Source organism: Loxodonta africana, chromosome 4, assembly GCF_030014295.1.
Source record: "Loxodonta africana isolate mLoxAfr1 chromosome 4, mLoxAfr1.hap2, whole genome shotgun sequence".
NCBI lineage: Eukaryota > Metazoa > Chordata > Mammalia > Proboscidea > Elephantidae > Loxodonta > Loxodonta africana.
In genome coordinates this window covers 133,241,371-133,291,905 of record NC_087345.1, presented here as the reverse complement: position 1 = coordinate 133,291,905, position 50,535 = coordinate 133,241,371, and the positions used below count along the sequence as shown (strand labels likewise).

Genomic DNA, 50,535 nt, shown 5'->3' with positions numbered 1-50,535 from the left:
ATTTTAGACAATCCTGAAGGGCCATCCAAGCTCCAGAACTCCCTGTAGAATCAGCAGGGACCTTTGCTGTGACTGCATGGCAGTTCAGTTTCTCCCTTTGCCCAGTCTTGCTTTCTTTGCTTTCCCACAGGTGTTGATCCTAGAGATGGCCTCCAATAAAGTTTGTGCATGCAAATTTTCATATTAGAGTCTGTTTCCTAGGGAATCCAACCTGTGACAATAGAGTTATGCAAAGTAGTGTCATAATTTAAAAAAAAAAAACTCCCTTTGATTCTGTGATTATTTCTCCCTTGTAATTTCTTTATTTTGCATGTTAATGCTTTTCTTCTTATATATCATTACTTCCTGTCTTAGGCTGGGTTCTCTAGAGAAGCAAAATCAGTGAAACATGTATATGCACACACACACACACACACACACACACACATTTATATTTATTTCAAGAAAATGGTGCACATGGTTGTAGAGGCTAAAAAGTTCCAAGTCTGTGGGTCAGGCTGGAGGCTTCTCCTGACTCACCTAGCTGCAGGGGCTGGTGAACCCAAGATTGGCAGATGAGAGAGCATGCCTTTGGCTCACAGGCTCAAGAGGCTGATGAATCCCAAGATCAGCAGGTAAGATGGCAGGCCACTGGCTCACAGGCTTGGAGGCTGATGAATCACAAGATCGACAGGTAAGCTGGTAGCTCAAGTCCCAAGAACTGGAGATCAATCAGGAGCCAGCTGCAGAATCCACAGTAAGCAAAAGCCAGTGAGCTTTGCCAGAAAGTCCACATATATTGGATGCAGGCCACACCCTCAAGGAAATTCTCTTTCAACTGACTGACTGCTCATAGCAGATTTCATCACGGAGGTGATTACACTGTGTCAGATCTCATTATGGAGGTGATTTCATCATCACATAGCTGCCGATCTGTGTCATAACTATCAAACCACTGATAATCATGGCCCAGCCAAGTTGACATACAACCTTAACCATCACACTTTCTTTACTAGATTTGGTAGTGGTTTATTTTCTTATTTTTTCCCCAAAGAACCACATTTTTGATATACTAGTTTCACTATTTACTAATTTTTGAATTGGACATTTAATTTATATTTTCCAGTGATAAAAGCATTTAAGGCCATGTTTTCTGGTTTTTTTGCATTGTCTTCAGAGGATGTTGCCTGTATAGTTTTTGGAATTTATTGTAGTTCTCTTTGTGGCCAAATATTTTGTAAATTTTCATGAATGTATCATAAGTACTTGAAAAGAAGTGTATTATCTATGATCAGGGCACAGAATTTGATACACAGCAGTGAGCTCCACCTTACAGATTCTTTAGCCTGACTTATTTTTTTGTCCACTTTATCTTAGATTGAGAAAAGTGATAAAGATTCCTAATATTAGTCTATTTCCCCTTTATGAAAGTTCTTCTTGTTATTTATAAAAGTTATATCTTCTCTGGAAATTGTATCCTTTAGCATTATAAAGTGTCCTTCTTTTTCTCATTTAATGCTTTTAGGCCTGAATGCATCTTGTTTGATATTAATATTATGATAACTACTTTCTTTTTGTTTGCATTTGCCTGATTTATTTTGTCCATTCTTTTATTATCAACTTTTCTGAAATACTTTATTTTAAACATGTCTTTTGTGTATAGCATAGAGAGAGGTTTTGCTTTCTGATACAAACTGAAAATTTCTCTTAATAAGCGAGTTAAGCCAATTTACGTATATTGATATGACAGATAAGTTGGGTATTAGTTTTGACATACAATTTTTTTATATTTACTGTTTTTATATATAACTATATAAAATATATTAAACACTATAGATATTAAAATAGTTGTATATAGTCTCATTTTTGTTTTAGACTTAGTTCTATAGTTAAGCATTTTCAGTGCTCTCTGCCAATCCTTTGGCTGAAGTTTCCTGAATTTGAGGTAATTTTATATGACTGTCATTATATTGTTGGAATTGTTATCCTTTCAATTGCCCTCACTGCTTCATAACCTCTGGTGAGCTACATTGGGTAATGTGGGTGGATATATGTAAGATGGGGGGAAAAAAAACAAGTAGGGAATATACATGTATATATATACACATGCACATGCATATATGTGTACATATATATACATACCACACACATATACACATATATATGTATACACACACACATATATATCATAGTGTATATATACTATAGACACGAGCCCTGGTGGTGAAGTGGTTAAGAGCTCAACTGCTAACCAAAAGATCAGAAGTTCAGACACCAGCCACTCCTTGGAAGCTCTTTGGGACAGTTATACTCTGTTTTACAGGGTTTGAATTGGATTGAGTTCTGTCCCCCCAAAATATATGTATCCATTGGCTAGGCCATGATTCCCAGTATTGTGTGATTGTCCACAGTTTTGTCATCCAACGTGATTTTCCTATGTGTTGTAAATCCTACCTCTATGATGCTAATGAGGTAGGATAGGTGGCAGTTATGTTAATGAGGCAGGACTCAATCTACAAGATTGGATTATGTCTTGAGCCAATGTCTTTCAAGATATAAAAGAGAGAAGCGAGCAGAGAGACAGGAAGACCTCATACCACTAAGAAAGCAGCACTGGAAGCAGAGTGCACCCTTTGGACTCGGGGTTCCTGTGAGGAGAAGCTCCTAGTCCAGGGGAAGATTGATGACAAGGACCTTCCACCAGAGCTGACAGAGAAAGCCTTCCCCTGGAGCTGATGCCCTGAGTTTGGACTTCTAGCCTACTAGGCTGTGAGAGAACATACTTCTGTTTGTTAAAACCTTCCACTCGTGGTATTTCTCTTACAGCAGCACTAGATGACTAAAACAGTTGGTATGAGTTGGAATGACTCGACGGCAATGGTTTTTTTTTGTTTTTGTTATAATTTTTTTTTATTCATATGTATTTTGTATAGTCTTTCACTTTGTGGTCTGAATTCTTTACTTTTTTTTTAAATTATAGTTCTTCCAACATTTAGGAAGGTTTTTGTTCGAGTGGTTACATTTAATATCCTTAATCCCCCTTTTTTTAGACAATATGTATTGATTCTCTTCCATGAACGACAACAAAATACTAGTTTGTAACTTCTCTCCCTTCATCCCCTCCTCCTCCACTTCTAAGTTTCAGTCAATATTATCTTTCTTAATGTTTACTCTTTCTGCCCTTAAATATCCTTAACTGTCTACTACTTGATTTGTTAGCTTTAAATCACATCCTTTAATTTCTAGCTATTACATAAGAATCAATCAGTGAGAGTGAGATTATTCTACTTTTCTCCTTTTTTCTCCCATTTTATTAGTCGTATTATTTTACATTGTTCTAACATCACCCCATTCCCACTTTTGTTTTACTTTTAGTTTTGGAGTTAACTAGGAGTCCTTGGGTAGTGCAAACAAGTGCTCGATTACTAGCCAAAAGGTTGGTGGTCTGAACCCACCCAGAGGTGCCTCAGGAAACGGGCTTGGCGATCTGCTTCCCAAAGGTCACAGCCTTGAAAACTCTGTGTAGCAGTTCTGCTCTATACACATAGAGTCACCGTGAGTCTGAATTGACTAGACGACTAACAACAACATATTCAATGCTCACCACTAGTCCTTTTGCTGGTTATAGGAATTTGAAGCACTTCTTTTTTTTTAATGGCTGTCATTCTACTTTTGGAGTATTGTTATCCTTTCATTTGATCTTACTGCATAACTTCTCTTGAGAGATAACCAGTAATGAGGCTAGGTGTATGTTGGGTGAGGAATAAACTATGAAATAGAATGTCAGTCTTGGGCAGAGTGGCTTTGGAATTAATTTGACTGAGCTAAAGTCTTTACCTATTTTTGAGACTCCTGGGAGAAAAAATCTATGAAAAAACCCATGTTCCAATCTGATTCACAAAGGAGCAATGGATATTATTGGGGAACAGTCTCATGACAGGGAGCAGGTCTGTCTTTACAGGAATAGTCACATCCTTGGCTGATTACAAGTTTAATGGTTACCTAAGGCCAGTGGGGAAACCCTGGTGGCTACCAGTGGGGAAACCCTGGTGGCTAGTGGTTAAGAGCTATGGCTGCTAACGAAAAGGCTGGCGGTTCGAATCCACCAGGTGGTCCCTGGAAACCATATAGGGCAGTTATACTCTGTCCTATAGGGTAGCTATGAGTTGGAGTCGACTTGATGGCCACAAGTTTTAAGGTCAATGGATTAAGAAAATAATCTGGAAATGCTTGTCCTCATTTTATCATGAGGGGACTTGACACTCCTGACTCTCTTCATGGCATGGAAGAGTTATTTGGTATGTGGTGAGGGTCTAACATCCATTGATCCATGTTTTTAGATAGGGTCAAACTAATCTATAATAAGTGCAAGAATCTCTTCCCGTCTCAGCTTCAGGGTGTGATTGCAATAATTATGGATGAATGTTTGCTCTACAGCCCCCAACAATCCCTTAGGTAAGCTGATCCAAGGTCTATACTTGGAAGTGGGATTGTATTAATAAGCCCGTTACTCAACAAATCTAAAATGATATTCTCCAATCAGCTTTAACAATAATACATCTGAAATTTGATCTTGTATTCTGTTGTCACAGAGCCCTGTTGGCGCAGTGGTTAAGTGCTTGGCTGTTAAGCGAAAGGTTGGTAGTTCAAACCTACCAGATGCTCCTTGGGATAAAGATGTGGCAGTGTGCTTCTGCAAGGATTACAGCCTTGGAAGCCTTAAGGGGCAGTTCTACTCTATCTTGTAGGGTCCCTATGAGTTGGATTCTACGGGATACAGTTCTTCATTCAGGGCAACTTTTAACCAAAACAGCTCTCAGCTTCTCGGCTGTGACCACAGGCAGGCAGCCCTTCTCTCGGCCATACCACTGCTAGGCCTTCTTTTGGCCACACCTGCCACCAGGTCTTCTCTTGGCCTCCGTCCTGCTTGGGCAAGTGTTACAGCTCTTTAGCTCTGCCAACAAGTGCCTGGAGGCACTTCACTCCACCAGCAAGCCTCCTGCCTGAAGGTGCTTACCTCTCTCTTGCTCTGTGGGTCAGCAAGCCCACTGCAGCTGCCTTGCCCTGATGGCCGGGTTCCTGCCACTTATACTGCTGCAGCCATTTCTCTGCTGCTGGGCTCTGCTGTAGTTGCCACTATTTCTTGCTGTCTTCAGTGTTACAGCTCTCTTTCTCTTCTGCGTCTAGGAGGTTCTCAGCACAGGGACCCTGTGTCCAAAGGATGTGTTCCACTCCAATCTCTTCTTGGTGGTAGTGAAGTTCCCCTTAACCTCTGCAGGATTGGTCCTTATGTAAGCCTACTCCTTGTCAATTTCAGGGCATGGTCCTCCCACCATGTCGATGAACTGCTCAATCCCCTTGGTAGGCCACAGTCGCTTAATTTGCATATTAATAGACCAATTCCCTGCAAGGTCACTTAATCCTATTGGGTAGTTTTACCTACCCTGTTTGCATAGTAGACTGACCAGTCTCTGCAAGGTGCACCAAATAGACCAATCACAAGGCAGGCTGTGGCCCAACCAACTATTTTTGGTAGAATTATCAACCCGAGGCCAGATACAAGAGAAACTCATTATACCGTAGACCTTTAATTCTGTCTTCTGTGCTTTATTTCTCTGAGCTCAGAGTATGATTATCGCCACTCAAAATCTAATAGTAACAATAATTTCTTCCACAGATATTTTTTGACTATCTGCTATGTGTGGCACAGTGATTGAGAGCTACAGCTGCTATCCAAAAGGTCAGCAGTTTGAATCTACCAGCCACCACTTGGAAACCCTACGGGGCAGTTCTACTCTGTCCTATTGGGCCACTGGGAGTCGGAATCGACTTGATGTCAATAGGGTAACTATATGTCAGGCACAATTCTAGGGCCTGGAGATCTAGCACTGAGAAAGCTGAAGTCCCTGCCCTTATGGAGCTTACATTCTGTCTTGCAAAGTCTTCAGAGCAAACGCTAGCAGGATCACTTGATGTGGGATAAAACCCATGAGCAGAAGAGTCATCAGGTGAATGGTTCCCCTGAGGCCATGTTCATTTTTTGGTTTATTTTCTCTCTGTCGTTCAGATATTGAGTAATTTCTATTGTTCTGTCTTCCAGTTCATTGATTCTTTTCTCTGTCCCCTCCATTCTACTGTTGAGCCTACCTACTGAGACTTTTATTTTAATTATTGTATTTTTCAGTTCTAAAATTTCTATTTGGAATTTCTTTATATCATCTATTTCTTTTCTAAGGCTTTCTATTTTTTTCATTTGTCTCGAGTGTGTTCATAGTTGCTCACTGAAGCATTTTTTAAATCATGGCTGCCTTACAATCTTTTCCGATAATTCTAACATTTCTGCCATCTTGGTGTGGCATCTATTGTCTTTTATTATTCAGTTTGTAATCTTCCTGGTTCTTGGCAGGATGAGTGATTTTGGATTAAAACCTGGACGTTTTTATGTTTTGTTGTGAGACTTTGGATTTTATTTAAACCTTCTGTTTTAATTGGCTTTCTTTGACACCACTCCAAGAAGGGAAGAAGGAAATCACTCTCTGGTACCACCATCTGGTTACTGCCAGATGGAAGTAGAAATCGAGGTTCCTCATTTGGCCACCATTAATACATGAGTAGGAAGGGGACTCCTCATTACTGCTATGTGGGCTGGGAGTGTCCTGGCTCCCCACGTGGTCTCCACTTACATCTCAGGGGAGAGATGGAGCTGTGGCCTGTGGAGATAAAAGTTCTGGCTCCCTATTTGGGCTTCTTTGGTACCACCCTAGTGGGGGAATTGGGGTGCTTCCTTATAGCCTCATAAGGAGAGAAGTCTATGTTTCCTACTCAGCCTTCACTGGTGTTGGTGGGGCCACAGTTTTTTCTTTCATGTTTAGTTGGAGCAGAGTAGTTACTGTCTAAAAGTTTCTGTCTTGGTAGGCTGCCCCTTCCCCCGTCCTAGAGAGAGCAGGTCTTTGTTAGAGCTCTTTTTGTCTGCACCCATTGGTGTTTCTGTGTTGCCGGCTTCTCTAGCACCCAGTCTGGGATATATGAGGCAAAAAGAAAACCTAGATTACTCACTGCTGTGTTGTTCCTTGGGTCCTGAGGTCCTTAGCTGGTCTGCCTTCTTTTCTCCATCTTTCAGAGTCTTCTTATGTTTGTTTTATATATTGCGTCTACGGTTTTTAGTTGTACTCAGTGGGAGAAAAAGAGAAAAGCATGTCTACTTCATCTTCCTGGAAGTGAATTTCCCCTGTCAAACTAACAAAACAAGCAAAAACTGAAACACATTATTTATCTGTGTATGCTGTAGATATTTGGTTGAAAAATACTGAAAAGAGAGTAAAACCACTCATTTGAAGAAATTCCCCAAATAAAAAACCTTATTTTGTTTTTCTTTTTTTCCTTCTTCCCTTCCATTCTTTGGGGGTGGTGGGAGTAAGGGATCAATGGGTTCCCAACTGGATTTTGGCAAGGGTGACATATTGTGAAAATTCCCTGGATTTCTAGAGGTGGTAAGATTCTGCTACAAGCATGGGTAAGGGGTGTCTGTAACACAGTCCTGCTTTTGGTTAGGCAAATCCCCTGCTGTGTAGCTATAGAATGGTTAGGTATTTTGTACTCAAATGTAGATGGGTTATGCCGGACATAGCTGATTATATCTAGATATCACTACTCTGAACACTTTTAAAGCCAATTGGGATTTGCCCAGGTATATACAGATGGGTCCAGTTTTGGGATTTGCTGCATTTCACCATACATGCAGCTTTCTTCCTTTGTCAAAGTGTCTCTGCCAACGGTAACTACTGAGGCTGACAGGACAGATGAATAATCATAACCAACAAACCCTTTCAAATGTACATGTGTGAAGACTGTAGCTTGACGTGCAATATCCAGAGGAAGGAAACTTCCCTTACTCTGTGTGTTGTGTCATTAAAAAACTAAAGAATCAAACCAGACGGTGGTCCCCATTTCCCAACCCCCACCTCCAACAACATGGAATGTGAAATTCAACTCCTAGGGAGCAGAGATTTGTTGCTCAGCTGAAGTTGTGAAAGAAGTTGGTTGCACCTGATGTGGGGATACAGCTTTTCAACTACCTTAATCTGATGATAAAAACTAGGTAAAGTTGTAACTGAAGAGTTGGACACCATTATCAGTTGAGGGGAACAGCTTTAGGGATTCATGACACAGCAGACAGAACTCTTCTCTGAGACACAACTGAGGGTGTTCACTTGTGGTTCAGATAGCATCATTTTGGGACCATACAGTTCCTATGTCTAGTGTCCTGGCCTTAACTCTCTGACCTGTAAGTGCCTGTACTGTGGTTCCAAATTTAACCCAGTAGCTTTGAACTACCTGAGCCAGTAAATTTGCTCAGGTGTATAATGACTTTGAGTTAAAATGTCTGATGTTTAAGAGAATCTGATGATAGGCCTTCAATCTGAGAGGTAAAATTGATTTTAGACTTGTGATTTTAAGTTAAAAGGACTAAGAGGATTTTATAAATGTATAAGGGTTGAATAAGAGGTTAGAAAGAAAAAGAGGTTAGAAAGAAGGTTGTTAGCTCTGTCAGGCATATATAATGCTTTAACATATATATATATACATACATATATATATATATGTGTATATATATATATATATAGAAGGTACCCAAGGAGTTCAAAATATTTAAGGGACTTTGATTTTTTAAAAACAAAGTATAGCAAAGTAGTTAGAAGTACGGACTCTGGAACTAGACCGTCTGTGTTAGGGGTTGGCAAACTATAGCCTGCCATCTGTTTTCTGTATGGTCTGCAATCTAAGAATAGTTTTGACATTTTTAACTGGTTGGAAAAAAAAATCAAAAGAAAAATATTTTGTGACGTTATATGAAATTCAAATTTCAGTGCCTATAAATAAAGTTTTATTGGAACACAGCCACACTCATTCATTTACGTATTGTCTATGGCTGCTTTCATGCTACAATGGCAGAGTTGAGTAGCTGTGACAGAGACCATATGGCCTGCAAATCGTACAATATTAACTATTTGACCTTTTACAAACAAAGTTTATTGACCTTGGTCTAGGTTCAAGTCCCAACTTTGCTATTTATAAGTGGTATAACTTTGGGCAAGTCACTTCTCTGCGCCTCAGTTTCCTGTCTGTAAAATGGGAATAGTAGTTGCTATATAGTTCATATGAGGATTAAATGAATTAATACTTGAAAAGTACTTAGAATAGTGCCTGGCACATTGTAAACACAATGTAAGTGTTTAAAAATTGTTTGAAGGAATTTAATCTGTTAAAATTGAATTAACTGAATATTAATTAAAGAGAAAGTAAAAGTGATTATTTTATTTTATATGTTACTACTCTTATAAATAGAATAAGAATGTATAGCTGAATCTGGATTAACAAAATTTAGGATTTTAAATCCAGAACTTCAATAAACTAAATATTAATTAAATACCCACGTAACTCTATTAGTTCTCTGCCAACCCTAGACACCCTCTTGGACTTGTGGACCAGGTTCTGTGAAGGATTCTACGGCTTACAAACCAGGCTTCTTTAAGACTAGGAGGCCTTGCTGTGTAATGGATAGATAGATACCTGGAGTTATGCCTGGATTGAATTCTGACATCTTAGTTGTGTGATTTGGGGACAAGTCTTATCTGTAAAATGGGGTTAGTAACACCTATTTCATAAACATGTTATGAAAATCAAAAGTGCTAATGCTCATAAAACATTTAGTGCAGTACCTGGATTTAAGTAAGCACTCAATAAGCACCAGTTGTCATTATTACCATTCTCCCAAGAGTGGGCACATAGTGAGTTATTGCTTCTAGCAGAGCAGAAAGTAATGTGTGTGGTGTGGTTGGAGTGTTACTGGGAAACCCTTAATGCCTTAATGTCCTGAAATTCCACCATATCATATGCTTCCAGTTGAACGTTGCCTTCTCCAAAAACCTAAAACTAAATCCATTGCTGTGAAGTGAATTCTGACTCATGGTGACCCCATGTGTTACAGAGTAGAAATGCTCCACAGGGTTTTCTCGGCTGTAATCCTTACGGAAGCAGATAGCGAGGCCTTTCTTCTGTGGTTCCTCAGGGCAGGTTCAAACCAGCAATACGTAGGTCTGTAGCTGAGTGCAAACCATTTATACCACCCAGGGCAAAAGTGCCCTGTCCAGGGATTCTCTCTTTTGGAAGTATGCACTTTCTAGAGGGCACCTGTTCCTCCTTGGTATGGTTTAATTCATTAGTACTAGATATTTACCTGGTGGCGCGGTGGTTAAGAGCTCAGCTGCTAACCGAAAGGTCGGCAGTTGTAATCTACCAGCTGCTCCTTGAAAACCCCATGGGGCAATTGTACTGTCCTATAGGGTTGCTACGAGTCAAAATCTACTCAACGGCAACTTTTTTTTTGTTTTAAGGTATATTCTTTACAACGGCAGCCTGAGAACAGTGGACACTCAAGGGTCAGGATTTGTGTATTCCAGGGGAAAAGAGGTAGTGGATTAGGGCCTCTGAAAGTGGGTGAAAATGCAAAGAAAAGGAGAAATTTTCGACGGTCTTCAGGTTTGTCCTGTCATTCTGTTTCCCTGAGGTGTCTAAGAACAGCTTCTCTGCCTTCCCAGGGTTGAGTTTACAGAGCCAAGTCTCTTTGGTTCCCTGGAGCCTCCACCATCGAAATCTTTACCGACAGCCAGGTAACAGGACTCACCTAGGGCTTCACCTGCTGTCTGTCTGCCTCTTCGAGTGCACCCTGGGCTGGGATGATACTTCTGTTTGGCTGAGTCTACCATACCCTTTCTCATCTACCAGCAGCCCTGAGCCCCTCCTGCCCTTCTACATGACACCAGGACTCCCTTGGTCTTGGAGCCAGGTCAGAGACCAGGGTTTCTTTCCCAGTGACCTTGAGGTTTGAAAGCTGAGCCAATTCCCTGGCAGATGGTGGGGCCTGAGGCTTAAATTCATGTTCTGCATTTTTTGCATCAGCCGGAAGGAGTGGGAATAAGGCCACCACAGTGACCTTAACCACAGGTGAGGGAGGGGAGTGGGGGAGAAGTGACTCACTGTACACCTACCTTGTATGTTATCAGCTTTAAGTCTCAGGATGTGTTGGACCCTATTTTAGTCTCTGGACTTTGTCATCATTCAGTGCTATTTTCCCCAATACGCAGAGGTGGAAAAGGGATTGGCTAAGGGCCTCTGTCTCCATGGAGACTGTGACGCTATCCCTTTATGGGGACTTTGGAAGAGAGGCAGACCTGGGAGGCTGGAAAAGGTCCCCGACTTGACTAACTTCCTCCTGTCCCCGAGTCTCAGCATTAGGGTTTTTCTCCTACCCGCTTTGGGGCTTGGGAAGACTGGCCGTTTTAGAGGGGTAAACTGAGGCCTAGGAAGGGCAGGGGATGACATTGGGTCACAATGAGTCCCAGGAAGAGCAAGGATGAGCTGAGCCCAGCAACCTGGGCCCTCGGCTTTTTCCCCAAAGTCCGGGAAGCCCCTCAGCTCCATTCTTCCTTGACCCTTCCATCAAATAAATCTGAGCGTCAGCGACCCTTTCAAGCGCTTCCAAGAGCACACGCTCCAAGATTTTTCTTTTAAGGAGCCCTTCCCCTTTAAGATTCACCGCTCTTCCCATTACGCTGCGTCGCATCCTTAAGGCCCCGCCCCTTCAACAGCTTCCGCCGAGCCGCGACCGCAGCGCGGCGGTCACGGCCCCTTTAAGCCTGAGCCCCGCCCCCTGGCTCCCCCTTCTCTACCTTCCCCTCCCCCGCCAGTCCGGGTGCCCCGGCAGCTCTTGCGGCGCGGTGCGCGGCGGTGAGCAAAGGGTCCCGAGGGGGCGCGGGGACGAGTTCCCCGTCTTCCCCGCCCTTGCTGTGTCCTCGTGGGGCAGGGCCAGAGCAGATGGAGTGGTGGGGAGCGCGGGAGGGGTGGGCCGGGAGCGGGTCGAGCAGAGGGAGGGGCCCAGGTGACCTGGGGGAGGGGGTGGCCCCCCGTGGTGTTGACCAGACTACCGGGGGGTGTCGGGGACAGGGCTTACGGTCAGGCGTTGTTACTCCCTTCTCGTGTCCGCCCAGTGTCCCAGTCCAGCGCGGTTGGAGAAGCGGCCCCTGTGGCCCTCTGGTGTCCAGGCCACTCCGTAGGGGGCGGGTGCTGGCCGGGTTCAGCCGGTCGAGACCACAGACGTGGAGGCTGCCGAAGAGGCCCAGGCTGAAGGCTGTGGCCTTTGAGGGGGCGGCGGGAGGGTCCCGGCACCCCTTGGAAGTCAGGCAGAGGTGTGGGCCACAGTAAAAGGCACAGGGGTGAAGAGTAGCCAGTGACCAGGGGCCTGACCCGTGAGGGGCCGATGTTTGCTAGCCTCCCCAATATGCGAGCTGAGTTGGGGGTTGGAGAAGGGTCTGTCTTCAGAACCTCAGTTCCAAACCTCTGCCCATCAGAGAGCTGGCGGTCACCATGGCAATGCGGGAGCTGGTGGAGGCAGAATGCGGGGGTGCCAACCCACTCATGAAACTGGCTGGGCACTTCACCCAGGACAAGGCCCTGCGACAGGAGGGCTTGAAGCCTGGCCCCTGGCCTCCAGGAGCCCCACTTCCAGAGGCGGTGAGTGGAAAGCCCAAGTGGTGGCTGGGATGGAACGTCCAGGTGTACACCTTGGATAACTAATTGCTTTCTTTATTGTGCTGCAAATAATAGTTACCATCTTTTTAATGAGTGTTTACTCAACATTATACTAAGCACTGTGCATTATTATATAGACGAAGTAAACAATTTTATACATAAAGAAACTGAGGCCCAGAGAAGTTATGTGACTTGTTCAAGGCATGTAACTAGTCAGTAGTAGAGCTGGAATTTTAACTCATGTTCAACTGATTTCGCCACTGTACCGTATTGCCTTCCTTTGTGTTCTGTCTTAGGTCTCTAAGCCTTTGGGAGTATCCTCTGAAGATGAGGTAAATATGTCAGTGTCATTTCCACTGTAAACTGTTAAGCACTCGACTGCTAGCCAGTGGGTTGATGGTTTGAACCCACCCAGAGGTGCCTTGGAAGACTGTCCTGTTGATCTGCTTCCAAAGGTCACAGCCTTGAAAACTTTCTGCAGCAGTTCTACTCTGCACACATGGGGCTGCCGTTAATGGGCATTGACTTAACAGCAACTAACAACAACATTGTGCTTTTATTTTTAAACTTGCCTCACCCATATTTCAATCTTTGGTCTTCCCTGAACAAATGAGATTTGCTTTAGCTCTCCTGCTTGTTTTTTTTTTTTATGTATTATTTGTTTCCAAATCTATGGAGAGTTAAGTTTCTCTCTCTCTTTAATTGTCTCCAGTTTCTATATTATCCTTTCATTGTATCTGACATCAGTAGCTCTCATCCAGTGGATCCTGTCTCTTGCTGGGACTTCCCTGACCCCGTGGGTTCATTTCACTATCTTTTCTGACAGCTGGTGGCTGAATTCCTGCATGACCAGAATGCATCGCTTGTATCCCGTGCCCCTCAGACCTTCAAGATGGATGACCTCCTGGCGGAGATGCAGGAGATTGAACAGTCCAGCTTCCGCCAGGCTCCCCAGAGAGGTGGGTTCAGAGTCTGGTGGGAGGGGAGGTCACCATTTTCTGTGTAGGCGGGGCCAAGGGGGTTCCAAATTTGAATGCTGATGACATTGTGGAACTGGATATAGAAGGAAACAAAAGGAGCATAGTGTTTTCATGTGCATTCAGGGTTACTTACTAGGCATAAAAGAAATGATAAGTATTTCTTTTTTCTGTTTTTAGCCCCTGGTGTGGCAGACTTGGCCTTGTCTGAGAACTGGGCCCAGGAGTTTCTTGCAGCTGGAGATGCTGTGGATGTAACTCAGGATTATAATGAGACTGACTGGTCCCAAGAATTTATCTCTGAAGTTACAGGTGAGACTCCTTATTGGAAAATCTGTAATGGTTTCAGTGGGGGCAATGTAAGTTCTATACTGCTCCCCTAATTCATTTAAGGGTACAGGGTGATTTCAGCTGTTTATTATTTTTCTGGCCTCTTGACATATTTTTATGTAGGGCATTTAGCATGATTTCCCTTAGGTGATAGTAGGGAGTCGAAATTTATATTAAGCAGAGGACTGAGTTTGAACTGGGTAAGAGATTTTTCCAAATCCGTATAGTTCAAACCCCAATATATATGTGTGTGTGTGTGTGTGTGTGTGTGTGTGTGTGCACGTACATATATATGTACCACGAAGAATTAGGTCTACCTCTTTGTTATCTGGAACTTTATTACTACAGTTTGGTAGAAAGGATCCAGAGAGATTGGGTGGATGGCTGTGTTGCCCAGGAAGAGAAAAATATGTGCCAATAGCTTCTGTGATTCTGGCAATAAGTCATCTTGAATATAGTTGGGGCCTTGGAGAGTGGGGCTGTGGAGTTTAAAGCCAAGACCATACCTTGATGATAATAATAAAACTTAATAGCTAATATTTTGTTCAGGGCTTTGTGTCAAGTTGTTTAAATGCATTATGTATTTAATCCCTATGAGAATTCTTGAGGTCCTTACTGGTTTTATTTCCAGTTTATAGATAAGGAAACTGAACCATAGAGGTGAAGGAAATTGCCCAGCTTTGTAAGCGGTAGAGTTGGGATTTGACTCTGGGATGAATGATTCTCTTCTTTTTTGATTGGCCACAGACTTCAGGGTCTCAGCCAGGGCTTTGAACTGGTTTGAACCGGTTCAGTCACGACTGACAAAGTGAAACCAGAATAGACTTGAATTTTTAAAATTTGGATGATCCAGAACCATAACTGGAATGGGAAAAATTATGGGTTGAAGCTGGAATGGGAGACTTCGAAGAGGTGTGGTGAGCCCTTTCGGGAGGCTGATAGTTGAGGTTGGATTATTACCAGCACTGAGGAGAGTGACACACAAAGTGGTGCAGTTGACCACCATCTTTGAGCTGGGCACAGCTCTTTCCGACTCTGCACAGAATCCTATGGGCAAGACATTTGGTTGCTATGCAACATGTACACTGCCCTTGTTTTCTAAGAGGGAGATTAAGTTTCACGTAAGGTTTTGACCCATAATTTTTCCTGTTCTAGTTGTGGTTCTGGGTTACCCAAATTTTAAAAATTCAGATCTGTTCTGGTGTCACCTCCTTGGCCATGACTGAACTAGGAAGAACCAGTTTGAAGCCCTTGTCTCATGCTAACTTTTTCCTCTTTGAGATTGTCCATTGCGCACTTCATGCCTTGGGATTGATCCTTCTGTCTGTAAACCTACCTAATTTTTTCTTCCTGACTGGTTTCAAAGAGAAGCACCATTAGCCTTTTCCAATTTAAGAAATAAAAGAGAATGAGAGGCACAAGTGGAGAAAGTTACAACGATTCTAGACTCTAAGGGAGCTTATACCATCATAGTTCCTGAATTTTTCTGAGATGATAAATAGGACCTAATTAGTTTGTCTTCTACATCATTTAGAAAAAAAAAAATATTGTGTTTAAGGTGGAAGTTTACACAGCAAATAAGGTTCCATTTAAGAATTTCTACACAGACTATTCAGTGGTGTTGATCACATTTTTCACAATGTGTCATCATTCTCATCCATTCCATCTGTACCATTTCTAATACTGTAGTTTCCCTGCCCCCTTACCTTCTCATTATTTTTGCTTTCCTTGCCCCCTTACCTTCTCATTTATTTTTGCTTTGGAGTAATTTTTTTAAAAAAAAATTTTAAATTTAATTTTATTGTGTTTTAGATGAAGGTTTACAGAGCAAATTAGTTTCTAATTAAACAATTTATGCACATTATTTTGTGACATTGGTTGCCAGCCCCATGACGTGTCAACACTTCCTGTCACCACCTTGGATTCCCCATTACCAGCTTACCTGTCTCCATCTGCCTTCTTGTCCTTGCCCCTGGCCTGGTGTGCCCGTTTAGTCTTGTTTTGTCTTATAAGCCTGTCTAATCTTTGAAGGGTGAACCTCAGGAGTGACTTCAGTATTGAGTTAAAAGGGTATTGGGGGCCATACTTTTGGGGTTTCCTCAGTCTCTGTCAGATTAGTAAGTCTGTTTTTTTTGTGTGAGTTAGAATTTTGTTCTACATTTTTCTCCAGCTCTGTCTAGGTCCCTCTATTGTGATCCCTGTCATAGCAGTCAGCGCCATCTAGTTGTGCTGGATTAAATCTGGTGGAGGCTGTGGTAGCTGTGGTCCATTAGTCGTTTGGACTAATCTTTCCGTTGTATCTTTGGTTTTCTTCCTTCTCTTTTGCTCCAGACAGAGTGGGACCAGTAAGACGTATCTTAGATTGTTGCTCAGAAGCTTTTAAGACCCGAGACACTACTCACCAAAGTAGGATGTAGAACATTTTCTTTATAAACTGTGTTATGCCAGTTGAGCTAGATGTCCTCTGAAACCATGGTCCCCAAGTCCTCAGCCCAAGTAATTCAGTCCCTCAGGGAGTTTGGATGTGTCTCTGAAGCTTCCATGAGCTGTGCTGACTTCCCTGATATTGTGTATCATCTTACCTTTCGCCAAAGTTACCACTTATCTATTGTGTAGTTAGTGTTATTCCCTCCCTGCCTCTCCCTTCCCTCAAAACCATCAAAGATTGTTTTTGTGTGTAAACCTTTACATGAGTTTTTATAATAGTGGTCTCATACAGTATTTTTGTCTTTTCGTAATTGACTTATTTCACTCAGCATAATGCCTTACAGATTCATTCATGTTGTGAGGCATTTCACAGATTCATCGTTGTTCTTTATCGTTTCTTAGTATTTCATTGTGTGTAGGTACCATAGTTTGTTTATCCATTCATCTGTTGATAGGCACTTAGGTTGTTTCCATTTTTTTGCTATTGTGAATAATGCAGCAATGAGTATGGGTGTGCATATGTCTATTCATATGATGGCTCTTATTTCTCTAGAATATATTCCTAGGAGTGGGATTGATGAATTGAATGGTATTTCTATTTCTAGCTTTTTAAGGAAGTGCCATATCGTTTTTCAAAATGGTTGTACCATTTTACACTCCCATCAGCAGTGCGTAAGAGTTCCAATCTCCCCGGTCCCTCTCCAACATTCGTTATTTTTTGATTTGTGCCAGTAATGTTGGGGTGAAACAGTATCTCATTGTAGTTTTGATTTGCATTTCTCTAATGGCTAGTGATCGCGAGCATTTCCTCTTGTGTCTGTTAGCTGCCTGGATGTCTTCATTGGTGAAGTGTCTGTTCATATCCTTTGTCCATTTTTTAATTGGATTGTCTTTTTGTTGTAGAGGTATTGGATTTTCCTATGGATTTTAAAGATTAGACCTTTGTTGGATTTGTCATAGCCATTTTTTTTCCCCAGTCTGTAGGTTCTCTGTTTACTCTTTTGTTGAGCATAAGTGTTTAATTTTTAGAAGATCCCAGTTATCTAGTTTATCTTCTGGTGTTTGTGTATTGTTAGTTATGGTTCATATCTTATTTATGCCATGTATTAGGGCCTCTAGCATTGACCCTATTTTTTCTTCTATGGTCCTTGTAGTTTTTGGTTTTATATTTAGGTCTTTGATCCATTTTGATACAGTTTTTGTGTATGGTGTGATGTTTGTGGCCTGTTTCATTTTTTTACAGATGAACATCCAGTTTTGCCAGTACCATTTGTTAAAAAGACTGTCTTTTCCCCATTTAATGGACTTTGGGCCTTTGTTGAAGATCAGGTCCCTGCAGGTGGATGGATTTACATATGCGTTCTCAGTTTCTGTTCCATTGGTCAATCTATCTGTCATACCAATACCAGGCTGTTTTGACTATCGTAGCTATATAATAGGTTTAGTAATTTTTAACCATTTGGTCTTATATAGGTGATTTTTTTTAAAGAAGCTCATTATTCATGGTAATAATCTTTATTTATGAGCCAATCTGTTATTTAGTTAAAAGGTGACCTCAACGGATATTTTCGGTTTAAGGTTTAAAGCTAATCTCAGGGCAGTAGTCTTGGGGAATCTCTAGTCTCAAACAGTCCAGTAAGTCTGGAATTTTTTAAGAATTTGAGTTCTGTTCTACATTATTCTCCCACTCTGCCAGGATCCATCTACTGTGGCTGTGATCAGAATGGTTGGTAGTGGTAGCTGGGCACCAACTAGTTCTTCTGGTCTCAGGGTAGATGAGGCTGTAGTTTGCATAGACTATTAGTCCTGTACACTACTTTTTTCTCTGAGCCTTTGGTTTCCGTTCTCTTTTGTCTGGACAAGTAGAGACCAATAGTTGTATCATCACTTTGGGATATAGTACACATACTTTACTATTGCTGTCAAGTCAATTCTGACTCATAGTGACCATGTAGGAAGAATAGAATTGCCCCATAGGATTTCCAAGGCTGTAATCTTTAGAGGAGCAGATTGCCACATCTTTCTCCGGTGGAGCAGCTGGTGGGTTTGAACTGCCAACCTTTGGGTTAGTGGCCGAGTGCTTAACTACTGCACCGTCAGGGCTCATTAGAACATACACTTTATGAGGTATATTATGCCAGTTAACTGAGTTGTCACACGAGACTATGGTCCTAAGCCTTCAAACCCAGAAAACCAGGTGTTTGGTTAAGTCTAAGAAGTATCTGGAAACCCTGGTTGCTTAGTGGTTAAGAGCTATGGCTGCAAACCAAAAAGTCGGCAGTTCAAATCCACCAGGTGCTCCTTGGAAACCCTATGGGGCAGTTTTGCTCTATATCTTGGGTTGCTGTGAGTCAGAATCAACTCGACGGCAGTGGGTTTGGTTTTTCTTAAGAAGTATCTGTAACTGTGTCCCCTATGTGGTTTATTATATATATGGATATACCTGCATGCACACACATACCTGTATGTACATATGCCTGTAGATATATCTGTCTGTGTGCACATACATGCCTACATATTTGTACCTATACACATATGCCTACGTACATACTTGTGTAAGTATACACATTCTTTGATTGGTGTTGCAAAATTATATTTGTCATATCCTTTACCAAAAACATCCTTATCTCTTGTGCATTTCTTAGTGACATCATTTACCTTGGTCAAGCTGTGTACACTTCATCCACATCCTATGCTGCCTTTCCCATCACCAAAAATAACAAGCATCTGCTAACTCAAGAGTGCTTCCTCTTCTTCCCCCTGAACCATCCCTGATAACCACCAATGAGCGTTGGTCTCTGTATATATATCTATTTTTGTCTTGTAAAAGTACACTCGTACAATATTTGTCCTTTCGTCACATCACTTTTATTCTTTTAAAAGATAGGGCTTTCTCCATACATAAAAGAGAAAAGCCCCAAAAATCTAACCGCTAAAGCTCACCTTTAATAAAAGCTATTGGCCCCTTTTGTCATGACTCCTTTTCCCAACCATAAGTTGGAGTTGAGGTAGAACAATAAGTACTCTTGGCTTCATTAATAATATTAAGTACTTTATAATCTTAAACACATTTTATGTTCATAGTTAACCTTGTAAGGTATTTCTCCCATTTTATAGATGAGGAAACTAAGATTTGGAAAGGCTAAATACTTTGTCCAAAATCATTTAGTAACAGAAATGATATTCAAACTCATGTCTGTTTTACTCTAGGTTCCAGAGTCTTCTCTGGAGAATTGCTTGAAGTTAACCAGAGCCATAGCAAAGACGCTCCTCCAGACAGAAACTCTCAGTTTTTCACGCACATCATAGACTTAGGTGCTGCCTCTTACCACAGAGAGGCTTCTGTTGTAATGTGGGCATCAGTCGTTTTTTGATGACTCAGGAAAAAAATCATTGCTACTGTGTGCATTGAGATGGATGAGATTTTTGTTACAAATCCCTGAATTGCTTGCAACCAGTGAAATCTTCCTTAACCTGTAAATGTAAATCAACTGTGGAAAAACATGTTGGACCTGTCTAACTTGTTAAATCCTCTTTGGAAGGTCTCTCTTCTATTTTTTATGTTCATTTGGCACTGTGCCTGCAACACAGAGGCAGGGACACCGGAAGCAGGAAAAAGAAGTTGAGCTGTTTGGGGTCTGCCTTCATAAAAATGTCTTATTGAAGTAGTATATTGTTTTGTGTGTAGTAAGTCTTGAGTATTTATTGAATGATTGGAGATCTAGGAGATTTAAAGGAAGTCGATTTTCTAGTAATATTTTTTATCATCCTTCTCATAGCATTTGTGGGTGACATGAATGATACAGGTTAATGATGGATAAGTAGCTTTTAAGATGAGGGAAGGTTATAGTCTTTAAATCTTTATTGTTATTGTTTAATCTCCATTGTTAAGATCCTAGAATCCAGTTTAAAAGGAACCTTGAATTTCTTTTCTGTTTTGTTTTATGTTTTTATTTGGAAATAGAGTTTCACCAGAATTTTCCAAAAAATAGAAAAAAAAGTACAGGGAGGTTCTGTGTACCTTCACCTAATTTCTTCCACTGTAACATTTTTTTCCTTAAATTGTACTTTAGATGAAGGTTTACAGAGCAAATTATTTTCTCATTAAACAGTTAATACACATACTGTTTTGTGATGTTGGTTGCCAACTCCCCGACATGTCAACACTCCCCTTCTTGAGCTTGAGTGGCCTGTTACCAGCTTTTCTGTCCCTTCTGCCTTCTCATCCCTGTCCTTGAGCTGGGATGCCCATTTCATCTTTTTATGGGCCTGTCTAATCTTTGGCTGAAGGGTGATTGAACCTCAGGAGTGACTTCAGTACTGAGTTAAAAGGGTGTCCAGGAGCCACACTCTCAGGGTTTCTTCAGTCTCTGTCAGACAGTATGTCTGGTCCTTTTTTTTTGTGAGTTAGAATTTTGTTCTACATTTTTCTCCAGCTCTGTCCGGGACCCTCTGTTGTGATTCCTGTCAGAGCAGTCAGTGTTAGCTGGGCACCATCTAGTTGTGCTGGACTCAGTCTGGTGGAGGCTGTGGTAGTTGTGGTCCATTAGTCCTTTGGACTAATAATCTTTCCCATGTGTCTTTGGTTTTCTTTCTTTTCTCTTGCTCCAGACGGGGTGGGACCGGTAGAGTGTCTCAGATGGCTGCTCACCCATTGTAACATTTTGTATAATTATAGTAAACCAAAAACCAAACCAAACCCAGTGCCGTCGAGTCAATTCCAACTCATAGCAACCCTATAGTACAGTATCAAAATAGGGAAATTGCCACTGGTACAATCCACAGAGCTTACTAGATTTTACGAGTTTTACATGTACTCATTTGTGTGTGTATGTGTATAGTTCTGTGCAGTTTTATCGTGTGTAGATTTGTGTAACTACCACCACTATCAAGATATAGTCCCGTTCCAGCACTGCATGAAGCTCATTTTTCAGTCTGTCATACATATGTGTGTATATATATATTTAAATTTGATTTTGGTGTTGACATTTTTTGATGGAATGTTCCCTTCCCCAAATCTTCTGGACCAAATAGTTCTCCCTCAGCTCCGGGGATGAAACATATCTGTCAGGGTTTTTGAATTTAGACGGCCTCAGCTAATGTGGTGTATGAGGTTCATGTGATGATCACGAGAGGTAAATCTGCACTTTCATAGGAAAAGCAATGGGCAGCAGTAGCAGAAGGTGATTAACAACAGACTTCCCTGGATGGTGGAGGAAGAGGCTATGGAATAACACTCTTTTTGTGACATTTTCTGTTTTTGGTATGGACTTGCCATGAGCAGGCAATAATGATAATGATAGCTAATATTTGCTTTATATATGCATTATCTCATTTAGTCTCACAGCAACCTCTATGAGGTATTACTATTATCTCTATTTCATAGATACAGAAATGGAGACTTAGAGGGGTTAAGTAACATATCTGAAGACACACAATGAGTAAGTGGTGGGATCTGACTTTAGCCCTGGTGGTGTAGTAGCTAAGAGCTTGGCTGCTAACCAAAAGGTCGACAGTTTGAATCCAGCAGCTGCTCCTTGGAAACCCTGTGGGGTAGTTCTGCTCTGTCCTATAGGGTTGCTATGAGTTGGACTCGACAGCAACGGGTTTGATTTTGGGTAGTCTGACTCTGGAACCTCCATTCTTTACCACAGTGCTATACAGCAAATAGAAACTTCCATGGATGAGGGTAGGAAGTTTTGAGTTTATGAGTTTTGAGGTTGGGGTAGATATGCCTAGAAGGAATGAATACACAGTGAGAAGCCAAACGATCTAGAGCTAGAGGTGGACATTCTGAATTGGATACATGGTATCTAGGTTGTTGGTTCTAGCTCTGCTCATCTATGTGACCTAGAAAAGTCCCTTCCTTTCCTTAGGTCTTAGTAACTTCAATCCCAGAGGTATTCAAATGGATCTGATTTTGTGTGCGAATTTCTCAAAAAGATTGTGAAGGCCAAATGTTATTCTTTTGGTTATTTGATTTTGACTCCTTTGTTGGAGCAAGTTTCCAGTGCCAGAAAGGTCTGGATCTTGTGGCTAATATGGCCAGATACCAAATAACCCCTACTTGAGGATGACCTTTTCTCACCTTTGGGGTTTTTTTTACCCTAATTCTGCCTCATGCCAGTTTTAAGGTCTAGATACTTTGTATTTTTTCTGTTGCTTCTTCTCTTTGAGAGGATCATTTCACAGAAATGGTGTTCTCTGTAATTCGAGAGCACTTGTGGCCAGAATATGTTTTTGGAAAATACTGTAGTTGAGAATCAGGAGTGACTGGAGAGTAAAGAGGAGGGACTGATTATTCTCAACAGAATGGAACCAGAGGACTGGGAGGTATTATAAATGTGTTTAAGTACCAGGCTTCTTCTTACTAGGTTTCCCCACTGTTCAGCCAACAGTCTAGTTAGGGCAAAGGAAAGAGAAACGTTGCCTTTAAGAACTAGTGAGGAGAATCTGGATACAAATGGTTGAGAGTCCTTGAAATTAAGGGATAAAATCCATGACAAAAGAAAACAATACAACAAACAAAAAAATGCCAGCGATATCTTTTATTATATTAGTAATATATTACTCATTATTAGGCGTATTTTGAAAGTCTCGATCCTTTGTTTTTTCAGATTTTGAGATTACTTTCTTGGATGTTGAGATTACTTTGTTGAAATTATTCAGGCAAAGTTTCAATTCAAATGGAATAGAAAGTTCTGTTACACATTAATGTTGAGGATGTAAATCTGCCTTCTCAGCATTAAAAGCAACGGCAGTCAGATCTTCAAATTGGGAATAAAGATAGGATGGCCATTTCAGTATCTGGTTCGTGAAGATATGGACACAGGGCAGAAGGAAAGAACATCACGGACTCATGGCTTTCGACGTTTACTCATTCTTTAGGGTGGGCCTATTGGGATAATCTGTCTCTTTGCTCTTTTTTTTTCTGGCTCCACAGTAGTAAAGGGCAAAGTCCCAGAGGCTGAGAAACAGTTCAGCACCCTTATTCAATCTATTACTTTGATATGTTTATTCTGATGTTGCAGCAGTGCCCTTTGTCACTAGAGCTCCTAAGATAATTTCTAGAAGTTGACTGAAAAACACAGCCACTAAAACCTAATCAAAGATGATAGAAGTCAGAATAGTATTTACCCCTGGAGGGTGGGGTGGATGAGTATTGACTGGGAAGGGGCATGAGAGAGCCTTCCGGGAAACTGAAGTTCTGTATGTTGATCTGGGTGGTGGTTATATGCATGTATTCATATGTAGAGGTTAATCACTACACTTAAGTTTGGTACGCTTTATGTACTTCCATGTTTGTATGTTATACCTCATTTAAAAAATGAAAAAAAGCAAAAACAAGCATCCAGTGATAAGAGTGGGCATGGGTTTCTTTAATTCTAACCTAGCATTCTGTCTCTCACATTCTTTCAGTAGGTGTATCAGGATGAAATGAGGTTCCTTTTGTTGGGATGGTGTGACTCTGGACAGAGGGAGAACAGACCAGAGGCTTGACAGGGGCTCTTCTGTTCTCGCATAGCTCCTTATCTTTTCTGTGTAGTACCTTCAAGGAAGGTGGAGGCCCTGGTGCCTCTTCTTTCTTAATCAATGTCTCTGATACTTCAAGGAGGAGGGCTTGGTCCTTAATTCTTTACTGAGCCTTCTCATTTGGTCTTTCGTTCACAACTCTTAGTGAACTTCTTTGCTAGGCTCCTTAGGAATGGGCTGGATATTGAAGACGATGTTGGAGATATAGTAGTACAGTGTTTTCTTTTGACCAGGGGTCTCTGAGGAAGTCTACAGGGTTTTGTCTGATTTGGCTTAGTTGAGAGGATCAGCTGAATATGTGTAGTACTCTCCCTTTGCCTTGTCCTTCTCTGAACCTGATGTAATTTCCCAACTCTCTGCTCATTGCAGACCCCTTGTCTGTGTCCCCTGCCCGCTGGGCGGAAGAATATCTGGAACAGTCAGAGGAGAAGCTGTGGCTGGGAGATCCTGAAGGGACAACCGCCACTGATCGCTGGTGAGTCCAGCTACTTCTTTCTGTATCCCTAGGAAAGGAGTATTAGACAGTTTTCCCACCTTCTCCCAATCTTCTCCATCCACATTCTCAAACCAGCTTGCAATCCCCTTTTTCTACTTGCATTTTTAAGGTTTCTACTTTCCTATTACTCCTATCAATTTACATCTCAAATGTCGTGAAGTCAAGAATCCTAACTATATCCTACCAAAAGTTGGCAACTTTACCTGTTGCACCCTTTTCCCTTTTTAGATTTGAACTCGCTATTGTCTGTTTTTTCTTTCTGCAGAGATGTGTTTGAGAAAGGGAGAGGTGAAGGGCTGTAGCTAGTACTTTCCCACTCTTGCCCAAATGTCCTTCTTTAATGTGAATAGGAATTGGTAGGCCTTGGACAAGAGAGTGGAGTAGTGTCCCTTTCTCTCTCCCACCATAGGAACTGTAACCGCCACGGGCTGGGAGTGGGGAATAGCAGGGAAGGTGATGGCAGACTGATGTGTAAAGTGAGCCTGTCCTTCCCTGTTCCAGGTATGATGCATATCAGCCTGAGGAGGATCTGCAGCACATGGCCAGTGACTTTGTAGCCAAGGTGGATGACCCCAAATTGGCCAACTCGGAGGTGAGCCACATCCCACTGCTTCTTTGCCCAGCAGAGCTGTTCTTGGAAGGCAAGACTCTGCTTCTCTTACCTGAGTTCAGTTTAAAGAGAGGCAGATGAAATCCTGGGTCATTTCCTTCCCGTCCAGAGAACAGAGACTTAGGATCCTGCTTCTCCCTTCCAGTATTCTTTCCGTCATTTCCTTGCCTACAAACCCGTTTCTCTTTTCTGATGCTTTCTCAAACCTTTAGAGCCAGAAATCCCTTTCTTTTTGGCCTCTACTTTTCTCAGGGTCATTAGCATATCTTGTCAGCTGCTAGGGGTGGTCAGGGGGAGGGGAGAGTGCAGGGTCCTCTTGGGCATGGTTGAGAGTATACCCCTGGAAGTCCTCTCCCAAGTGGCCTATGTGTGTCTCTGTGCCCCAGTTCCTGAAATTCGTGCGGCAGATTGGCGAGGGGCAGGTGTCCCTGGAGTCCGGTGCAGGGCCGGGCCGAGCTCAGGCAGAACAGTGGGCAGCAGAGTTTATTCAGCAGCAGGTAGGATATTGTCACATCCCAGTCCCACTTCAGAGCCAGCTGGTGCCCCAGGCCTTGGGCTTAGTGTTCATTGGTCCCAGATGGGGTAGGGATTGTTATTGCCAGCTTCTCTTGTTAGTGTCCAGGTCCTGAGTGGGTGGGAAAGAGATTCTGAGAATGTCTTTTTTCTCAGAAATGTTGAGGTCGTTGGTGGTTAGTGGGTGTTGAGTTGGTGTTCAGTGGATAGAAAGGTGGTGGTGGTCGTCCTGACTAGCCTTCTTTGTCACAGGATACATCAGAGGCCTGGGTTGACCAATTCACGAGACCAGTAAACACATCTGCCCTTGATATGGAGTTTGAACGAGCCAAGTCAGCAATAGAGGTGAGAGCAGATAGTGCAGGAGCAGGTACCCAAAGAGAAAACACGCTTTTGACGGGAGTGGGTGTATTAACATCAAAGATGATGAAATTGCATTTTTAGTATTCCTGGGTCATTTGGGTCAGAATCGCTTGGGGAGTAGGGTGGGTGCCTTTTAAAAATGTCAGTTCCAAATCTCTGGGGATAGAATCTGGAAATCCGTGTTTTAAAAAATCTCTTCAGATGTTTCTTAAACATATTGAAATTTAACAACTACTGCCCTGGGAGTCCTCGTGGGCTTGAGGGTAGGGTGGGGTGGTCACGATGAATCTCCCTTTTGCATCTCCCTTCCCCTCCTTACAGTCTGATGTCGATTTCTGGGACAAGTTGCAGGCAGAGCTGGAGGAGATGGCAAAACGGGATGCTGAGGCTCACCCCTGGCTGTCCGACTACGATGACTTCACAGCTGCTTCCTACGATAAGGTAAGATCTTGCTTTTCAGGTTCCAGAATTTCCTTTTTTTTATTGTCTCCCCTTTAATCCTATATTCGAAAGCTACTCACTTGACCCCTTTCCATGAAAAGAAGCCTGAATCATTTCCTTGCTGCTGCGCTCCTTCAGTAATTGAGTGTGTAGTTTATTCTTGGGCTACCAAGGTGCATATAATCGTGCTTGTCAAATAATGACTAAACAGTGGCATGCTATAGTAGAGGCTTGCGCGTGATGCCTTAAGAGCATAGACGAAGGAGCTTTGCTTAGGTGGTCAGACTGAACATTTCGAGAAGGTTGCCAACTCCTCAGGTAGGGAGCGGTAGTCGGTAGACCATTCCTCTGCCTCCACATCTTAGTATCTTTTTTAACTCACAAGTTTATTTTAAGTTCTAATCTCTTTTAATAGGCAGTAGTGGGTGGGTGGAGTCATTTGTCTCAATTCAGGGTTTACAAAGAATTATATTAAATATTTTAGATGTTAGGAAATTTCCCACCAGTCAGTGGTGAAACGTGGTCGAATTTTGCATATAGCGTGTGCTATTGACTTACAAGCTTATGTTATATCAGGGCTGTCACTGTAAAAAGACAAATCTACTTGTGGATTGTAGGGTACTTGGAATGCATGTAGTTAACAGGTGAGCCCCCGAGTTGAAGCCTGAGGGGGCAGGGAGAAAATTGCTTCGTTTTGAAAAAAAGCAAACTGGGGAGGTGAGTAGTGATGTCTTTTTTTCAGCTTAGATCTGCTTGGGAAATGATTCTGGGGTGAGAACCAGGGCCTGAGATATGACACAAAGCAGGATGCTGGGGCTGGACCGTGATATAATGAGGGAGTTGTGCAAAGATAGGAAAGAAGAAAGTTAAGAATAACTTAAAAAATGCTAGGATTTGAGAACCAATGAAAAATTTTTAGACCTAGGAAAAACATGATTTTGCTTATTATTCCAGCCTGATTCCTTGTTTTTTTTTTTTTTTTTCTTCCTGAGAACAATTCTGTGATATAATAGAGAAGAGAGCTTACTTCTTGGAACCCTGCCGAAGTTTCGCCCTAATGAGTTTAATTCTGTAGAACCCTGATGAGGAACTGAAGGAAATACCTGGAGATAATACTTTTATTAATTTGTACTAACAGTTTAATAAGTTGTGTAAGTCCCATTAACTTATAAATGGCATTATAAATTTTAGATAAAAAATTCCATTCTTTTGATATAAATGTAGACATAGTAGTAATTTCATATGAACAGTGTTTCCTCTTAAGACTTATTACTCATATCTATGATATCCTGGCTGGAATATATTTTTCAAGTAAAAACTTAAAAATATAGTTGTTTTTAGATTCTTGAGCCCTATTCGATATCATTGATACCTTGGAATATTGCAAAATTAGAATTGGAAACACTTGCATTACTCTTCCACAAAAAACACTGTGCTTTATTACTCACTAATAGAGAACAATTTAGAGTCTGTCTGGCTTTATGTTAACTAATATTGAGTTATATGTAAATATAGTACTTAAAAAAATATATGGATCTGATTCTGGTTGTCAGATGAATTCATGAGTCTTTTTGTACTAGTTTTTACTGAATTTTCAGAGACAACTTACATCTGTAGCTCAAGCAGATATTTTATACTCTGACCATTAAGTGGGGTTTCTGTGGTGGGACAGACTCTTAGCAGTGACTGTTTCCGCAGTATGATCCTATGAGATTTTGGAGTGGATGAGACTATGGACCGACTAGTCATGGTGATTTACTTTTCAGGCTGCAGCAGCAATGCCAAGCTCATCCTGCATGTTGTGGGTTGCTGAGAGTTCCTCCGGAATCCTCTTTTTTTCATGTGTGTGTATATTCTAATTTTGGAAAGTTCTTCTCTGATCAGCAATGTAGGGAGGCTAGATAGCATGGACAGGGAACATTCTTAGAGGATCCAGTGGTTGCAAGATGATGGCATTGATTTGTTGCATTGAAGACACAGAGAGCATTCAGATCACTCCTGTTGTCATATACAGGCTATTATATCTTAAGGAAGTATCCAGAGCAATGAGGATAATATCAGTTTATGACTAGTATTTTAAACTTTTTGATAAGACTTTGGTGTATATTCTCATTTGATGCTCTCAATAGCTCTGAGAGGCAGAAATTATTTTCATTAGGAAATTGACTTATAGATGGCAGTAGTCTTTGCTTCCTACTGGATGGCTTCACATACGGATTGATGATGGACAGTAGTTAATGTTGAATGCAGAAGGATTATTCTAATAAACTTTAATAGCCGAGGGCAGGGGTCGACAAACTGGCCTCCAGGCCAAATCCAGCCCACCACCTGTTTCTATACGGCCTGTGAGCTGAGAATAGTTTTTAACATGTTTAAATGTTTGAAAAAAATCAAAAGAAGAATAATATTTTGTGACATGTGGAAATGATAGGAAATTCAAATTTCAGTGTCCATAAATAAAGATTTCTTTTTGGAGCACAGCTATGAGCATTTGTTTACATATTGTGTGGGGCTGCTTTTGAGCTACATGATGAAGTTGGATGGTTCTGAAAGACCCGCAAAGTCTGAAGTATTTATTGTCTGGCCCTTTACAGAAAAAGTTGACTGATCCCTGGTCTAGGGTCGTTTTCTACCTTTGGAGTTTTTATATCATACAAAGATGTCCCAAGAACATACCTATTCTCAATATGAATATCCTTTTTATATTTATACATTTATCCCAAATCCATCTCTTATTATGTGTCATGCTTCTTAAACCTCCATTATAATTATTTAATTTCCCTTTGTGACAAATAATTTGCTTTTTATGATTTCTACTAGTTTAGAGCTTTGCTGGCAAGATGTATGTTTCTGGTTCTTCAGCAATTTCACAGTAACATCAAAAAGGGGCCTCATGTCTTTATTATGTATAGTTTCATTCTAATTTGTCCTTAACTGCATTTAGAAGGGCCCAGCCCGATATTTTGCATCTTTTTATTTTGATGCATTGTTTCACGATGATGACCATTTATTCCCCAAAAGGAACATTCTGCTCACTTGTCCCAGGTCATACTGCTTCATAGTGAATCCCATCTAACCTTATTACCCCTGCTGAACTTAAAATACGCGTGGACAGAGCTTTGCAGATAGCATTATCGTTCTTTTCTCACCTTAAAATCCTCAACTGGAAGTGGCAGTGTAAACAGAGAACAATGTCTTTTGGAAGTATTCTCTGCCACCAGGATTTTGGCATCCAGCTTTCATTTAGTACCAGATACGGATTAATATTAATAATTACTGAGAATGAAATTGGGAAATAAATTAAAAATTGCAGAGTGTTTTCAACACATGTTATCCAGTTGATGCACAGGATGACTCTATGAGCAAGGTAAGAGTTGCAGTTGAATGGCAGGACCTCTGACTCCAAATTGCATGTCCTATAGAGTCGTTATGAGTTGGAATCGACTTGATGGCAATGGGTTTGGTTTGGTTTGGTTGGTTATGTATTATCATGTTGTAGGATAACGAGAAATGTACTTGGAAGAGCGAAGGAGAGCTTATCTCATTACTATTACTATAAGCAGGTCCTGTTCAGTGGTGAGAATTCAAGGATGTGGAAGTGCAAGCCTATGAAGACTTTCTAAAATAGGCTTATTCCTAGCCTGGGTCAGAGTCTGTAGACTTGCATAGTTCCCCAGTTATTGTGAACAGGAGATGGCAGTGTGAGCATGGTACTGAATGGTTTTACTTTAGTCGTAGGTGATCTCCTTTGTAATATGGAGAATTTGCCAACAGTTAATTCAGGTGTCTTTTAGGGGGCCTTCAGTTTCTTCTTCTCCACCTCTATTGTGGTTGTCATCCTCCCACCCCTCCTGCTCTGACTGTGATAGTTCTCTCTTAGAGGGTTTCTCACTTGCTTCCCTTCCTTGTAGGGGTACCAGTTTGAGGAGGAGAACCCCCTACGTGACCACCCTCAGCCGTTTGAGGAAGGGTTGCGGCGACTTCAGGAGGGGGACCTGCCGAACGCTGTGCTGCTTTTTGAGGCGGCCGTGCAGCAGGACCCTAAGCATATGGAAGTGAGTGACTCATTGCTCAGACCTCAGACTGGAGACTGCCTCCTCCGATTCTGAGGGAGGCTCCAAAATAGAATAGGCAGGTGGGTTAGGGCTGAGGGATGGCCTGGGGTGGAGGGGGTGAGAGCGAGATAGTGAGCAGGGGAAGCCAGAGTAAAGGAGGATGGAAAGGTGAATGCAAGGGGTGATGGAATCTGTCAATTTTCCTCTAGGCTTGGCAGTATCTGGGTACCACACAGGCAGAGAACGAACAGGAACTGTTAGCCATCAGTGCCCTGCGAAGGTGAGTACACTGAAAGGCGGAGGCTGGGGATGGTTCCAGGGCTCTGCAGTAACCTTTAGAATGATGAGAGTCCAGACCCAGATCCTTGTCTTCTTTCTGGCCACTAACAGCAGTGTTTTCTTATGATAAAACTGTGAAGTTTGGAATGAGTTGGCGATAACTGGTTCCATTCCCTTCTTCAGCTTTTGATTTCTTTTGTGAGGCCATGGCTGGTTCCTTGGTCACTAAATCTTTTCCTCTTCTCAGGTCTGTAACTTTTATTAACTTACATGTCAGGAGATTCCCATATCTTCCTGTATCTTAACCTGAGGGAGTTGGACAGGTGAGGTGGTAGATTTGGATTTCAAAGCTTGATTTGAATCTGTGGGCACTGATGGGTGCCAGTGTCATTGCTGATACCAAGTCTGCCATCTCTGTCCATACAGGTGTCTAGAGCTAAAGCCAGATAACCGGACAGCACTGATGGCCCTGGCTGTAAGCTTCACCAATGAGTCCCTGCAGCGCCAGGCCTGTGAAACTCTGCGAGACTGGCTGCGCTACTCACCCGCCTATGCCCATCTGGTGACACCTAGTGAGGAGAAGGCTGGTGGGGCAGGAGTGGGCCCCAGCAAGCGTGTCCTGGGATCTCTGTTGTCTGAGTGAGTATGAGGAGCTCCTGGGTCGAGAGATGGTAACCTGAGTTTCAGGTGGGAGGATGACCTTGGTTTTGGAAGTTTGGATACACTAAGACTCCAGGGTCTAAGAGTGGGATGAGAAACCCAGGATCAACTTGAAGGAGGTCTACATTCTACAGTGCATTGCTGGGCTGAAACAGAAAAACAGGTTTTTAGGTTAGAATTTGGGACTAGGCGGGATGGCTGATAGATCGATGGTTCTTGGGGATGTGATTGACTGATTAAGGCATTATTTGGAGAGTGTGGAAATAAAAACATAGCTATCTATCTACTTTTTCTGCCTTTTTTTCTCCTTTTATAGCTCCATGTTTCTTGAGGTAAAAGAGCTCTTCCTGGCAGCTGTGCGCCTGGACCCTACGTCCATTGACCCTGATGTGCAGTGTGGTTTGGGAGTACTTTTCAACCTCAGTGGGGAGTACGACAAGGCCGTGGACTGTTTCACAGCTGCCCTCAGCGTTCGTCCCGATGTGAGCCTCCAGGGAAGAATGGAGATGGGATATGACTGTACTGTCTTGAAGAATTATTTGTTGGCACTTTTGGAGTCATGGTCTATTTTGTTCCAATGTCCAATATGCTGACTGCCTTAGGAGGAAAAGAAGTATGGGAGTCCAGGTCATCTGGATGTAAGGGAGTCTGCATGGAGTGAAGGGTTACACTGTGATCACACAGTGAGCTGTTGACAAAGGAATGGGATAGTAACACATGTCAGCATAAAACCAAGTAGTGAAGTGGGGTGGGGGTGGAGGGATGGGTAGAATTTGATCTGAGTCTAGCTCATGTTCCTGACGCTTCTACATCCCCATCCCAGGACTATTTGTTGTGGAATAAGCTAGGGGCCACCCTGGCCAATGGAAACCAGAGTGAAGAAGCAGTAGCTGCGTACCGTCGGGCCCTGGAGCTGCAACCTGGCTATATCCGGTCCCGCTATAACCTGGGCATCAGCTGCATCAACCTTGGGGCTCACCGGTGAGAGTATCTATTGAGTAATGAGTGAATGAACTCTTTCCCCCTGCCTTTGGTCCTAGCTCCTCGTTCAGTCATATGACTAACGAGCCCTAGCCCTTCCTCTCCACATGCCAACAGTCTGCCTACTTCCATTGCTGTTCTGCGCACCAGCTCTCATTCTTCTTCTTCCCTGCAGGGAGGCTGTGGAACACTTTCTGGAAGCCCTGAACATGCAGAGGAAAAGCCGGGGCCCTCGGGGCGAAGGAGGCGCCATGTCAGAGAACATCTGGAGCACACTGCGTTTGGCATTGTCTATGTTAGGCCAGAGTGATGCCTACGGGGCGGCTGATGCCCGGGATCTGCCTGCGCTCCTAGCTATATTTGGCCTGCCCCAGTGACAGTGGGATGGGCTGCCCTGTGAGTGTCCGCCTGGAGGGGTCCCTGCTCTGGATGTGACTCCCTCTCCCCAAACGGGCCTACCAAGGGGGTGGGCTGATGACCACAAGCGGTACGGCCTCTCAGGAGCTGCCTCAGTATAGGGGCAGGTAGTTCGTGTTCTAGTCCCTACGTAATTGTAGGAAAACGAGCTGTGTTGTCTCCGAGTCCCTTGGTAATTCAAGGGCCGTACATCCAGCTATACATCTCTCTGCTCATCATGCCCTTTCTTGGTGCTGCTTCTTGGGTAGGCCCATAGATAGAGGGTAACTGTTGTCCTCAGCTGCCGTTTCTTACAGGGCCTACCACATTTGTAATGTCTGTCTTTCCCCCCCAGTTCTACTGGGAGTTGATGATAGTATAGCTTCCTTAGGCAGTTGTGTGTAGGAGGCCCTCCTATCTTGCACCTCTAAAGATGACTATAGCTGGGATAGGATGTGTTAGGGGTCGGCCTGCTTGATTAAATGTTGATGGGCTCAGCAGAGCTGAGTTTTGGTAGAGGTGCCCATAGTTCTGTCATCCTTGGATCTCTCCTGGCCGTGAGTTCAGATTCCCTGTGAGTACGATGCTGCAAGCAATAATGCTGGTATCATTATTGCAGGGGTCCTCTGGAGCTTATGTATGGGTCACCATGGGGCCAGGGCCTGTTGCTGCAGAGTGTTTGGGGGTAGGGGAGGAGGAAGGCTCATTTGGGGAATGAGCCTAGAGGGGATCAGATGGGATCAGATCAAAGGCTCTGTTCTGGGGGCTTTGGTGGGAGGACAGGGCAAGTGGGATGCAGGTTGTGAGGGCAGCAGTCCCCCCTCTTCTTAGAAAAATCTGTGTGTAGGAGTTGAGCTAGCTCTTCTGGAAGGTTGGTTGAGAAATTGCAACCTTGCCAAATCCCAGGCAAAGAGGGGTATCAGTGTTACTGTAAGCCTTTCCTGTACTTCTTGAAATATTTCTAGGGGAGAGTGTCAGAAAATCCCCCTCCTGCCTGTTACAAGGTGAAGTTTGAGGGAAGATGAGGGGGCGGCTTGTATTCTTCTCAGCTCTCCCGCATGGGAAGATAAGTAATCCCCAGAAATGACTGCTAAGCCTCTTGCCTTGTCTTCAGTAGCTAATGATCAGAGAGATTTTTTTTTTTTTAAAATTGCCGTGGTCTCAAAGTTCCATCCTGAAATCTATTTTTCTTTGTATGAATGTGTATATGATTTAAAAATAAAACTGTAAAGTATTTGTATGAAGAATAAATGGAGCTGACGTGGGTATGAGTCCTGTTGCTGGTCATGAAGGTGGGGGGCAGAAGGTGGGTGTGTGTTTGGAGGATTGGTATTCAACAGTTTTTTTCTTCTTTCTTTATCTTCTCAAAATCTAATTGGTATATTGATTATCCCTTCATCCATCTATTCAATAATTATGGAGAACCTAATATTTGCTTGGAATTCTGGTGATGCAGTGTTTAAGAGCTTGGCTGCTAACCAAAAGGTTGGCAGTTTGAATCCACCAGCTGTTCCTTGGAAATCTGCAGGGCAGTTCTACTCTGTCCTATAGGGTCTGTATGAGTCAGAATCAACTAGACAGTAATGAGTAATATATGCTTGGTGGTAATATGAATAAGATGGATGTCTTAGTCATCTAGTGCTGCCATAACAGAAATACCACAAGTGGATGGCTTTAACAAAGAGAAATTTATTTCCTCACAGTAAGGTAGGCTAAAAGTCCAAATTCAAGGCATCAACTCCAGGGGAAGGCTTTCTCTCCCTGTTGGCTCTGGAGGAAGGCTCCTTGTCCTCAAACTTCCCCTGGTCAAGGAGCTTCTCAGGCACAGGGAGCCCAGGTCCAAAGGACGTGCTCTGCTCCCGGTGCTGCTTTCTTGGTGGTATGAGGTCCCCAACTCTCTGCTTGCTTTTCTTTTATCTCTTGAAAGATATAAGGTGGTTCAGGCCACACCCCAGGGAAACTCCCTTTACCTTGGATCAGGGAGGTGACCTGAGTAAGGGTGGTGTTACAATCCTACCCTAATCCTCTCAACATAAAATTATAATCACAAAATGGAGGACAACCACACATGGCCTACCCAAGTTGATACGCACATTTTTGGGGGGGATGTAATTCAATCCATGACAGTGGACGAGGGCCCTGTCTTCATGGAGCCTATGGTGTATCAGGAGAGACAGATACTTAACAATCATATACATTTTTTACACTTGTATTACTACTACAAAGGAAAATACAGGGTGCTGTATAAAAGTTAAAGGTCTACCAACTGTGCTTGATTGCTAACCTAAAGGTTGGCAGTTTGAACCCACTTAGTGGCTCCGTGAAAGAAAGACCTGACGGTTTCCTTCCATAAAGATTACAGCCAAGAAAGCCCTGTGGAGCAATTCCAGCATGGATCTCTATGAGTTGGAATCAACACAACAGCAGTGAGTTAATACAGGTTTATATAGAAGTTTGGTATTTATTATGAATTCCATGGGAGGATTTTGATTATTTTTCAGTGCTTAAGGCTTCTAAAGGAGCCGTGGTGGCGCAGTGGTAAAGTGCCCAGCTGCTAATCCAAAGGTTAGTGGTTTGTAACCACCAGCGGCTCTGCGGGAGCAAGGATCTGGCGATCTGCTCTTGTAAAGATTACAGCCTAGGAAATTGTATGGGGCAGTTCTGCTCTGTCCCATAGGGTTGCTATGGGTAGGAATCAACTCGATGGTACACAGCAACAAAAGTCTTCTAAAGGTTTTCATCTGGTTGTGCCTGATTTTACCAGGAACTGTATCAAGAACCGTATCAAGAATTAAAAAAAAAAAGTTTTGGCCTAATACACTTTTGGGTGGAAAATTAAAATACAAACAAATAATTGTATTTGGAAATAGATGTTCATGGCCATATTAGAATAGAAAAATATTGAAAGAACTGGTTCAGTAAATTATTCAAACTGAAATATGTCCGTATTAAGGCAACAAATTACGATGACAGTAAATGATAATGTAATGAGCCAAAGTGGGGTGGGGTTTACTTCAAGGGAAAATGCATTGAGAAGAGAATAAGGGAATGTTCCAATATACTGAACGTTTGGGGATGATGAGCGATTTTCCCCGTTTCTTCATCCCATTGCCATCGAGTCGATTTGGACTCAGCGACCCTATAGGACAGAGTAGAACTGCGCCAAAGGGTTTCCAAGGCTGTAATCTTTATGGAAGTAGAGTGCCACCTCTTCCTCCTGTGGAGTGGTGGATTCAAACCACTGACTTTCTGTTAGCAGCAGAGTGCTTTAACCACTGTGCCACCAGAGCTCCTTCCTGCTTCTTTATACTTCTCTGTTATTTCCAAATTTTCTAATGCACGTGTAAAAGTTTAATAGAAAAGGAAAGAAAACCCACAGAGGGTAGGGGGTCCTGGCACCTGTGTCCTGGTTTCTGAACTGCCTAGACCTGAGAGCACGCTGGATCATCTAGGTGGCAATTTCCACATTGTAGATGTAAGAAGAAGAGTCTGGCTGAGTAAATGGTAGCTTGAGAGTTGAGCCAACCTCTGATTTAGGCTAAGTCTCCAGGTTTTTCTGCTTCACCTGCTTTTGGTAGGATGAAGATGTCCAATAGGATGCTCTCCTTGCATGGTTAGTATCTCTTGGTATGTCTTTTGAACCAAAATCAAATTTAGCCAGTATTTATTGAGCCCCTACCATGTGCAAGGAGTCCCTGGGTGGTGCAAAGGGTTAACACACTCAGCTGCTAACTGAAAGATTGGAGGTTTGAGTTCACCCAGGAGGCACCTTAAAAGAAAGACCTGGTAATCTGAAAAAATCAGCCATTGAAAATCCTACGGAGCATCGTCTACTCTGCCACATGTGGGGTCACCATGAGTTGGAATCGGCTGAACGACAACTGGTTTGGTTTTTCATTGTGTACGTGTGTGTGTGAATATGTATCAAGCTTAAGAATTACATTTAGGAAAGAGCTCGCTAATGGTTACTGCTAGGTGGAAATGACCAGAAGCAGATAGAAACCTAGAAAAATTTTTGAGAAATTACATTGCAAAGATACCATAACTCTGGACTAAAAAAAACCCATTGACTGAGTTATAAAACAACCTTTGGGCCCTCCCCCCCCCCCCCGCAGTTTTATTTGCAGTTTTCAATCGCCTCATATACATGGGAAAGCTGGACGGTGAATAAGCAAGACCAAAGAATTTATGTGTTTGAAGTATGGTGTTGGCAAAGAATATTGAATATACCAAGGGACTGCCAGAAGAACAAATTTGTCTTGGAAGTAGTAGAGCCAAAAGGTTCCTTAGAAGTGAGGATGGTGAGACTTCTCACATACTTTGCACACGTTATCAGGAGGGACCAGTCCCTGGAGAAGGGCATCATGCTGGGTAAAGTAGAGGATCAGCAAAAGAGGAAGACCCTCAACGAGACAGATTGATACAGTGGCTTCAACAAATGGGCTCAAACATAGATTGTGAGGATGGTGCAGGACAGGGCAATGTTTCGTTCCGTTGTAAGTAGGGTTGCTATGAGTTGGAACCGACTCAATGATGGCACCTAACAACAGCAACAATGAACTGGAGGCATGCTCTTCAATGGCCACTTCGGATGTGGCCAAGGAAGATAATTGACAACGTCCCAAAGTGTGGATCAGGGGCCAAGGGGAGCAAGGAACAAGAGAGTTCTGTAGAACCGAATCAAGGTCTAATCAAGGGACTTCACCACTAGAATAGATGCCTTCAGAATGACTGCCTAGAGGGATTCCAGAATTGCTATGAACCATACCACCCATTTTTCCTCTTTCAGAATTGTCGTTTTCATTTCATCTCAAACCTGCTATTACATCCTAGATGTATGGGTGGGCAGATGAGTTTTTGTTTGTTTAGTTTGTGAGTAAACAGACCATGGAAAGGATATCCAGATTTGATGGAAAGGGTTGTACCTTTTCTGGATATCCTGGATTTTTAAGCTTGATTGATTCAGTGACTGATGGGAATTCTGGGCTTTCCCCCTAGCAGAAGTGATAAAGCTGTCCTACGTATGGAGAGATGGGAGCAAATGGATATTTGAGGCCAGAACAATGGAGTATGGCAGAGGTTCCATTGCTCACCAGTGTCCATGTTCTCCTCTTCCTGGGTACATGGAGAATACATTACCAGCTTTCTTGAATCTAGATGGGGCCATATGACTCATTCTTGCCAATAGAATGTGAGTAGAAGTAAGAGTATCACTTCTGGGCTGAGATGGTTATAAGTGGGTGTTCCATTTTCATTCTCTCTTCCATCCATCCATTGACTGAAATGCCGAAGGTGAAACCTTAGAAATTTTGAAGCCAGACCGTGAAGGAGCCTGGGTTGCTGAATGAATTTGTGGACAGAGCACCCCTGCTGACCCACATTGGACTATGACATGAATGAGAAATAAATCTTATTACACCCCTGAGGTTTTGTGGTTGTTTCTTTCACCGTTTAGCTTTTTTCTAATACAATTAGGCATTATTGTTAAAAGCATCACCCCCTTTTAGTTTTCCACATTGGAAACTTTTAACTCCCAACTCTCATCAGCTGCTAAGTTGTAACTGGTTCTTTTTTAATTCTTTCTTTAAAAATTACTTATTTTGTAATATTTGAGACATACAAAGAATATATTTAATTTTTGTGATGGCAATAATGATTCTTTTCAACTTCATAGCAAGAATTCTATTAATGTTGAAACTGTGTGCTTTTCCTCTATTTTGTCTTCTTGCCATTTCCTGAGAAGTAACAACTACCCTGCTTTTTACAAAATAGTTTTATCATCTAACAACTTCACCAAGTTGTGAAGTAAGCTTCACAAAAGGACAGCTTGTTTATTTTTGAGTTTTCTAAAAATGGTATCATGCTCTTACAGTTTCCTGGGATTTGCTGTTTTTCATTTAATATGTTTCAATGACTCATTCATATTTCAGTGTACAGCTGCAGTTAATGAATATATCAAAATTTATTCACTCTTCTGTTGATGAACATTTAGGTTGTTTCCATTTTTTGGCTGAAGTAATGAGCAAATCCTTGCTAGGAACATTCTTATGGCTGTCTCCCGGAGCACATGTGCAAGAGATTCTTGGGAACATGCCCAAGCGTAGAATTGTTGGGTGTAGGATATGTGAATGTTTAATTTACAAGGTAATGGTGAATTGTTTCCAAAGTCAGTGTGCTGATTTGCATTCCCACCATCGTGTATGAGTTCTCTTTGTTCGGTATCGCTCCCACACTTAGTACTATTAGGCTCCAATTTGTTCTCTGACTCGGTATTGTTAGACACGATTTTTTCCATTCTAGTGGCTTTAAAATGGCGTTTTATTGTGATTTTAATTTGTGTTTCTCTGGTTAATAAAGAGATTGAGCATCTTTTTATGTTTTTTGGCCATTCATATTTCCCTTCTGTGAATTGCCTAATTTACGTTGATTGCCCATTTTTTCCATTGCATTGTCTTTTTATTATTACTGATTTTTAGAAGATCTTTTATATTCGGATACTATTCCATGTGTATTACAAATAATTGCTCTCAGTTTGTGGCTTTTCACTTTATGGTATCTTTTTTTTTGGGGGGGTTAACACAAGTTCATTTTAATATAGTGAATTTCTTGATATTATTTATGATTATTGCTGTTCGTGTGTAGTTCAAAAAGTTTCTCGCTTACCTTAAGGTCACAAAATATCCTACATATTTTTTTTTCTAACTATTAATGCTTTGAATTTCACATTTAAAACTTTATCTGAAATGGATTTTTATATATGGTGTGAGATAAGGATCCAATTTTTTTCTGTATGGATTATTAATTATTTCAGTGCCACTTATTTAATGACTCTTTTCTAGTGATCTACAATGCCACCTCTATCATATATCAAGGGTCCATATATATGTGGATCTGTTTCTGATTTTCTATTTGGTTTGATTTGTCTTTTTGTTCATTCCTCTGCCAATATCATACTGCCTTAATGGTCTTTGTTGTTGCTGTTCTTTGTTGCTGTCAAGTTGATTCCAACTCCTGGTGACCCCATGTGTGCAGAGTAGAATTGCTCCATAGGGTTTTCAAGGCTGTGATCTTTTGGAAGCAAATCATCAGGCCTTTCTTCCAAAGTGCCTCTGGATGGGTTCAAACTGCCAACCTTTTGGCTAGTAGTGGGGTGCTTAATCATTTGTACCACTCAGGGACTCCTTTAATGGTCTAATTTTGTCATAAGCCTTGTCCAGTCCCCTCCCCAGTTTAATCATTTCCAGGAATTTTTTTATTTTTTGAGTGTGCTTTTTCACGTACATCTTCGAAAGAACTTACGAAGTTTCATGAAAAGCCTACTGGGATTGCATTTAATCTGTGGATCAATTTGGGGAGAGCTGATGTCTTTATAATGATTTTTTCTTCCATGAAAATTGTATTAAAATATCAGTTTACTTAAAATTTTGTTTTTATCTTTCTATAAAGTTTTATAATGATCATATTTCTTATTTATTTGCTATTATTAGTTATATCTTTTAAAACTTATATGTCCAAATTGTCGCTATGAGTCAGAATCAACTCGGCTGCACTGGGTTATGTCCAAATTGTTTATTTCTGGTATATGAAAATGCAATTGATTTTTTTATATAATCTTATATCTAATTGCTCTATTCTTTTACAAATTCAGTAGATTTAATTAATCTTACAATAGATTCTTTTGGATTTTCTAGTCATAGACAATTATGCCATATAAAAGCAATGACCCTTTTTATTTCTTCCTTTGCTTGTAACTTTTATATCTTTAAAAAAACTTGCTGTCCTATCTAGAACCTCCAGCACAATACTGAATAGAATTTGTCCTTGCTTGTACAGGTAATGCTTCTAATTTTTTACCAGTAAGAATGACTTTTGTAGAATGTTTTTGGTAAAAACACTTCATTAGTTTATGGATGCTCCTATCTTAGTTGATAAGAGTTTTTCTTTTGTTAAAAAATTGTGCTGTGATGTTAAAAAACCATGAACAAGTATTGAATTTAATTTCTTTTTTTTAAAAGAAGTTTTCAGATAAATACAGACTATTAATTAATTATTTCAGTATCTCATTAGTCCAAAGTTCTGAACTTATTTTTGGGTATTCGAAATTAGATTGAAGCTGACATCAATGAGTTAGCTGCAATTACTGTTGATAATCTGAATTTATCTGAGCAATGTGCTGAACTGTGTACACGAAGTAACTTTGTGGTCCACATAATAATCATTGACTAAAGTTAATAAACCATTTTATGATGACACTAATTATTTAAATTTTTAAGTTTAAATATAAATTAAATTATTTAAGCACTAATGTGCACCTATATATACATTTATATACTTGTAATGGCAAAGGTAATAACTATTTTTAAGGCAAGTCTAAGGAATTTAGGAGGTTTGATTTAATCTAGCCTTTTAGAAAAAGAAATCCAAGGTCTTACATATCTATGTCGTATTTGCATTTTCATTTTACATTGTGGGAAAAATCAGAGAATATATTTAGTAATCTTGTATGTCCAAAATTAAAAAATCAATTTATTTTGATCCAAGTGAACTTGGATTAAAATCTAATTCTCTAATGTTTATTTTAACATTATACCTTCTATTTTTTTGCTTTTAAGATCTTAGAAGGAAAGGGTTTTAAATATCTTTCAATTTGTAACAATACAATTGAAAGGGATTTAGAACTGGAGTCTCCTTTATTTATTTCCCCCTCAGCCTTACTAATCATTAGCCTATTGTCCATTTGTATTTCTTTTGTACTTTTAACACAGCAGGGATCCTGAGGTCATTAAACAAACGTAAGATTTCCTGTATCCTCATCCAAAGACCTTTTAAAAAAAGGAAATAGTGTTTTTATTAGAGAATAATAATGTTTAAATTTTTATTAACAGTTTATACATGCTCATTCATATATATTTATGAATGTATCTGTTTTTCTTTTTAGTGTAGTATTTTAACCAAAGAAAACTTCAGTTTTTAACTTGGAAGATCCTTTTTCAAAGTGGAAAATAATTTTAAGATTTAGTCTTATTAACAATTATTTTCTGGCTCATATTTAGACTCATTTTGGCATCATCATCCTGACCTTTTGTTCATCCTCAGCTTAATCAACCAGTTCACAGCTCTGTTTAAATGAGCTGAGGAAGCTCAACCTTTTTGTTTGAATAAAGGACCCAACAGTAGAAGATAAAAACATATACAGATGTTTTAGTAAGAGGAAGAAAAAACCCACAACTACTGTATACTCATACATATCTTTTACCATGGAGTTGGTTCTGACTCATAGCGACCCTATGGGACACAGTAGAACTGCCCCATGGGGTTTCCAAAGAGTGACTGATGGATTCAGACTGCTGACCTTTTGGTTAGTAGCCAGGCTCTTAACCCACTGCGTCAAAAGGGCTCTAACTACTGTACAGGAAACCCAAATGATTTGGAATTACCAACCTAGGACCAACAGCAGATGGCGCCAAAAGACCTTAGTAGCAACCAACAGATTTGCTGCCTCTCTCGGTTATCAGATCCTGATCCACCAACATTGCTAGGGGCCTTGGGTATAGCGTGATGGTTAAGAGCAGAGACTCAGGAGTGAGGCTGCCTGGCTTCACAATACTACATTTGCCAGCTAGATGATCTTGGATGAGTTCTTTAACTTGGTTTTCCTTTCTCTGTAGAATAGGGACGTTAACACAACCCCTATCACAGGGTTGTTGTGAGGATTAGATGAATTATTACATATAAATTACAGGGAAGAGTGCCTGGCATATAATAAGCATTCAAGGTGTTAGCTATTACTTTTTGACCCCCCCCCCCCCCATATTTTAACATCTCCAGTGGCAACTAATCCTGTTGCTTTGCCACCTCTCCTTGAACCCACACCTAGCCTCCATGGGACGCTTCCTATGAAGAAGTGACTGAGAAAAAATAATTCAGGTCTGATTTGCATGACACCTGATCCATACTGACTGCAGCATTACAGAGCCGCTCTTGGGTGGTCCTGAAAGGCAGTGGGGAAGAAACATCATCTCAGTGGACAGACCTTGAGCAGTTCATTTGGTTGTCTACTTTGCCTGGAAGGAAAGAAGGCCAGAAGTTATGGAGCTATACTGATTCATGGGTAGTGGTAATGATTTCATTGCATGTTCAGAGACTTATAAGGAACAAGATGAAAGGATTGGCAACAAAGGAGTTGGAGAAGAGGTACGCAGATGGACATTTTGGAAGGGCACAAAGTGTGGAGATATTTGTGTCCCATGTGAATGTTCACCTAAGTTCATCCATTGTAGAGGTGGCACTCAAAAATCACCTTGGTGCGTGAAAGCTAATCCACTGCTTTCCCAAGCTAATTTAGTGCTTGCTCATTGTGCTCATGAACAAAGTGGCCTGGTTATAAATGGGCTTGGCAAATGGACTTTCCCTCAACAAGGCTGATCTAGATACACTTTTGGTGGTTACCACACCTGACAACTGCAGAGCCCAAAATTTTACTGCCAGTATTACACAGTACCTCAGGGAACAGCCAGTCACCTGATAATAGGCTTATCGCGTTAGACTTCTTCTGTAGGGGCTAAGAATGTGATTACCTTCCTCACTGGTACATCCACTTACTCCGGATATGGATGGGTACTAATCCTTATGTTACACTACTGTTAAGATTAAGGGAGTTTACTATGAGGAGCAATCACTGTAAAGCCTGCCACTTTGTAAAATGCTAAATAAATGGTCGTTATTGCTAATAATTGTTACCAATAAATATCAACTACCCAACTTTGATTCAAGCTTCTCAGACTTTGGTCCTCCTAATCATTCCTGGCTTCTCAAATGAGGGATTAAAGTCAAACCTGATTGGCAAGACCATGGCGATTGACATTAAATGGACTCAGGAACTGATTCAGTGGTTCCAGGATCAGGTCTTCCCTCTGTCCAGCCTTCTACAAGGACCCACTTTTTAATTTGCATGCCACTCCTACAGCATGTGTGTATGTACACACACACACACACACACACACAAGATCCAGTAATAGTGGGGAGGTTCATCTCATTGTTATTACCCAGAGACCTGATGGACTGACACACAGGCTGCAACAATGGGCTCAGACATAGCAACAATTGTGAAGATGGTACAGGATCGGGCAACATTTCCTTCTGTTATACGTAAGGTTGCTATGAGTTGGGACCAACTCGATGGCACCTAACAACAACAACAACAGAGATTGGAGGTAATGTAGTAACATGTTTGAGGATTTGTGGATGACCATTTTATTTTCATTTTTGAATGACTTAATTTCTTTTCACTCTGGGACAGCAGTTGTTAGTTTACAGCTCAGGGAAGACCAGACTTGTTGAGCTGCTGAGCCTCCTGGGAAATCCTGAGAAATCATGTACCTACCAGTTGTGCACATATATCCTGCACTTGCAACCTGACCTTCTGGCTCCTCTTCTCTGTATCTGTTGTTACCCGCAACGGTAATTTACTGTGCAGAACAATCTAGTTGTCTTGGTCTTTACAGCATCTTTCAGGATCAGCTCAAAAGCACTCTCCCTTCATAATGTGAATGACTAATTAAGTTGCCTTCTTAAGGAAGAGGGCTCTTTCTGCATCTCATCTCCATCCTTATATCATACAGACACTGTTGTAGTACTTTTCTAAAGGCAAAATTTTCTTCCTGTTATATTACTCTGTGGTTTCAATTGAAAAACGGCCACATGATAAATACATATATAAACATCCTGTCTTCTCAGTTGTGTCTGATTAAGCCTTAGCTGATTAAGCCTTATGGTCCCCACCTGTTAATGTGTTGTGGTCTTGTATATCTTTTGGAGACATAGATGTGCAGCGTATACACATTTGTTGGAGATAAGTGCCATCTGTTTTTGGAAATTGGAATTTGCTTTATTAATCAAGAAAATATGCCTTTGAAGCTAAAATATAAATTACTTGAATAATGTTCTTAAAAATATTTCTTCTTACATAAGATAATTTCTGCTAAGTGCATACCACAATGCCATTCACTCATTCAATAAACATTAGACAAGCATCTATTAAGTTATAGACATGGGAGAAACAGAGTCACTCCCCTCAGAATCTACTGGTAGAGTGAGTGGCACATAAATAAATGAGTTCAACAAAGAACAGAGGTCCTTATGGTAGAAATACCTGGAAGGTAAAATGGGAGAGATGATCAGGAGTAAAGTCAAGGTCCTAAGGGACAGAAGAGGGGAAATGGGAATGTGACTGTCAGCACAGACCAATACAAAAGGAAAAAGGGATACACCTAGGTCCAGCTGTTCTTTAAAAGAGTTTTAGATCTAGTTGTCAGTAAGTCAGAAATGGTGACTAGGAACCATCAAAATGCAACCTACGAAGCAAGGTGAAATCTGAGAGAGCAGTCCGAAATGAATACACAGAGGAAGCCTGCATCCTGGAAAATACTGAAAAGTACCTTCTCAATGTGACAGATTCCGTCTTTTTTTCAAGTCTTATTTCTCCTTTATATTAGTCAGAATATGCTAGCTTGTGGTGTTGCAACAAGTTACTCCAAATATCCAAATCGTTCACAAACAAAAAACTTATCACCATGTTACACATTTACTGTGGGCAGCAGGGGGCTCTGCTCCACATAGTAACTCAAGGACACAGGCTAAATGAGGCTCCACCATCTTGTAGCTGCACCATCTGGAACATGCAGCTTCCTTTGTTGCTAGTGTAGAAGAGAGAGACTGAAGAATTATAGTTGGGCTTTTCACTGCCTCTGACTGAAGTGACACATGGACATCTACTCACATTTCATTGGTCAGAATTACTCATGAGGGCTAAGAAAATAAATATTTGATGAATATTATTATCTTGACTACATCCTTTTTGTCCAGCTGTTGATAGTGGTGCTGTCAGTTTTTTTCGCCTTGGAGAAGCTTCTGAGATGCAGCTTTGTGCAGAAATTGGACATGGTCTGAGCCTCCCCAGAGTGAGATTTGAAGACATTTATATTTGATTCCTTTGACTGGTGGGATCCTCAAGCTCCTGCTTCCATTTTAGTCTGTGCCAAGTGGGATAGCTCAGATTTTGTCTCCCCTGTTCTCCACCTCCAACCTCTCCCAATAATCATTAACCATGGGGTAAATTTCATCCTTTGTTGTGCATTAACTTCTTTATCTAATTTTCATTAAGTTGCTGCTATGTGCTAGGGCCTGTAGTTGGCTCTAAAGATACAATGAAGAAAAAGACACAGTCCTACCTCTCCAGAAGCTCCCAGTTCGGAGACAGTAAACAAGTATGTACAGGTTAAGGGGTGAGAGTAGACACAGCAGTCATTTCTAGCTGGGAGGATGAGGAAGGACTTCACAGAGCTGACAGCTATGTGCGTTTGTAAAAGCTGTGAGATCTGAGAATTCATCTATCTATAGTGGGGCTTGAAAATGTACACTCTAGAGTTCAGATATCTATAAATGTAATGTTCAATGTTTTTATAACTGATCTCATCAAGAGGTGTTTTTATAGATTAAAAGTTTTCATTAAAATTAACTCAGACTCTTCCATTTAAAATGCTTCCTTCAGGTTAGCTCAGGTTCAGCAGGATAAATACTTTGCCAATTCTAGGTTCAAACTCCCTATCAGGGTTGGTTTTCCTCTTTTGCAGGAGGACTTCCCTCCCTTTCTCCTCCTCAGAATGGTGTCTGGGGCTAGGCCAGTGCTTACTACCCTCGTGGCAGTGGGGAAAGAGACCTTGGCCTGCGTGCTCTTCTCTTAGCCTCTAGTTGTCTTTGATTCGATGGGTTTGGTCTGGTCTGGTCTCAGACATCATGCACTGGATCTGTGGAGGAATGAATGAGGCCTACTGTATTTTAATGCAAATAATGCACACATTCTATGTTTTTTCCTACCACGAACCACACCCCCTGCATTATTTTTGTAAGTGTATATACGTGTGGGCGTGTTATTTACATAAGTGTGTTATTTGGAAAAAAATATGGTAGGTCTCCAGCTCTTTGATAGATGTTCCTAGAGTCATAGTCTGCAAATGGCTGAATGAGGATGATGATCTGGACCAGGCCAACTCGTGACCTTACTCTTTCATGTCTTCGAGGTGAAGTGGGCCTTTGGTAAAGGAGCCTTTACTAACCCTGTGTACTATCCACTGAAGAAACAGATTGCTGAGGTGGATCTCCAATGCTTTAGTGAAACAATGACTGCTTTTTAATGTTGTATTTTTTAAATTCATAAAGACTATTTTGTATCTTAATCACTCTGTCTCTGATACATCCTGAGGAGCTGTCCCTCAAGCAAGGATGTTTAATTATTAACTTCCACAGAAAAGAGATTACTTAGCCTCTCTAAGCGTCTACTTTCTCATGGATAAATTTGGAATAATAATGCTATGTCACAGTACTGTGAGGTTTAATAGAAAGTATACACTTGATAGGAGCCCTGGTGGTGCAGTGGTTAAGAACTCAGCTGCCAACCAAAAGGTTAGCAGTTGAAATCCATTAGCAGCTCCTTGAAAACCCTATGGGGCAGTTCTACTCTGTCCTATAGGGTTGCTATGAGTCAGAATCTACTCAACAGCGAGGGGTTTGGTTTTTTTTGGATACATGTGATGGTCCCTGGGTGGCTTATATGGCTAAGTGTTCAACTAACTGAAAGGTTGGCAGTTTGAACCCACCCAGAGGTGGTTTGGAAGAAAGACCCAGCAACCAAGGGTCTCCATGAGTCGGAATTGACTTGACAGCAACTTTTTATTTTTAAATACATATGACACAATTAGCACAAAGCCTGCCATACCAGGAGAGCCAAGTTTTTGGATCAAGCTTCTGATTCTACCGTAACTCTCCCAGTCAGTTCTAGTTTCTAATCCGCCCTGATTAACAAGAATGTGAGCATTGGCAGCAAGTGAGCCCTGGCGTCCAGTCCAGTCTTTTTAGAAATGGTTTACTGACCTCTGGACCATTCTGTGATGACTCACTTTGCTTCTCCTAACCAAACATGCCTGCCCAGCTGTGCAGAGCTATTTAGTTGATTTTTGTTCCAACAACATCTTCCTTCAAGATTATGCTCAGGCTCTCTCTCTCCAATCCATTGGGCCAATTAAGCAGTTATCCTAAGTCAAAGAATAAAATTCTTCCTGCACTTCACTTCTGCACTTCTTATTCGATACAGAAGCTGCTGAACTACAATTTTTTTTGATAACAGAATTCTCTTCATGTTACAGTCATGTTTGGTTTTAATTGAAAATGTGCCAAATGATAAATACATAAACATCTTGCCCACTTAGCCATTTCCGGTTAAGACTAGAGCAAGAACCCTCATGATCTTCACTCGTCGGTATGTTGTGGTTTGTCTTCTGTGTCTTTGGTTACACAAAGAAGTCTGCAGCATCTATACATTTTTAGAACTGGCTGCCTCAGCACTGCTTTGGGAATGAGCTGCATTTTGTTTCTGGATATTGGAGTTTACTGCATTCACTGTAAAAATATTGTGTCGTTTTAAACTATAATTTATACAATTTTACGACATTGTGTTAAATAGCATTAATAGCTTAACACTTAATGCTATTATCATTGTATCACATAATACAACTTACATTGTGATGTTAAATCCCCTAATATCAAATTAAATAATGTTCTCCAAATAGCTCTTTTTAATTGAATTGATTTGTGTAAAATACCTAGCAGAGTGCTATTCATTCATTCAATAAACATAATTTGGGATTTTTAACAGCCAGGCATTGGGGGACATACAGGGAATTAGATACAGAACTTCTAGCAAGAACATTGGAGCTCATAAATTGAGAAGTAGACAAATGAGTTTATCAAAGGGTTACAGATATGAAGGTAGAATTACATGATCAGTAGAATGGAGGCATAAAAGAGAGGAGTCAATTGTAGATGACTCACAATGCTCAGTGACAACTACCATCATTACACCACCAAAACACCAGTGTGATTCCATGATAGATTTTTGACAGGCTCCAGTGAAGGCTAGAGATGACAGACTTTAATTTCATACTTCAGAGTCCTGTGATTCCTGGGGTGGTATGGAAAAAGATCCCCTAATACTACCTCTACTACTATGTACTGGCGTTGTTAGGTGCCATTGAGTCACTTCTGACTCAGTGACCCTATGTACAACAGAACGAAACACAGCCTGGTTCTGCGTCATCCTCAGAATCGTTGTTATGCTTGAGCCCATTGTTGCAGCCGCTGTGTCAATTCATCTTGTTGAGGGCCTTCCTCTTTTTCGCTGACCCTCTACCAGGCATGATGTCCTTCTGGAGGAGCTGGTCCCTTCTGATAACATGTCCAAAGTACGTGAGACGAAGCCTCATCATCCTTGTTTCTAATAAGCATTCTGGCTGTACTTCTTCCAAGACAGATTTGTTGGTTCTTCTGACAGTCTATGGTGTATTCAATATTCTTCACCAATTGATTCAAAGGCATCTATTCTTCTTTGGTCTTCCTTATTCATTATCCAGCTTTCCCATGCATATGAGGGGATTGAAAACACCATGGCTTGAGACAGGTGCACCTTAGTCTTCAAAGTGGCATCTTTGCTTTTTAACACTTTAAAGAGGTCTTTTGCAGCAGGTTTGCCCAGTGCAATGTGCTGTTTGATTTCTTGACTGCTGCTTCCATGGGTGTTGATTGTGGATCCAAGTAAAATGAAATCCTTGACAACTTCAATCTTTTCTCCATTTGTCATGATGTTGCTTATTTGTCCAGTTGTTTATTTGTCATGTTGAGGTGTAATCCCTACTGAAGGCTGTGGTATTTGATCTTCATCAGTAAGTGCTTCAAGTCCTCTTTGTTTTCAGGAAGCAAGGTTTGTCATCTGCATATCCCAGGTTGTTAATGAGTCTTCCTCCAATCCTGATGCCCTGTTCTTCTTCATAAAGACCAGCTTTTTGAATTATTTGGCTCAGCATACAGATTGAATAAATATGGTGAAAGGATACAATCCTGATGCACAACTTTCTTAACTTTAAACCATAATGTATCTCTTTATTCTGTTCAAATGACTGCCTCTTGGTCTATTTACAGGTTCCCCATGAACATAATAAAATGTTCTTTGCAATGTTATCTATAATTTGTTATGATTCACACAGTTGAATGCCTTTGCATAGTCAATAAAACACAGTTAAACATCTTTCTGGCATTCTCTGTTTTCAGCCAGGATCCATCTGACATCAGCAATGATATCCCTGGTTCCACGTCCTCTTCTGAATCTGGCTTGAATTTCTTGCAGTTCCCTGTTGATGTGCTGCTGCAACCACTTTTGAATGGTTTTCAGCAAAATTTTACTTGTGTGTGATGTTAATGATATTGTTCGATAATTTCTGCATTCTGTTGGATCACCTTTCTTTGGCATGGGTACAAATATGAATCTTTTCCAATTGGTTGGCCAGTTAGGTAGCTGTCTTCCAAATTTTTTGGCATAGATGAGCCAATTCTTGGTGCCCTGTTTTTCGCCGATGCCTTCAGTGCAGCTTGGACCACTTCCTTCAGTACCATCGTTCTTGATCATGTGATGCCTCCTGAAATACTTGAATGTTGACCAATTCTTTCTGGTACAGTGATTCTGTGTATTCCTTCCATCTTATTTTGATGCTTCCTGCATTGTTTGGTATTTTCCCCATAGAATCCTTCAATAGTGCAACTTGAGGCTTGAATTTTTTCTTTAGTTCTTTCAGCTTAAGAAATGCTGTGAGTGTTCTTCACTTTTGGTTTTCTATCTCCAGGTCTTTGCACATTTCATTGTAATAATTTATCCTCTTGAGCTGCCCTTTGAAATCTTCTGTTCAGCTCTTTTACTTCATTTCTTCCTTTTGCTTTAGCTACTCTAAGTTCAAAAGCAACTTTCAGAGTCTCTTCTAACATCCATTTTGGTCTTTTCTGACTTTCCTGTCTTTTTAATGACCT

At 41.3% G+C, this 50,535-nt stretch overlaps 1 protein-coding gene across 6 annotated transcripts; it reads left to right on the top strand.

Annotated features, from left to right (window-relative positions):
- Positions 1-11,646: 11,646 nt before the first annotated feature.
- On the top strand, positions 11,647-33,899 carry PEX5 (peroxisomal biogenesis factor 5). Of its 6 annotated transcripts, none has more exons than XM_064284668.1 (16): positions 11,647-11,766; positions 12,387-12,549; positions 12,864-12,899; positions 13,394-13,526; positions 13,725-13,856; positions 24,204-24,309; positions 24,832-24,922; positions 25,327-25,437; positions 25,706-25,798; positions 26,162-26,257; positions 30,169-30,312; positions 30,522-30,592; positions 31,018-31,230; positions 31,568-31,733; positions 32,075-32,232; positions 32,408-33,899. In XM_064284668.1, exons 2-16 carry the CDS (start codon positions 12,403-12,405, stop codon positions 32,607-32,609), a joined length of 1,899 nt encoding a protein of 632 aa, XP_064140738.1. In that variant the 5' UTR covers positions 11,647-11,766; positions 12,387-12,402; the 3' UTR covers positions 32,610-33,899. The 6 variants fall into 6 exon arrangements, with proteins under 6 accessions (XP_064140738.1, XP_064140739.1, XP_064140741.1 ...); XM_064284667.1 differs by having other exon boundaries at positions 11,648-11,766; positions 26,138-26,257; XM_064284669.1 differs by lacking the exon at positions 12,864-12,899 and having other exon boundaries at positions 26,138-26,257.
- Positions 33,900-50,535: the final 16,636 nt, after the last annotated feature.

Coding starts and splice junctions, on each gene's coding strand:
- PEX5 (XM_064284667.1), top strand. CDS start 12,403: ATGGCAATGCGGGAGCTGGTGGAGGCAGAATGCGGGGGTGCCAACCCA. Junction 12,900..13,393: donor GAGTATCCTCTGAAGATGAG/GTAAATATGTCA, acceptor CTTTTCTGACAG/CTGGTGGCTGAATTCCTGCA. Junction 32,233..32,407: donor ATCAACCTTGGGGCTCACCG/GTGAGAGTATCT, acceptor TCTTCCCTGCAG/GGAGGCTGTGGAACACTTTC.